At 35.7% G+C, this 72,089-nt stretch overlaps 2 protein-coding genes and 1 non-coding gene across 3 annotated transcripts; 1 reads left to right on the plus strand and 2 right to left on the minus strand.

Annotated features, from left to right (window-relative positions):
* Positions 1-24,343: 24,343 nt before the first annotated feature.
* Positions 24,344-26,488, plus strand: LOC149255749 (uncharacterized). The gene is made up of 2 exons (XM_089455125.1): positions 24,344-25,328; positions 26,388-26,488. Exons 1-2 carry the CDS (start codon positions 24,488-24,490, stop codon positions 26,486-26,488), a joined length of 942 nt encoding a protein of 313 aa, XP_089311251.1. The 5' UTR covers positions 24,344-24,487.
* A 15,891-nt stretch (positions 26,489-42,379) lies between these two features.
* TRNAY-GUA (transfer RNA tyrosine (anticodon GUA)) lies at positions 42,380-42,475 on the minus strand. Its single transcript has 2 exons — positions 42,439-42,475; positions 42,380-42,415 (listed from the first exon to the last, which is right to left on the minus strand). It is a non-coding gene; the product is annotated as a tRNA-Tyr (tRNA).
* A 25,561-nt stretch (positions 42,476-68,036) lies between these two features.
* Positions 68,037-68,879, minus strand: LOC149255751 (uncharacterized). Its single transcript, XM_089455126.1, has one exon. It carries the CDS (start codon positions 68,877-68,879, stop codon positions 68,037-68,039), a length of 843 nt encoding a protein of 280 aa, XP_089311252.1.
* Between the last annotated feature and the right edge of the window lie 3,210 nt (positions 68,880-72,089).

The raw sequence follows: 72,089 nt of genomic DNA on the forward strand, positions 1-72,089 counted from the left end.
AGTCACGACTCTTACACAAATCATGAATTAAAGTTAACTTATGGCAAAAGATAACCTATTGTTTAGAAAGGAGTGTATCCAGTTCTCCTGCTTCTTTTCGAACTTCCTTTATTTCTGGATTTTATTTAAAGTGGTTAACCTTTTGTTGTAGTTTTTTTACCTGTGCATATCTATCTTTGATTTCAAATTCAGATTGTAGTTTCAAGTCATTGGAACTTTTCTGTAATTTGGCAAGTTTTGCTTGCCATTATTGCTCAATCACTTTCCTTTCATTCTAGGGACTTTGTTCTAATTGAATAATCCTCTGGTCCTTTTCCTTCATAAGCAGTTGAATTTATGTTGCTTTATCAATAGTATCACTAGAATAATCTCCTACAAATTGTGAGAGTATGTTTAATTCTTTGTCACGAGTTGTTTGGGATCCTTTCCAGAGAACTTGAAAAGGAGTCTCGTTTGAAACTAATGCTTGTGTATGTTCCAGTTTTCTCTTCTTTCTTGACCTTCTTATAACTGCTTTGTGTTTTGGAATTTAAAACACATCCAGAGGGATTTCTTCAATTTTAGAACTATCTCCAACGTAGGAAATGTTGGGATGATTTCCAAATATTCAGGAATGGTAGTTTTATCAAGAGCCTTAGTAGTGAACGAGGTTGTCCCTTTAGTTTGTGGAATATGTATTGTTTCTTTGTTGACTATAATGTTCACATCATGTGTCCCTTCAGTTGATAGGACGTGATTAAATTCCTCCCAAACTTCATTCAATTTATTTTCTTCTTGAACTTTCTTCATTTTCTCAACAATTGCAGTAGCTATCTTGGAGACTTGAGAAATAATTGGATCCTTTGATGAGGAGGTTGATGTATTTGAAACTTCAGGATTTTTTCGAGAATGTCTTAACAAAACTTCTAGCAAATGGGCTATTCTCTGACTACAATATTGATTGAACTCAATCAATTATTGAGGTGTTAGTCGATTTGCTGCTAACTTTTCAACCATGGAATATTCTGGAACCATCTCAAATAAATCATCAAATTTATCAGGCTCACTTGCAAATTGCCTAATTCTTGCTTGTGCCGTGACATCTTTTGCGACCCCATGTGGATCGTATTGTCTATTTGGGATGGTTGGAAAAATTAAAGCTTTAATTTGGTCAATTTCAACAAGAGCATGTCTGAAATTTTCCAATGCATATATACCACAAGAAATAGGAAAAGAAGGCCAGGTAGTTTTCTTGGCATCTTTGAGCACTTTAGTCAAACCATTCCCAATTGTTTGGTATGCAATTTCTCTGGCCAATAATTTATCAGGGACAAAAAGAGGAAAAACATGAGGATGGGAAAGACTGCCAAACACTTGAATATAAGTAAATGAATCTTCCCTGAACCACCTTCCTAATGACATTAAGTCATTGTTAGCTTTTGTAGAGAGTCTGGGTGCTTTCCTACCAAAGACCTCTTAGTGAATGGGGAGGATAATTTCATGACAAATTTTATAAAAATGAGAATGATACTTGGATTCCCACAAGATATCAAGGTAAACATGGATGGGGGTAGGGTATTGAATTGTCCACTTCCATCCTATAGATGGAAAATCATAAGAAAAACAAATAACATCCATGACATAAGCACTCATAAAGAAAGGAGGAGGAGTTATATTGTTAACATTGTGCTTCTGTCTATAACTACAAATTTGAGTAGTTAAATTATTAGACAAGATATTTGCCCAATCCATAATATAACCATCAAAAGCAGCCTCTATTAACAGTACCCATTCTTCTGAGAACTTTTGTGTATTAGGGTAACTATATAAACGACACATCATAGCAACGACATGAGAGAAAGGGAAAACAATAGAATCTATTGAATATGTACCCCTGTCCTCGCGCTTGTGCTTTCTCGGGTCGCTTCTCCATTCTTTGATAAGCTCTGTTGGGTTCTAATTCTCATGCATAAACTTCTAAACAAATTGAGTATCAAAATTTTTCTGTGGTAGTGGAAAATGGTACATTTTCCTCAAATCCTCAGCCCTGAATGATCCTATGATTGTCTTCTTCAAAGTTGTAAAAACTTTGTCCATAATATCCATTTGGTCGATTACCCATCTCACCATATCTGTGTATGCCAAGATTTTGGGATGGGAAGCAATTCTATGAAAAAATGAATTGGCCGCATCATTCCATAGCGTCAACATCTAGAGTAGGAGCATCTGCAATAGCACTTTTCTTCTCAATCACTCTTGGGTTTTCATCCTCAAACAACTTGTATATGACCTCCCAAAAGGAGGGCCCTGTGTCTGGCATGCATGTAGTATGTATAAATAAAGGTGGCATCTCAGCAACTTCTTCAGAAGGCGAAACTGTCTGCGACTGAATTACAGACTTCTTCTCTTCCTTGATAATCCTTGACATTTCCTTTAAGTGTTTTTTTTCATAGTTTACCTGTTAAAATAAAACATGGATGAGTGGCAAGAACTCGTGAATGAAAATAGTATTTTCCAATGAATGCGAGTTTTAATGAAGAAATCCTTCTACATTACATCAAAATTATGACAAATCGTCTAAAACCTTGAAACTATCAATCACAAAGGGTGGCCATTTAATTTTAGAGAGTTTGTTCACGTGGCTTTGACACCTGTCACGGTATCGACAAATCAATTTTCTGCAAAACTTTATTGGCACTTTGGTAACAGGTGATATGAATAGAACCATGCAACATGTGAATTTTGATATCGAAGTGTCAGGACTTGACGGAATGCGATATCGGAGATCGGCACTTAATAGAATGTAATATCAGCAATCGACAGTTAACATAATGTGATATCGGCAATTGGCACTTAACAGAATGCGATATCGGTGATCAACACTTAACAGAATGTGATATTGGCAATCGGCACTTAACATAATGCAATATTGGCGATCAGCCAATCGCGTATGGTACTTACTTTGAAATCGCCAATGTCGATAAGCCGATTAGCGCTTCACGTGCAGTTTTTTGTGGGGCCAATTTTTTATAATATTTCCGTTTATTTGTGTAAAAGGCCTTTTAAAACTTTGATAATGCTTTTCAAAGGTTTTATAATGGAAACATAGTTATTGGGGTTTTTTAGACTTGCATATTATTTCCTAAGAAACTATGGAAAGGCTCTTAAGCCTAAAGAAAAATTACATTTCACTATATATGCCTTTGAAAGAATTTTTTGTTTTATTTATTAAAAGGTAAAAATATGAAACTTGTCCTATTTTATTAAAACAAGAAACAATTCTTTCCTAAAAGGTCCCCATTGTTTATTGTTCTAAGGACAATCGGGGGTTGTTGAGTACTACAATAGGACCTTAGTAGGAATGCAGGCACACTTCATTACTCTCTCTCTCTCTCACTTTCTTTCTCTTTCTATACCTCTTCGCTCTCTCTCTCTCTCTCTCTCTCTCTCGATATATATATATATCTATATATATATATATATATATATATATATATATATATATATATATATATATATATCTTTTTTCTTCCCACTCTTTCCCTCTATCTCCCCATTTAGCTCTTTCTTTGTCTCCCTCCCTCTATCATTCTCACTCTTTCTATACCCCTCCACTCTCTTTCTGTTACCATCTCTCTCTCTCTCTTTCTCTCTCTAGACATACTACATATGAATAATTCTTTGTTTTAGTCCATGAGACTAACACTATTTACCTTATTGATTCCCAAGTTATGAAAATATTCAATTTCCTTTATTTATGCCCAAGTTGTGTAAATATACATCAGCATGCAATGGCCTCTTAATAAGAACCCTAGTGTTTTTTAGCACCACCAACCCTAGTATTTTTCACTTAGTGAGGGATAGTGTGAATTTTACACAAAGGGGCCAATATTTCAAAAACGTGGCTCAAGCCACTATGGTTGAAATATCATGTGGGCCCAAACCAACACACATTTCAAACCTAACATAACCCAATTATGATGTACGGTTTGGATTTTATGCCCCCAGACCAAGTTCACAAAGTGTCATTCAACTACCTCAGTAAGGGAGTTGAAACTAGCCATAAAATTTGATGAAGACTTAGATAAATGAAATATAAAGTGAATTGGATTCAAGACACGAGGTTACATCTAGGGAACCCCTCACTTGTGATTCCATGTCGCAGATACCATTTTATTCAATGATATTTGGAACTAGGGTTTTGCTTAGTGAGTGATAGTGTCAATTTTGCACAAGGGGATTAATCTTTCAAAAAAATGGTTCGGGCCTATATGGGTGGAATGATCATGTGATATCTAACCAACTGTGCATGTAAAATCTAATGGAACCTATTTATTATATGCTATACAATTTGGATTTTATGCCCCCAAACCAAATTCACAAAGTGTCCTTGAATGACCTCAACAAGAAAGATGCAACTGGCCATAAAAACTTCATTGGGCCTCATACTGATGGAATATTGATTGCATTGTACTTAATAAAATATTTTCCATATATGCAACCTATCACCCATTATTCTCTTTCATTGATACCATTTTATTTGATGATATATAAAACTAGCATTTCACTCAATGAGGAATAGTGCAATTCTTACACAAGGGGGTCAATCTTTCAAAACAATTTCTCGAGCCACTATGGGTGGAGTGATCAAGTAGGCCTAATAAAAAATCAATTTTTAGAGCTTACTTAACCTAGATATGCTACACGATTTTATTTGATGCCCCTAGACCAAATTCACTAAGTGTCCATGAATGGCTTCAGCAAGTTAGTTGCAATTGCACATAAAAACTTGATCAAGACTCGGATCAATGAAATTCAAATTGTATTGTATAAAATACATTATATTATATATATATAGATAGATAGATAGATATATATATATATATATATATATATATATATATATTATCCCCTCACCCATGATTCCATTTCACAAATACTATTTTATTCAATGATCTTTGGAACTAGGGTTTTTCTTAGTGAGGGATAGTGCAATTTTTGCACAAGGGCATTAATCTTTCAAAAAAAATGGCTTGAGCCATTATGGGTGGAATCATCGCATGGGAATTGGAAAAACACACCTTTCATAGCTAACAAAAACCAATTATGTTGGATGGTTAGGATTTTATTCCCTCAAACCAAATACACAAAGTGTCCTTGAATAACCATACCAATTGAGTTGCAATTAGCCATAAAAGCTTGATTAGGCCTTATATCGATGAACCATCGATTACATTGGATTTAGGACATTAGATTTAAGCTAGGGACGCCTATCACCCATGATTTTGTTTCACATATCCCATTTTATTTGATGATCTTTGTAACTTGGGTTTCACTCAATGAGGGATAGTGCAATTTTTGCACAAGGGGGTCAATCTTTCAAAACAATGGCTCCGACTAATATGGGTGGCATGACAATATGGGCCCTAGAAAAACACATCAAGTATAGCTAAGGGAAACTAATAATGCGACAAAATTTGGGTTTTATGCCCCTAGATGGAATTCATAAGGTGTTATTGCATTACCTCAACAAGGAGGTGCAATTGGTCATAAAAACATGATCAAGCCTCATATTAACGAACCATAAATTATGTTGGATTCAAGACACTAGGTTCTTGTTAGGGGAACCCCTCGCCCATGACTATGTTTAATGAATACCATTTTATTCATTGATCTCTGGAAATAGAGTTTCATTCAATGAGGGATAATGTTTTTTTACACAAGGGGTTCAATATTGCAAAACAATGGCTCAAGCCACTATGCATAATGATGTGGGACCTAGTCAAAAGCACCTTTCGTGGTTGAAATAATCCAGTTATGTTGAACATTTTTTTTATTTTCGGCCCCAAAACAAAATTATAGTGTCCCCGAATGACATCAATAATTAAGTTGCAACTAGGCATGAAACTTGATTGGGCCTCAAATCAAAAAAACATTAATTGAATTTGACTTAGGACAAAAATTTCCATCTAGGGCACCCCTCACCTACAATTCTATTTCTTTAATACCATTTTATTCTATGGTCTTTGAAACTAAGGTTTTTGCTAGTTATGGGTAATGCAATTTTTGCACTATGGGTCAATCTTGAAAAACAATGGATTAAGGTATCGTACACGGAGTGATCTTGGCCCCTAACAAAACATGCCTATCAAAGCTTACTAGGCTATTTATGATGCATGATTTTGATTTTCCCCTAAACCAAATTCATAAAATTTCCCTAAATGGCCTTAGCAAGCGAGTTGCAACTGACCATAAAAAAATGAATAGGGATCATAACAACAAGCTATTATTTTCATTAGATTTGGGACATCAAGTTCTAGATAGTGGCACCCCTCATCCATGATTCCATTTCACATATACCATTTTATTTGATGGTCTCTTAAACTAAGGTTTGACTCAGTGAAAAATAACAAAAAATATTTGTTTTCCTAATGGAACATATCATAGAAAATCCTTCAATTACTTCCTTGTGATCCATGGATGGTAAATAGGCTAAATTATTGGCCCTAATTAAGGAGCCTAACAGCAACATGATTAAGAGAGTCAAACCCAAGATGGTTTTTATATCTTAAACTAATGTTTAATTTGGGTAAATCTTAACTTTAGTAGTTTACATTATTTACAGATTCGGCTTGTTGAGAAGTCTAATTTAATATGGACATTATTCATATGATATAAACATGATATGTAAAGGCACCACAAATAATATTTCATCAAAATTAATGGTTTAGTAGTTAGATTTCAAGGATCTATTTTCCCACATTAGGATGGGAATCATCTTTTACAATAAACTATGATTAATTCTAAAGATAAATAAAGTTGATGCATTGTATTAGCATTCTTGGTAAACACATTCACCATTCAAGAAAAGTAAAATGGATAGTTTATCATATGAAATTCACATAATGAATGAAAATTTTGATAAATACATTGCTATATACACAAGTACAAAGTCATATACTTATATTCAAATTGGTATAACTAAAACATTATCATACAAAATGGAATATTGTTCCAACACACATAATGGCAACTCATGTCCAACAATGAGAGAATTATAGCTAGTGCCCTAGACACAATATGGAATCTTGTGCCCAAAATGCCACATTGTAACTAATGTACATAATGGTTCTGCCCACCCTTGGCACTCCTAGGTGCATCTCCAAAAACTTATCTTCCTCCTCTTGGAGATGAAGGAACTTCATGCCTTCTTTCATCTCATAGTACTATATATCTCTAAGCACTTAAATGGAAACAACAAAATATCAACATTTCCCATAGTTTTGTCAATTAACACATTTAGTAAATACAAATAGAATTCAAATCTTAAAAAATTCACCTCAGAAAGGACTACAAATTGTTGAGGTATTTTCCTCCTTCGTGATCTAAGCCTCTCAACAAAGCCTCCCTACAACAATTACAACATTCAATTAATTGAAAGAAATTAAATGTCTAAAATCATTTTCACTCATGCTTGATAAGATTTTGATCAAATAACTAGTATCACTATGAAGAACCGAGGCAATGGAAAAGATTCCCTTCCTAGCTCGAATGTGGAGCACTTGGCTAAACAACTTGCTTTGAGGCAATGATAGGAGGTGGAGCACTTGGCTAGACAACCTAATCCAAGGCAATGATGGAGAATCGGGAGGTTGCAGCAACTATAGATGCAACAATTGTAGATGTAATATTAGTTGTTGCAACAGTGGATGCACTAATAGGAGGGGTTTAGCAATGGAGTGGTGTGGGGAAAATGAATGTGGGGATGGTGGAAGGTTTTTAAAGGGAAAGCTACTAGGTGTTGGAGGTGATAAACCTCCACTGACTATATGATAGTGGGAAGCACCCTAGGGGAGGAAATGGGAATTCCAAGCCATGGTGGGGATGAAAAATGGTCAAAAACGGCATGTAATGTGGACTAAATTGGCTAGGTGAAGGAATGAATTGGGTGGGTATATAGGGGGAAGGGATTGGGAATAATGGAACCTGGATAGACATTTGTAATTGTTCGATTATTACATTAGCAACAAATTGAACTATATTAAAATAGTGAATCTCACATTAAAAATATAGTACAATCTAGAATATGTTGGATGGGTGGGAAGTGATATGTTGGTCCCGGGTGGAAATGGATACTCAAAATCTTCAATAGACACCCATGGAAACACAATAATGAATTTTCCTAGATAACTTGGACATTTGCAAAAAAAAAAATTCCTACTAAGTTATTATTAATGAAGTATACATGCATAAAGTCATTTAGATACTTATGTTTGAGGTTCCACAATGTCAAATTTTGCAACCATGGCTATGTCAAGATTGAGATAAGTAGCATCTTCCCACCTTAATGGTGTTGTATCCTCTCATAGCATTTGTACATGCAAAAAAAAACAAAAAGTACTTTAAAGCTATGTTTATTAAATATTTTTCAATTGTACAATAAAATATATAACTAATGATTTACCATCAATTGGAAATCATACTAAGATCCATAAAATTTTCATGGATAGGATCCTCCATCGAGCCATGGAAATTATACCCACAAAGAGAGCATAGATGTTGTATTACTTGACTTGAACCAAAAACATTGACTTCGTGGAGTGAATGTTCTATAATTAGTGTGGCTCAAAGGCTCTACTCCCATAGATCTATGATACTCATATCATGGATCTTGTCCAGAGGTTCCCACAAGTGAATTGTGTTGCACTAGACTATGTGTGATATGTTCTATCAGAGTGCTAGTGTCATCAAGGCAATACAAAATTTGAGGTTCGTGCATTGGAGGAGGGTTGGGCATACACCTAGAAGCAAGTGGCCCTCTCAATGGATTACACCAAACATTTGGTTTATCCTAGGTAGAGTGAATACTAACCCCCTTGAACTCACTAATGTTAAAATTATACTTCACATGGAAACCAATTATCAACTCAATCCATAATTTATAAAGACAATAAATGACACCTCCTTATTATTACAAGGAGGTTTATTAGATTCCAAAAACCAATGACAACTAATTCTCTTTCCATGGATCAATGTCCACCAATTGAAGAAAAGATGTATTTTCCTCCAATCAAGAGGCTGGTTGGATCTATGGTCAATAGATAACCCCATAATAAATTACACTTTATTCATACCAGTGGAGTAAAATTCTCTCATCTTGGCCCTATATTCAATTACACGTGTCAATTGACCATGGGCATGATCAACAGATGTAATAATGCTGTCAAGGGATGTGGCAATTGAAACTCTTGATAGCTCCCTTGTGTTCTTAAGCTCTTTAATAAATATTTTTGATTGATTTCAATCTTCTATAATTAGTATTTGTTGGTTAGGATTTGCCTCCAAGTTAATGTTTTCTTTGTGCCTATTATGTAGTTGGTTTCATGATTTGGTTATGAGTTTTCAACTATCATGATTGCATATAATCAATCTGCAATTAAAGAAAAAAATCATTTACAATTTTGAATTTCTTCTATCATACAAAAGAAGAAGAAAAAGAAATGAAAGATGACTTACCTCTGAAGTTAAATGACCAAAGCATATCTGAAGCCTATGGTGCTAGGAACCTTGAGCAGGGGTGCACACACAGTCTAGCTATATTGGAAAATGGGAAACCACATCAAACAGGGAAACAATGAAACTCCATCACCCTTTTTTATGCACAAAGGAACATGCACATGTTATTTTTTCAAAAACATGTGTGCATTAATAACACATGTGCATGTTATTTTTTAAATAATGCATGTTCCTAGACCTCATCAAAATCTTGACGTGGAGGTTCGATAAAGGAAAAACCTAAATGAAGAGGAAGGTTCTCATGTTTCTGAGAGAGCGTGCACATTCTTGAAAATTTTATACTCATGGACCCCTGTTACACCAAAATTGGGTAGCATCTCCGTGCAAGCACCTATACTGAAAATTGGTCTAGGAAAGATCAGTAAGATATCCAAAGGGTATAATGTTATAATAGAGATGAATTATTATTAGGTAATAGACAAGTAGGAGGATTTTTGATAAATAATTTCGTCATTTGATTAAGCATCTCATTCTATATTAGAATGTATAAATCAACGTACAACAATTCTTTTGAAAATTTTCATTGCACAACAATGGTGACAATTGCAACATAATGCATCTCTCTATATTATGAAGAGATTTGATTTGTTAACAATATGACCCATCAAGGGTGATAGGAGTAGTGGTGGTTTTTGGTGGGTGGGTGGGGAATGGGTGCGGGGGTGGGGGGTTTTAATTTCTTTTCCCTAAGAATCAAGAAGAACAGAGGTATATTTTGGGTTTGTGTCACACTTCCAACAACATTGCAGAAACCTATGGATTATATTAGTGTTTGAGGAAAATTGTGAATCTGAGAATTTAAGAGGTGATTGTTTTTGTGATTCCTTGAATATAATCCACCATTTATATTCAGGATCTCTCCCCTCATATACAAAGTTAAGTCAGATTTTCAAGCAGATTTATCAATTGTATTAGTCTATCCCCAAGAAGAAATGTCTCCATGTTCTTAGATCAAACAACTCCAAGGCTTGATCACATGGCTAATTTGGGGTCACGGCTAAATCAAGCTAAACTTTGGTGGCAGGGGAAAAAGGGCATTTCCCCCTTCTTTAATGGTTGATGAGGAGACTCAGACATCAAAGTGGATGAATAATTTCTCATTGTTTAATGTAATATTTTGATGCTTTGTCAATTTTGGTCTTTGTTAGGTTAGTATTGGTGAGATATTGTAGTGCATTTTGTTCAAAAGCTTCAAGGTCAAAATTATGTAGATGGTTGTTGATACATACTCCATTCCGACCATAAGCACTAGTTTCAACTTGCTTATGTAAATCACGTATCTAAACTAAGCTTTAGCTCAATATCTTCGAAAACAAAAACAAAAAACAAAAAGCATTACACATTAAAGTATTAGAAAAATAAAATTTGCATAGCTTGAAATAAAAAGAGACCTAATACTAAACTCCAAATAATGGATAGAATGAATGGTCATCATACTTAATCATAATCATAATATTTCTCAAAATTCATTTCATAAATTTAAAATATTATAGCTAGTTAATTAAATCTAATCTATATTTCTTTTAAATAATATATATATATATATATATATATATATATATATATATATATATATATATTATACATTAATAATATTTAAAATTTTATATTTTTTCCAAATTAAATCAAAGAAATTCATCAAAATTATTCTAAATAAACCAAAAATTACTCCACATATATATAGGTGATGATGGGTTTATAGTGAGTGAGAGGTATATGAAATCTGGGGAGATGAATAATGATAAACCCTTAAACCGGGATGAATGAGGTTTGGAGAGATGACTAATGATAAACCCTTAAACTAGAATGAATGAGGTTTTACATGAGTTGACTTGTGGCAAATATACTGAGTTGTTATTTTATTATTTTAAAATATATCTATATATATAAACCCAATATATTTATAACAAATCAACTCATATGAAACCTCATTCATGTTTTACATGAATTGACTTGTTGCAACTATACTGAGTTATTATTTTATTATTTTAAAATATATCTATATATAAATCTAATATATTTATAACAAATCAACTCATATGAAACCTCATTCAAATTGACTTGTTGCAACTATACTGAATTATTATTTTATTATTTTAAAATATATCCATATATATAAACCCAATATATTTATAACAAATCAACTCATATAAAACTTCATTCATATTTTACATGAATTAACTTATTCCATATATACTAAATTGTTATTTAAAATAAATTTTATTTTATATATATATATATATAAACTCATGCGAAACCTCATTCATCAACCTTTAAAATTTTATCATTAATCATCCCTCCAAATTTCATATACTTCTGATTCACGATAAATCCATCATCACCTACTTAAAAAATATTTTCCTTATTAATGAAGTTTCTTATGAAATTTAAAATTTCATTTAAAAGGTTTATCATTATCCTTTCAATTACATTCCTCCCACTCATGATAAACCTATGATCATCCGCATAAAAATAAATTTTATGTAATTAAGTATTGAAGTCTCCCATAAGGTTGATGTTAGATACTCCTTTGTTTACTTGCAACAAGTCAACTCCTATAAAATCTCAAATGAGTAATCCATATGGGCTTAAGAGTTTATCATTAGCCATGTCTTTGAAGATTGGACAAATCACATATAAGGCCTAAGGGTTTATCATTAGCGCTATCATTAAGGATTGAAGGAGAGCTTTAATTGAAGAGTGCTTATCCACAAATTATTTTAACCAGACATTTTTTTATTCACAAATTTTAGGTCCTCAAATATATAATGCTAGCTCTACATTCCTCCATCATATCCATAAAACAATGTTTTTAAAAGTTGATATCATAAAACATCTGTGAAAATAAAAGATTTTTGCAAAACCAGGTACCATCTTTAGGAAACAAATTTAATTTTTCTTTTTCATGTTATTGATTTTAGTTTTCTCATTATTTTAATTTAGTAACTTAAGCAATAAAATTCCTTTCAGGTTTCCCTCACTGCAATCAAACTCAAACGGTAAAGTAAAATACATATATGTGTGAGTAATTTAGATTTTGATAGTAAAATAAGTTTATGTATATTTTATGTTGAGACGGATTGTTGTTATCAGGAAGATACAAGAAAGCAAGTTTGATCATTAATTTTGGTTTTTGGAGTTTTGGTGTTTAGAATCGATTTAAGAATTTTATTCGTATTTTATCAATTTTGAAATAGAGATAATATATTTATAATAACAAGTAAATGTTGTCCATAGACATGATTATCTATCTTAATTTTTCGGAATAACAAATGAATCTTGCTTTATAAATTATAACAATAAGAAGAAGTTTGTGCAGAGAAATATGTTGGAGCGCATCATGCAGTGGAAAGTGCTGGCTTTGTCTCCACTGAAGGCAGGAATGCCGAAAGCCATCGTTCCTCTGTGTTTATTCTATACAGCTAAACAAGCTACTACACGTGCTTTTCTGCTCTCTTGCCCATAGTTGGCTCAGGGGTGGATTCTCTGTGTCATTTGGAAGTGCCTCCATAAAACCTCTGTACATTCCTCAGTTATATATATATATATATAATTCTGCAGAAACTGTCATTTAAACCATGGCATGCATGACACATCTAGTTTACTCCTTGCTATAGTCAGCCCATAAATGGTTGCGATTGTGAGTTGGGCTTTGTGGCATGATATACACACTTAATATCTCTTGGGATTTTGAACTAATCTCGGGATAGTCGACCATTAAAGCTTTCATGGCGATAAGGTTTTTAAATTTAAAATATAACACTTGCATAACAAAGCTGATTTGCTGAAAAAACAAACTCAAAGCTGTAACAAAGCTGATTTGCAGTTCTTACTGAGAATACAAACTCAAAGGGTGAAAAAGAAATAGATAAACTATCTATTAAAAGTGGATTGGGTACTAATTTGAAATAATGAAAAGATCAACGAGGCCCACAAAGTCTGATTAATTTCAGTAGTGATTATCACTTTACAATAGTAGTCAACTAGACAAGTGGCCTCATAATTATGGGAATTATATTGATTAAAAGGTAATGGATGTTTGAAAAAAATGAAAAACACAAGAAAGACGAGGAAACAGGGATATGAGAACAAAATATCTCATAACTAATGAATGCTTAAAAAAAAAAAGCATGTTCATGGTGTGTTTGTGTTTGTATTTTAATTAATAAAATTTTAGTTGTTGACATATGTATACAATAATTATATTAGTAAGAGATATATGTAGATTTTTATTAATTTTTTTTTATAAATTTATGTATAGTAGCAAAATTTCAGTTATGTTAAGAGTTGGTGTGGTCTAGGAAGTCTGTGATTCCTGGGTTATTTTGATTTAGATTGATGCGTTTAAATTGAGGCTACTCAATATGTAGCTTTTTTTTTATGGTTTTTTTCTTTTTTATAAACTTGTGTATATTGGGCAAAAATCCAGTTATACTAAGAGTTGGTGTGACCCATGATGGATGTGATCCTTAAGTGATTTTGATGACTTAGATAGATGTTTCTAAATTGAAGTTACTCTAGCTACAAGTTAGACATGCTAGTGTACATAACCTAATAAAAAAAACAATATATTTACATGATATTTGCTATTTGATAACTTATATAATAATTTCATAATTGTATTAGGTATATGTAAAAGGTTAAATATGAATTTTGAAATATAAGGTAGTGAATATTTAAAATTCCATTAATTAATGTATAGCAGATGAAGAAAATAAAAATTTAGATTGTAGTTAGCTAAAACCCAATTTACTTTAGTGTAATATACATATATAGTTAGTTGCATGAAAGATAAAAATATGTTTAAAAAATTGTAAAATAGGAACCCATAAAAATGTGATTATATATATTTTAAATGTTTTTTAATTAATATAGTGTTTGTAAGAGGAAAGTCATTTTATATTAATTTTTACAAATAATTATATGACATAAAATTTGATAGTTTGATAGTTTTGATTAATTTCAATTTTTCATTCTTTTTTTATGAAATGAATTTTTATTATCTAAAAAACTAAGGTTTACAACAAGGATTATATATTTCGAGTAAGTTTCTCACATATTCTCCTTAGCAAGGATATAGACAATTAAGAGCACATTGTCACAAACTTTTCCATGTTGGAGTTGTCACACAAGCCTAATTGGCCATATAAATAAGGAATTAAAAAAGGAAAAACAACCAACATTTTCAATTCACCATCATGCCATGGGGTCTGAATATTAGCTTGACATCAAGATGGGATCTGGTGGGCCATCTAGGGTTCTCCCTGCTTCTAGGGGAATGTCTAAGTGGCACTAGATTTGCTCCATCCTGATCAAGATTTTGAAGGTGTTTGTGCAAATGCTCCAATGATTAAAGAATGTCCAAACAGTATTCATGGCGGTCTAATATCATCTTCCCTAACAAAAATTTCATTTTCCAGTACATATCCGACATCTACATGTATTGGTTGAACCAACCCATCATATGCCTAATGTATGGTGTCTAGTCTATCCATTCCATCAACACCTCTATGTATAAGGGGGAGGTTCTACGAGAAGAGGCCCCCTTCTACATGGGTGATTTATGCTTGAATATGATTTGGGGTTAATTCTCAATATCGAGAAGCAAACCCTTTTATAGAGTGGTGCATTTGAGTGTTTCCTCCTTGGGCTCTCTCATGGTAGTAAGCGACCCCTCATCTGACACGAGCCCCTTGTCCCAAAGTGACTTCCCAGCCTGTAGATTTTTTGATAGTAAACCACACCTTCACTCAATTAAATGCATTGCTAAGATGATTAACATTTCCCATTCAATGTGAGTCCAAGGGTCAACTCTAGCTACACTAGAGGACGACCCCGATGAGGAGGTCAACTTTTTGATATAGTTTATTTGTACCCCCAAATCCGTGTTTCCTCCATGACTTTTCCCTATACCTACACACAATCTTATAGGGGACTTGTAACAAATGAAATATAGATAACTAGTTTGAAACTCGATAAATAACAGGATAATGACTCCCCTCCTAGGTTACCACAACACATATGTCAATGTCGACTCCCCACCTCCACTGAAGTAGAAACCTACCAAACCCAGGTTTAAGAGATCCACAAGAAGGTGTAAGGGTCATACCATAACGCCACTTTGGTATAGCATATAAAGGGTCTTTGATTGACAGTGGGGCAACCCACCAAATTTGACAGTTAAAACCCCTTGGACCCAGTAAAAAGCCTGATGCCAAATCAAACTAGTATGAATATACGCCCATAGACACCATGCAACCCTAGAGATATATTAAAAAATAGAAAATATTTACCGAGAGTTGAAAAGGAAACAACTAACATAAACATTGCCATGAATTAGAAACTAAGGTCAAAACCACTTTTCTTTAACTATATAGCATATCCAAATCTTCCATAAATACCAATAAAGGGGAGAGTAAACTACCAAAAGCTAGAAATGGAGCCAATAGAGATTGTTATGCCCAAATTCCTCTTCAATGCACCTACATGTCACCCAATTGGATTGAGTAAAATAAAACTACTACACCTTCCTGGTTTACCTTGCGTTTGTTGAGTTCTCTGGGCCTAGAAATTAGTTGCAACCATGACAATGACTGCAAAGTGAGATTCCTCTATTATCCTTTGTGCTCTACCATCTTGTAGAGCCTTCGATTTCATCATCCCTATCACTAAGAGCACTCTTAGCATGACTAAATCAATTCTTTCTCTGTCCAAAATCAACACTATGCTACCACTCATTATTGCTCAAAGATAGAGACTTCTTCGGATTGACCTCCCTTTAATTGAATCCAATTCCCTTCCCCCCCTACTTTGATCCCTGTAACACCCCCAAAGTAAATTGCCATGCTTAAAATATCAAACTTCACGTGCTCCACACACTTGGGCTCCTTGTCTAGCCCTATTATCACCTCCTGACATCATTTCATCTGCATTGTCGACTACATGTTAAATGCTAACCGTGTTCCCTTTAATATCACCAGGAGTGGGATGACACATCCCCCGAACCATTCACCAAGTGTGGCAGTGACATCCCTCCTCCCTTTCCTCCACACACATCACCCCATCAGAGGTTAAACAATCCCAAAGAGCCAATTTCCTACATGTGTCCTTCAAGAGAGACTTGAGCAAAAGGGACCAAGGTGATGCAAGTGGAGAAGTATCAAGGCTTCCATAAATTGCTAATATATTTGTTATTTTATTCCTCGTTCGATGGATGTGTGATGAAATAAGAGTTAGGATGATTTCCAGCAAAGTATATACATGTTCCAATATCAATTCTAATCACCAGCTTGATGAGACCTTTTGGATGTGGAAGTCAGCCTAAATTTTGCAAAGCATATTTATAAGAATTTGAGAATCTCCTTCCACCAGTAACTACGTGTATCCCTAACCCTATGCTATTTCTAGGCCCATCCATGACCCATAAGTTTTGTTGCATTAATGATATTGATGCCCATCAATCCTCAATAGATAAATACTAGTGATCTTGAATGATATTTAAACATTCCCCTAAAACTAGTAAGACCTTGATTTCCTTCTAATGCTACATTAAAGTTTTGTTTAAGAAAGTTTTGTGAAGGGGGACTCCATGAGGCGGGGATAATATTGGGGGTTGAGGGGGAGATTCAATGGGGGGGGAGGGAAACCACCAGTGTAGATCCTTGCTTCATAACCAAACACCTTTCCAATCTTCCTGAGACCAATGGAGCGCAAGGATCAACTTTCTAATCTAGCTAGCCATTGAGTTCCAAATAGAACTAGGGGTGCTTTCTTGACCTTTAAAAATATGTTGGTTTCTCTCTTTCCATAATCCCTATAGCACAAAGCCTGGGGCTCGGATCTATATGCGATTTAGAATCGAGTTGATGAATACTTAGGAGCACCAATTGATTATGATGTTAGATATACTAATGGGATCCCTATCAGATCTATCAAAATAATCATTCAACCTATTCCAGATGTCCTCAAAATACTAGGTGCAAGAATTAAAAAGGTACTCTAGTTTTTCATAGTTAAACATACAAAGTGGGCATTGTGAAGGGTCTTGATAATTCCACTTTTGAATATTTTCTCGTGTTAAAGTTTTGTGTTGTATCAACAACTAAAGGAAAATAGGTACTTTTGGCAAGAGATTTTTCTTCTAGACTTGTGTCCACACTTCTTCCACCGATAAATTTTGGTGGCCTACTTCTAGATGATATTAAGCTTCTTCAACCAAAAACATTCCCTTAGGTCGATATCCTCATTTGAATTTGTCCTCCTGGTTAGATAGTGGTATTTGGTGCTTCTTTAGGTTATTCGATAAATTTCTCCGAACTTCCCCTGAGGTGAGGTTACCAATTCTCTAGGGAAATCCAACTACGTTATTTTTGCTTAGTTGTTTCCTTTGACCAATAATTTGCAATTGTAACTTAGCCTCTAGCTATAATTTGTTGTCTTAATTGTTCAAGTTCATTTTTGGTTTCCAACTTGGGTAGTTGTTCCCAAGAATCAACCCAAAACAGGGTTGTACATCCACTTTTGACTTCCCAAAAATTATGCTTTTGAATTAAACCAATAGCTTTCTTTGCCAAGCTCTAAATTGAAGATTTTAGGGCTCAATTATTCATTCGAATTAGGCTTTATTGAGGAAAATTTGGTGCATAATTACATTTCCATATTTGTTCTCATAGGTCTATTCCTCCTTAGATACATCCCTACTAAATCTTGGCACCTAGGATTGTTGCCATGATAGTTGGATCCTAGAGGCCCATTCCTCCCCTAAGCTTGGATGTCCCATGCCATTAATAAACACTTTTTCTCCAAGCAAGAGCATCCCCATAGAAAATTTCTCTATATACGATAGAATTCCTAAAGAATAGAAGACAAATCCATCATTGTTGAGAATGATAAATGGGCATGGATTGAATAACAACTTTGAGCAATAATAATTAGCCTACAATGTTTAGAGATATAACTAACTTGATAATTTGTTATAAAAATTATTAAGGAGTTCCTCCCACAAACTCCATTTGAGTGAGCTTTCTATCAATGGAGTACCCAAAAAATTAGATGGGAACTTGCTTATTCGGATGCCCAAAATTGGGGCTACATGTCTTTAGAAAATTATCGATGTTTTAAAGAAAAGGACTTGGGATTTAGCTATGTTGATGTCCATACATGATGCCATGCCCATAATTTGATTAAATTCTCAGGCTTCCTACACCAATGGAGTACCAAGGCCCATGGTGTCATCAATGAATTGTTGGTGGGTAAGGGGCATATCCTCCACATATAGTCTAAGGCCTTTCAATCTTTGGTCAATTTTTGTTACTTTAAATAGACACCCTAATCAATTCACCGCTATGATAAATAAAAAATGGGATAAAGGATCTCCTTGTCAAATCCCAGAAGAAGGTTTAAAGGGTGAGGATGGAGAACCATTAACCATAATTGAGAAAGATGGAGAGGAGATAAGATTATATATCATGGTGATCATTTTTCTTGCAAACTCAAATGTCCTTATAATGATGCATAAAAATTCCCAATTCAGAGTATCATATGCCTTTGATAAGTCCAAATTAACCATCATCCCCAGCGTCTTTGTGATTTTGAGAGAGTGAATTGACTCATGGGCGACCGTGATATTGTCTAAAATTTTCCTTCCTTCTACAAACCACATTTGTTTTGGCGATATGATCTTAGTGAGAAACGACTTGAGTCTATTTGCAATAATCTTGGTAATGATCTTGTATATGATCTTACATAACGCTACTGGCTTGTAATCATTGGGTTCCTCCACCATCTCTTTTTTGGGGATCAGGGTGATGAAGGTGGCATCCAACGCTTGTAAAATTTAATGAGATTGCCTTGACTCCACTACTCGCCACACTACGTCTCTGATCATTTTCCAACAAAATTGAGAAAATTCCATCGTAAATTTGTTTGGCCCTAGAGATTTTTGGTGCATATCCTTTATCGTCATTTCCACTTCCTCATAGGTTATGGCTTTGAGGATAGTCTCATTATGCTCTACTATGATTAATTGAGTAATGTGTTGGATTGTTTGTCGGATTTCCCTTATCTTGTCAAGTTGGGGCTCTAACATTATGTTATTGAAGAATTTTTTTAACTCTTGAGAGATCTTTCGGTGGGTTTCCAATCTTTTCCCATCCTCCCTTTTCAATGAGGTTATTCTATTGTGATGAAGATGTTGCAGCACAGACTTATCGAAGAAGGTGGTATTACTTTCCCCCTCCTTGAGCCATTGGATGTGGGACCTTTCTTTCCACAGAATTTCCTCTACTTTCACCTCTCTTCTAATTCCTACAAGGACCTTAATCAACCCCTCTGATGTGCCATATAGAATACACTCTTGTTGAATCTCTACCATTTTAGTCTCCAACTTGTTATTTTCCTCCAGTATGTTACCAAACTTTTCTTTGTTCCAACCCTTTAATTTCTACTTTATGTGCTTAGAGAACATTGGAGTTCCCTCTATTTTCCCTAGCTCCTCCCACCATTGTTGGATGTTGGATTGAAGGCCTGGGTTACAAAGCCAAAATTTCTCGAACCTGAATGAGCAATTTCACAAATGGGTTTTTAAGTCTATGTTGAGGCATATAACCCAGTGGTCTGACCCATGACTAGGGAGAGTTGTGGCTTCAAAGAAGACATCCTAGTTCATAATAATATCATAAATAAAAAATCGATCCAACTTGGAAGAAAAATGTTGTGAGCCTCCCCTTCGATTATTCCAGGTATAAACCCCATTGTTTGTCTCCACCTCAACTAGGTTAGTTGCATTAATCGTTTCTTGAAAAAACATCACATCTGCCTCTAATATCTGTATGTCACCCTTCTTGTCATCCAAATACTTTATAATATTGAAGTCTCCACCTTAATCTAGGGGGGTTTGAAGATTAACTTACCTGCTTGGATAGAGTTTAGGAACAATAGTCTGTCATTCAAAACTTTGGGGTGGTATAAATTTGAGAGATATAAATATTATCCATACCTATAATCTGAAACTATATCATTATAATCTGAAATGAAGAAAACATGTTTGAATTTGATGTATTCCCTAACCCAAAGATTGTCAGGTCACTCGAAGAACCTTGAGCATCTAGGGCCACTATTTGACACTTGCGCCTCTAATTGCTTGTGATTTTGGATAGAGTTTCAACTAAGATTTTAGTTTCATGGATGATCACTATGGAACATTTTCCCCCAAACCATTTATCTTTTATGAGAATTTATTTTCCTTTGTTGCTAAGGCCCCTCATATTCCAAGAGACTATCTTCATGATTGAGACTTGTTGAATCCACAAAGTACCTTTGTGATAACCCTAACTCATCCTAAATTCACCAAATCACCTCCAATTTCACCCAACAACTACAGATTACTCTTGTGGCCTCTTTTCTTCTCCTCTCTATGTTGCTTTTTTATGTATTTCATTGAGTGTGTTTGGACTCCCAGAGGTCCCATATTCCCTACACCTAGAAACTAGCTCCAACTATGGCATGCTTGTATTTCAAGTATGCACACCCTAGGAGGTGGACTTGATGTTATGGTAGGGTGAAGGGGTCCTTCTCTTTCCACGCCTTTGCTATTTTTGGCTAGTTTAATGCATCTAGCTCCATGTGCTCAGCTTGTTCTAGTAATGAATCAATGCCTTTAGAAGCAATGTGAAGGATAGTAGGGGGGAAGGGCAACTGGAAAGAGGAGTCATAAGCATGCATACTTTCAACATATGATTTGGCTTATTGGGGGGGTGGTATCCCTGAATATGTCGGTGAGTTTACCTATGAGGCGAGATGGCCCATTGGTTCTTTCATCTCCACATTTGTCAGTTACTCATAGACATTTCCTTCCTTCTCCTCCAAAGATGCCAACAAATCGTATCATTTTCTTCAGTCACTTTCTTAGATAGTGAATCTTGGTGCGGAGGGGCTTTAGGGTTTCATTGATTCTTTTCCATGTGAGTGAAACCATGGGTGGTTTGATTTGGAGGAGCTTCAATAATATCATTTTAGGCTAACATGGATAATTTTGGTACAAATAGTCGTATTCATGACACCTTCTGCACTGAATGTGCTCATAGTATAACATATGTTTCCAAAACTCGTCCTAGTAATGAATAACTATAGATTCAGATACATGCTTATATTTATTCACGTGCATGCAAAGGCATGCATAAGATTTGTAACATACCTACTTTGTTGCTTCATATTTCTTCACATAATGCCCTAGTAAATTACCTATCTTTGCCAAAATCTCATTGTCCCAAAACTCTCGCGGTAAGGTATACATCCTTATCCAAACTAGAGCCAACATGTACTCCTCCTTGTCACGGACGAATTGTTCCATCCAACATCTCAAATAAAGCCCTGTAGAGTTAACAAATATGGGTTGTTGTCGATAAATTGATGTCGATCTTCCAAACTAGAAAAAACAATTGTGAAAAAACCCTTCGCTCCTAGCTTTATCTTAACGTGGCCTTTCAACTTCCATTTGTTATAACCCAGTGGGTTATTTTATTTTTTCAATGGCCATATCCCCAAAAACTTGCCTAATAGTGCATGGTCCATCATATATTGAATATATTCTCCTATCTAATTTGAGTGTACTTCCAACTTGGGGTCAATGGCAACTTTGGGCTAGCAACTTCTGTGACTTTGTTTCCCAGCATTGTTGGTCAGTTGTTGTGGGTTTTTCTATTCTTCGTCCTTCTTAGGATCTGAAGAATTGAGTACTGAATTAGTTGGCTGGTCCAAGATCCTTCCCTCAAAAACAATCTTGTTGTAAGAAAGACTACTACTCCCTCCTTCCCGCATAAACAATCTTGTTGTAGGAAATACTACTACACCCTCTACTGGCTCTAGTCATAGGAAGAGTTGCCCAAAATAAGAAATCACAAACAATCTTCAAAATTTTACTAAAAAACTAATTAAAATTTTGTAAGCAAATTTTAAATTAGTTCAATCTTCCATTTTTATATATAACAAAATCAAATAAACTTTTTACAATCCTAGAATTTTAAAGTTTTAAAAATGATTTAAATTTTAAATAAAATAATTTTTTTAATAAAAAATTTAATATTATTTTTTAAATAAAAACATAAAAGCAAAGTTTAATAAAATATTTTATAAGCATCTCAACATTTCCTTTATTATCAAATACTTCAGACATTATGAAGCCTGAAAGTATATGTCCAGATATCATGAAACCTAAAAGTATATATTTGAACTATGAAAAGTGTCCTTAAAATTGATGTTCATTATGAGTAAACTGATATGAAGCACAAGTACTATGCACACAGCTTTTAAAATATGGCAATTAGTCAGGTCCCCAAAACTTGTGACATGCATACTCAATGATTAAACTTGTTTGAGAGCGATCACAATATGACAAATTCAAAGTGCCAGAAAAACAACATGGTACTCAGCTTCTGATTTTTTTATTTTATTTTAAAAAATTTTATCAAATTTTTTTTTAATGTCTCAAATTTAGATTATGTTTTTCATTCTCTTAATTAGAATTTAATTTACACTATTGTTCCATTTAGAGTGGGGTCAAATGGCTTCAAGAATTCTCAATAAAAGCCATAGAGAATATATTGGGAATAGAATTTAGTGATAAACGGTTTTCGGATAGGAAACCTATTTGTAAAAAGATTTGCTCCATGTTTTTAAGTACTTTAATTATACGTAAGTAAAATTAGATGTAAAATTAAATATTAGATTATTTTTTCTAATTGAGTGTGAAAATAGTTATTTAAATTTTATAATAAATTTAATATCTTAATTTTTGTTTTTGAATAATTTAATTGTATGTAAAATAAAATTGATAAAATATTTGTTAAAATAAGTATTTTTTTGTTTTGTTGAGTGAAAAATATTTTTTAAAATTTAGAAAAAAATAAATTTTAAAGTTAATGGAGTTTATTTTAAATAATTAGGAACAATGATTGGTATCCTCCCTACTTAAATTCAATATGTTGAAATCATATTAAGTATATTATTGTAATGATTTTAATGATTTTAAACTTTATTACCCAACACTTGTAAACTTAAAAAAGAATATCTTAAAAAAAAAAACAAAAACAAGAGCAAATCAAAATTGGATAAAACATTTTAATGCGATCATAAATTATTTTTAAGTCAAGAAAATTAGAAAATGGCACCATTAGGTGGATCTACCACTACACATATTTCATGAACCATATTTTAAAAAAAAAAAAAATTACAATATTATATATTTTGATCATGAAGCCAAAAAAATCTAATATTAATTAAATTATAAACTTAAATATCATTTTTATTGAAATTAAAATGAAATTGAATGTTAAGTCATTTATAAAATCACATAGCATTTATTTGATATTATCAGTTTTATATTATTATAATGATTTATTAAGATTTATTATAATAAGGAGAAGATCTTAACATAAGAGGAAAAACTAGGATGCACCTAGATTCTATTTTATAAATTTGAATGATTTGTTTGCAATTTGAAAGAGAAAGAGTGTGTATGTGAATCTCGAAATTAAAACCAGATCCCAAAATGCTGTTCAACTGTATGATGAAGGCCTGAGAAGCCCCTGAACCTTGAAGTCTAATGTTCAATGCAATCAAGCTGCCCTAAAGTGAGAATGCCAAGAAAGTGGAACACATTATGCAAGTGCAGAAGCGGTGGCCCATCAAACCACTGGTCAGCTTTTACTGTTACCTTTCAGTAGAACCGCTCAGATATCAGTTGGAGAACTTGAATTCCACATCCTCGTAATATCCAGCTTCAATATAATTATTGTCCACTAGCACAATTCCATCGTTTCCCCCAGAAATCACATATCCTGCGTTATCTGCTGAATATTTCAATATTCACCCCCTACCCACTTCCCAGAAATTCTTCCCTCAATCTTGGTATCACTCATTCTGCCCGTTCTAACAAATGGGTTCCCAATGGAAGCTGCCATGCAGGGAATACTCACTAGCCTGTGCATTCCCCACAATGAAAATTACAGTATTAGCATTACTACTACTCTCTGTATCACCTCTAGTTGTGGGATGGCCTTGCATGGACTTCTGTGGCCCAATCCAAGTGAAATACCCCTTTGGCACAGGTCCAGGCTGTGGGGATCCTAGGTTCCATAACTATGTAAAATGTGAAAATGAGAGACTCATCTTCACCTCTCACACAGGATCATACCCAATTCAATCCATAGATTACAGCAAACATATAATGTACATCAATGATCCCATCATGTCCACCTGCAATTCCATGCAGCCCAGTCCAAGCTTTGGGCTGGACTGGTCTGCCCCCTTCAGAATACACAACGATATATTTGTTCTCCTAGGCTGCTCTACCACCTCATGCCTCTATTCAGACCCCGAAAACCATCTCTGTGACATGGCAAGTGCACACATTTGCAGCAGCCTGTATGCATGTCCAGGAGTTTCAGGGCTCAATCTGCCTCCGTATTCACCCATCTCTACGTGCTGTGTGTATTCTCCTATAAATCTCGGCTCTGCTGCAGAGGTGAATCTTCCGAGCCTTCAATGCTCGTCCTATACCAGCATTTATAGCTTTGGCAACGATCCCACAAATCCAGACCAGTGGAGATATGGTGTGGCTCTGGAGTATAACTACAATGTTGGTAACTATGCTCCCAGCTCTTGCACAGACTGTGAAAATAGCAATGGAGTGTGTGGGTACACAACGGGGCCCTATGAAACCTTTATTTGTGTGTGTAAGAATGACATCAACACCACCTCAAACTGTTATGGACAAGGTAATGTTTCTTATATTTTCTTTTTCAGTGTTGACAGAAACCAGCAAGATATATTAGTTCTATAATCTCTTCCAGTTTCAGTGTTCACAAAAACCACTTAACTTTTTAGCTCAGTTAGGATTTAAATTTTTGTATGAGGTTTCTACAGTTAATAATCATATTGGATTAATGTTTTTGGAGCATTTTGGTGTTTTTTTCTGTGAAATGTCTAACTTTTCGAATGAACACTTCATCCATCATCAAAGACAAAGAAATAGAGTTAAGTGATGATGGGTGAAGTGTTGATCCGAACTTCAAACATTCCAAAAAAACACAGAAGATACTAGAAAAGTAATAAAATTTAGACTTTTAAGATATCTCACTTGGGAATTTTCAGATGGACCTCACCTCAGGACATGTCTTTCTGAGATTTTCAGTAACAGCCAATACAGAGAATGGAATTGGATTTGAAATTTGAGTTTGTATTGATAACTTTGAAAGCTTTAGCACTAAAATACAGTTTAAATGATTAAAATCAATCACAGGCATTACCAAAAAATGGTTCGTGACCTTCCATTGTTATCATATATCCACTTTCGCCTGAAAGTGGTTTAGATCATTAAAAATTGTGAACAAGGGGCAAAATCCGTAAAACTGTTTTTTAACCAATAGTTTCAAAAATATTATTAAATTGCAGTTAAAATCATGAAAAATGGTGACTATGGCTGAAAAAATCATTAGATTGTAGTCAAAATTATGAAAAATTGCCGTGAAAATTTATGTATTTAAAATGTTTGTGTAGATTATGTTAGATTATTTGAACTTAAAAAAAAATATGAAGTACAAATTTCTATCCCTTAACATGTTTTCTGTTTGTTTTTTTTTTAAGATACCAAGTTTTTTAGTATTTCTGTACCATAAGTTTTAGCATTGTGATTTTCTTATGAGAAAATAAAATACTGAAAATTTTTGTTCTGTATATGAAAGATGCAGCGTAGATATAATCCTTTACATAGAATATGGACGTAGAAAGAAAAACAACAGTGACTGCCTAATAATAGTGTTGAGCATGGGTTTCAGGATACTACTGGGTCAATGCGCACAGCAACAAACCCACGTCCAAGACTGGGATTGCAGGTAACTACACCCAGCTTCAACTGAGCTGTTCTATCAACAATTGAATTGTTTGACCTTGATAGATTTAATTTTTTATATCTAACTTCCCTCACAAAATAACCTCATTTGAATTTGAATTCAATTATGACTTTTTATTTCTAACTTCCTCACAAAATAACCTAATTTGCATTTGAATTCAATTGTAGTTGCGAGTTCCTAGCACAAAACTACTACCCACAAATTTTCCCTTTAATAAGTTAATATTTTTAGATTGTTGTTTCTCCGCACATACACTATATTTCTAAACCTTACCATTAGGTTACTGGTAAAGAGTTTTTCCCATATACATATATATATGACTGAGTGTAAGTGAGTCCATCATTTGGAAGCCAGTTAAAAAAAAATGGGAAGCCATAAGTGCCAACCTCCTAAAGCACAAACAGTAAGCCCTAACAAAGAGCAACCATGCCCCAATTCTTAACCTAGCAGGAGATCGTAAGCTTGGGGTAGGTCAATTGGTAATGGCTCCCCAGATTTTCGATTGACAATAAAAATTTCGCACACTGCTATGCATTTCAATTTCAGTAGCTTAAGAGCATTTTGACTAATTGAATTAATTGAATTGGGCCGTTGGGTTGTGAACAGATTTATTTTTCCGAATTTGATGTATTTAGTGTTTTTTCATCAAATTTTAGAATATTTTTTGAATCTACAATATTTTGGCTAATTGGATTTTTTCAGAATTTGATGTACTTAGCTTTTCTCTATCAGATTTTAGAATATTTTTAAAATCTATAATATTCTAACTAATTGAATTGGTTTGTGAAGAGATTTAGCTAATTTAATTTTTCAGAATTTGAAATACTTAACTTTTGTCCATCATATTTTAGAATATTTTTGAACTCTACCATTAAAATAAATTAAAAACTGCCACACATTTAAAATAAGATTTTACAAAACACTAATTTAAATTTTAGTTTTGGAGATTGTCCCCAGATTTCAAAGCATGATTTACAAACACTGACCACCTTTTCTTTGACGATAAAATTTTGCAGGTATTTTGTCAATGCTGAGTATCCAGCTTCTGTTCTTGTAAGGAGATGAAAAGTACCAGGTATTTTGTCAATGCTGAGTATCCAGCTTCTGTTCTTGTAAGGAGATGAAATTCACCAGGTATTTTGTCAATGCTGAGTATGGAGCTTCTGTTCTTGTGAGGAGATGGAAAGGATCAGAATTCATGATGTAGCTTTTGTGACAATGTGTGACCTCCTGCATCTGTTCTGATATAAGGTGGCAATCAATCCGCTGCTACAATTTTAATACTAATCATTTCTTCCTAATTCAAGTTATACATAATTTCGGACTCTGCTGTAGCATTTGTTTAATGTTTTAATTGGATTGTCTTAAAGGCTGTTGAAAGTCATCAATCATACTGAGAATCTCACACTCGAGAAGAATACTAAGAAATTCAAATGGAAGGTCACATTCAACGAGAACAGTAAATAATTTAATTGGAATCTCACATTCAACAAGAAAACTAAGTAATTTAGATGTACTATTTTAGGTAAATTAGAACCCTCTGCTTTGAAACAAGCGCCCTTCTGCGTAGCTAGTGGCCGTTTGGGTTCTGAAATCCTTTGATTCGTACTGTTTCATTGTTATAATACGGAGATTCTGACCAAGAGTAACTATGGCGAGCGTGAAGTTTGTTGTAATCAGTGCCCTCCAAATTTCTCCAGCCTTAAAGTCTCAGTATATTTTTGCAATTGTGGAAATTAAGTTTCTATGGAACCTCCACAAAGGTAGGTTTATGGGATTTCGAGCGATTCCTTGGGTTGTCTGAAAATCGTAAGAATCCCGGTGGCACAGATTAGTTTGAGGTTGGTAAAGGTTTTAGTAAACCGATGTAGATGGAGAAACTATTTCGATTGTGGGTATGTTTTTATGGAATGTGTTCAGTTAAAATAATTTGAATAATATATAAATTAGCATAATTATATTAGTAAACACGGTTGACATTGGTTGATTATCAATAATAATATAGAGAATTGTTAAAATATATTAATATAATAATATAGACAATTATTAAAATATATTAATAAGCGTTAATAATATAGATTTAATATTAATATTAGTATTCATATTCATATTAATAAATAACTTGTGATGTAGATAGTACAGATTAATTTGAGATTGATAAAAATTTCAGTGACTTGATGTAAATGGAGAAATTATTTTGATTGTGAGTATGATTCTATAGAATGTGTTTAGTCAAAATAATGAGGAGTTAGACCTTTTGATAAGAATAATCCATTTGGTGTCATCTAACCTAGATGGAAGCTATTGTTTTTAGTTGGTAGTTTTTTGTTTCATGGTACAGGGGACACCAATTCCCACTACTCCAAGATTTGTAGGAACCAATCTATAGTAGACAGGAATCCCAAGTGCTGCAAATATTGGTAGGCACCAACTACTTCACTAAATCTGCTTACTTCTTTACAATGTTTGTTAGTTGCTTTTGCTTTCACAAGTGTGTTTGTTGCTTCTTCTTTTACCAAATTTGTTAGTTGTTTCTGCCTTTTGCTAAATGCAAGATTTGTTAGTTGGTCTGAACAAAAACCTTTAGTATTTTATTTTCTCATAAACAAATCGCGATGCTAAAACTTCTCATACAGAAATAGTAAAAAAACTTGGTATCTTAAAAAAACAAAAAAACAAAAACATGTTAAGAGATAGAAATTTGTACTTATTTTTTGTTTTTTGTTTTTGGTGTAAGTTAAAATAATCTAACATAGTCTACACAAACATTTTAAACAACATAAATTTTCGTTCACATACCTAATTTTTTCATACTTTTATCTACAATCTAATAGTATTTTAAGCCACATACACTATTATACCATAGTGAATAATAGTTTTAATAATTTCGTTGTTTCCATACCACACATCAACTAGTATAGCACTTAAAACACTTTATATATATTTTAGTACTAGTGTGTTGTGTTGAATTGAGTTAGGAAATATCCGATAGACAAAATCAATTATTTAACCTTGATAGATTTAATTTTTTATTTCTAACTTCCCTCATAGAATAACCTCATTTGAATTTAAATTCACTTATAACATTTTATTTCTAACTTCCTCACAAAATAACCTCATTTCAATGTGAATACCTCATTTGAATTTAAATTCAATTATAGTTACAAGTTCCTAGCACAAAACTACTACCCACAAATTTTCCCTTAAGATTGTTGTTTCTCTGCCCATACACTATATTTCTCAACCTTGCCGGTAAAGAGTTTTATCCCACACATATATATGACTACTTTAGACGGAGTATAAGTGAGTCCACCATCATAATTTGGAACCTAGTTAAAATAAATGGGAAGCCATTAGTGACAACCTCTGAAGGCACAAACAGTAAGCCCTAACAAAAAGCAATCATGCCCCCATTCTTAACATAGCCAAGAGATTTGGAATAGTTCAATGAGGTGAAAAAAGTTGAACACGATGGATGTACTACTTACAAAATTTACAAAAAAAAAAAAATAACATAGTAGAAAAAAAAATAACATAGTAGAAAAAAAAAATAACATGGTAGAAAATCATGTTACCATGCATTTTAATTTCAGTAGCTTCTTAGCATTTTGACTAATTAGATTGGGTTGTGAAGATTTCAGAATTTGATGTACTTAGTTTATGTCCATTAAATTTTAGAATATTTTAAAAATCTACAATTGAATTTGATGTACTTAACTTCTATCCATCAGATTTAGAATATTTTTAAAATCTATCATTGAAATAAAAACCGCCTCAAATTGAAAATAAAATTTTACAAAACATTGATTTAAATTTTAGTTTTGGAGAGCGTTACCAGATTTCAAAGAATGATTTAAGAACACTGACCACCTTTTCTTTGATGATTTTGCATAACTATATTAGTAAATGTGGTTGATATAGGTTGATTATCAATAATAACATGCACAACTACTAAAATATATCGATAAGCGTTAATAGTATAGATTTAATATTCATATTCATATTAATAAATAACGTGTGATGTAGATAGCACAGATTAATTTGAGATTGATAAAAAATTCAGTGACTTGATGTAAATGGAGAAACTATTTTGATTGTGAGTATGATTCTATAGGATGTGTTTAATCAAAATAATGAGGAATTAGATCTTTTGATAAAAATAATCCAAGTTAATATCATCAACTTAAATAAAGACTATTGTTTTTAAGTAATAGTTTTTTATTTCTTGGTTTTTTTTAATATCTACATATTTTTCATTTATCTTATGATATACACCATAACTCAATCTTATTATCTTATATTTTACACTAAAAACTCAAATCAAGCTCTAAACAAAGTAGATAAAATTATACTAACACCTTAAACAAGGTAGATAAAATTATGCTAACACCTTAAAACAATGGTCATTCTTCTAAAACCCTTTAGCATTCAAAAATATGTTCAAAAAGTAATTAAAAACAAAATGGAGCAAAAAGGGTCTTAGAAGAATGACCATTGTTAATCCATTCTAGGAGCATCACCAAAATTCTTACAACACAATAAATTTATAAATTTAGTCCACGTCTTAGTTTTTATATTTATTCATAAATATGTTAATCTTTCTTATTTTAAATAAGTTAATATCTTGATTAATAAATTTTAGAATTTTTGGAGCTTTAGGATTTAATGAGAAGATAAATATTTTACAATGTTTTATTAAAAGAATGAAAATATATATTGGAAAAATTGTTGTTATTTTTTTTTTGCTAAGGCAAGAGTGGATCCTTCTATTCAAATAAAAAGAGGGAAATATTGTACAAAGGCGACTGCGGCTGTGAGGCCTGCCAATATGATAGGCCAACCTAGAACAAGGTCACAAAACGACAAAGCATAACCAAGGACATGGGCCCGCCAAAACAAACCTACAGTCCAAAACTGACCATTGGATCTAGAACTGATGATCTAGCGGATAAGAAAGATATTGGGTGGCCAACAAGCGCACCTTTTAACAAAAGAATCGGACCCGATGAACCCAATAGACCATAATCTATAATCTTATCGGGTCCGTTTTTGGCTTAACCTTTGATCACTTTAACCCTCTGAAATCCACCATATGCGCGCGATCCCGGAGAGGTCTTGTGAACTGCTCGAAACATAACCCTTGATGTGGACCCATCAACTTGCACGCATAATCTGGCCGTAGATTATCCTTGCTTGATCCAACGGTTACGGATCATATCACATGGGCTAAGAGTACCGATAGTTAGCACGCGATGAAGGCGGTAATTCCACCCCACTCCTAGCCACGTGTCGCATGGTGAGTGGAATCGCTCCCAAATGAGAAAAACCGCTTCCTGCTTGATGAGCTTGCGAAATACCGAAAACCACCGCAAGGGTAGTAAAGCTGTTCACCGGAATAAAAGTTGGGGTTTTGCGGTTGCCGAGAAAATCCAGGTTCCGGCTCATGGGCCACAGGGAGATGAAGATCCTTGAGACGTCTGGATTGCCATTACCCGCGTTAATGAGGTCGCCATAGACCTGCCACCTAAAAGGGATCACACTTGTGTCAAAACACTTCATGATGAAACCAGAATAACTGCACCCCATTATTGTGGCTCTGTGTCAGCAAAAACGGTCTCTTAATTTTCCTAACGTTGTTGTCGGTTGCTAAGGGCTCTGGATGAACATCCATCCTTCAACTTGTCATCTGTTATCTCCTCCCACCAGCAGCAGAGATCAATATGCTTATTTCGTACCCCCTCATTGGCAAGCCAGTCTGCCACTTTGTTGGCTTCCCTACAAACATGCACCAACCCGAGGGTTCTCAGCATTCTTAGGTGCGCTTGGATTCTTTGGTAGACTTGCAGAAGCCACCAATGTTCTGAGATTTTCTCAAGAGCAGCTCCAGCATTTATCCTTTTTACTGAGTTAATGACAAGTTCTTAATCAGCCTCAATGATGACATTTTGAATGTTGTACTTGAGCAGTATTTCCAGGCATGATTCCATCGCCATGAGCTCAGTCATATTGTTAGCAGCTTTGCCAAGATAATTGTGGAAGATGACCTGTACGTTTCCTTCCTCATCCCTCAAAACCCCTCCATAACCTGCTTCTCCCGGATTCCCTTTTGAAGCCCCGTCTATGTTGAATTTTAAAAAAACTATGAGAAGGGGGTTGCCAAGAAGACTTTTCTTTGTTTTTCTTGATAATATGCATAGCAACCTGAGGGGGATTACCCTTGAGCTCTAATTTCTTCAATATTATTGCCTCTCTTTGTTCAATAGGTTTACCTGTAGCTTCTCCTCCTAGGATATGTACAGTTTCTGTGAGTTGTTTAAGGACCAGTTTGAGGATGTTACTCACCAGACTCACTTTCTCCTTGAAAATCCTATTGTTACGCTCCTTCCAGACATTCCAGATTAAGAATCCTGGGGCCAACATCCAGGCATAGTTTATGGTCTCATTATCCGATAAATTTTTCCTCCAGTCCTTCAAAGTGGTGATGATGTCATTAGCATCTCTGTCTGTTTGCTCAAAGACTTCTCCAACCCAATTCCAAAGAGTTGTGGTAAAATTGAATCTATTCAGGAGATGATTTGTAGTTTCTTCTTGTTGTCTGCATAAGTGACATCTTGAGGGGCCAACAAAACCTCTTTTTCTTAGGTTATCCCATGTCAGAATCTTGCCCTATTGAACCAGCCACTTGAACAGTTTTACTTTCATCCAATGAGGATTTTCCCAGATTTCTTTCCATGTCTTATTAGTGTTGGGATGGTTTAGCCTTGCCTCTATTCTTTTGGCTTCCTTAAGGTTGAAGAGACCTGTCTTGTTCCTTCGCCATCTTAGTTGATCATTCAAGTTTGAGTTCAAGATTTGTCTATTGTCTAAAAGACCTTGAAGGGTTGTGGCTTGAGTATGCAACATGCCCATTCCACTATAATCTGGAAGTTTCCAAGTTCTCCATTTCTTATCATTCCTTGCTTGGTCCCAATAGTCACTTACCCACTTTAGTCCTTTTCTGATGGTATCAGTGTGAATGTCTGCTAATTCTTCACTTTGGAGATTGTCCTCCTGCTGCCAATTGTCCTCCCAGAACCAAGTCAGGTTCCCATTTTTGATCTCCCAGAAACTATGGTTTTAGACTAAGGCTCTGTTCTCCCATGCCCTATTCCAAATTGCAGAACCTTTTACCTGTCCTGTCATTCTGATTAGATTTTCCTCCTGCCATTCGCTAGCATATTTGTGCTTCCAGAGTTTTGCCCAAGGGGCTTGAATTTCTTTCAGCCATCTCCACCAAATTTTGGCACCAAGAACTCTATTTAGAATTCCTAGGTCATGAAGACCCAAGCCACCATGGGACTTAGGTTTGCATACTCTGTCCCATGCCACAAGGGCCCATTTCTTCTTTTCTTCACCTTTCCCCCATAGAAAGTCTCTCTGAATGTTTCTTATATTGGTCATTACACTGGCTGGTGCTGGAATGGCAGATAGCATATAGATAGGGATACTTTGTAGGACAACCTTAGTGAGAACTAGTCTCCTTGCTAGATTAAGTGCTCTATTTGTCCATTTTCTTATCTTATCTTTTATCTTATTAAGAATTGGCTCCTAGATGTCCTTGTGAAGTGGTTTGTCAGTGAGAGGAACTCCCAGGTACTTCACAGGTAGTGTCTCCCTTTGAAAGCCCAAAATTCTGGAAAGATTTCTTTGAATTGAAATATCTGTATTGAAAAAGAAGATTTTTGATTTAGTTAGACTTACCTCAGTGCCTGTTGCCCTAGAAAACTCACTCAGAATATGTTTGAATGCTTTGGCTTCCTTAACAGTGGGAGTGCCTTGAAGCATAGTGTCATCCACAAATTGTTGATGTGTCACTGTGTCCCCACCATTAGTGAGTCTCAGACCCTGAATTCTCCCTTCCTCCTTAGCAGCTCTAATAGCTCTTCCTAACCCTTCCATCATTAGAATGAAGAGGAAAGGAGAAAGAGGATCTCCTTGCCTTAGACCTCTAGAAGGCTTGAAGGTTTTGGAAGGAGTGCCATTGAGGAGAATTGAACAGCTGGCTGTGGTAACTAGCGCCATAACCCATTTTATCCAATCATGATCAAAGCCATAGGCTTTTAAAATTTCTCTTATATATGACCAGCTAAGTTTGTCATAGGCCTTTGCTATGTCCAGCTGCATTATCATTCCAGCCTACTTGTTGGTAATGAGTGAATGAACCGTTTCATGTGCTTGTATTATATTATCTAGAATTTGTCTTCCTTCCACATAGCTTGTTTGTTCCTCTGACACTAGGGTTGGGAGGAGAGGTTTAAGACGATTGGCAATGACTTTGGATATTATTTTGTAGATCACATTGCATAATGCTATAGGTCGAAATATGTCTGGAGAGGTGGCCTTCTCCTGTTTGGGGATTAAGGCTATGAAAGATTCATTGAGCGCCTTTAAGACTTTCTTAAATCTTCGAGAGTCTTCCACAACCTCCAGGATGTCCTATTTCACTATCTTCCAACAAGCTTTGAAAAAGTCCACATTGAAGCCATCTGGGCCTGGTGCTTTCCCATTTTGCATCTCTTTCACTACTTCCTCAATTTCTTCCACTGTTACTGGTCTATTGAGATTGAAATTATCTTCTCTGGTGACCAATTTAGGGATGTACTGAGTGAATTTTTCTGTAAACTGGTATCTATCTTCCGAGGTTTCCTCAGCAATTTTCTGAAAATGTTGGAGTAGAACTTTCTCCATCTCTTCATGAGTGTTTCTCTCTACACCATGTTGATCTGTAAGTTTCACAATTCTATTGTTGTTTCGGTGAGCTATGGTGGATCTGTGAAAGAATTTGGTGTTCCTCTCCCCTTCTTTGATCCATTGTACTCTGGATTTCTGTCTCTAGAGTATTTCCTCTTGAAGGCATCTATTGTCCCACTCCTGCTGGAGTGACTCTGCCATCTCTTTCCTTTCATCTGTGTATCCTTCTGTGATAAGAATCTGGTTTATTTCCTTTAGTCTCTTTTCCACCTCTCCTTTATCTTTGAATATGTTACCAAATTCATTTTTGTTCCACTCTTTGAGTCTGCTTTTAATATGTTTGAGTCTGTAGTGAAGCAAGAACATCTTTGTACCTTGAAGGTGAAGATCTTCCTTCCACCATTGTTCAATATTTGTGAGGAACTCTGAATGTGTGAGCCAAGCATTCTCAAACCTGAAGGGGGTGTTCCTTGGTTTGCCAAAAAGGGAGGCTTCTAATTGGATAGGCCAGTGATCTGAACCCCCAAAAGGTAAAATGAGTGTAGTAATGTTGCTTCCCCTGAGAAGAAGTTCCTCTGAAACCATAAATCTGTCCAATTTTGAGGCCACTTGGGTAGGGCCTCCTCTTTTGTTGTTCCAAGTGAAGATTCCATTGCTTGTTTCCATATCAACCAATTTCATATTGGTGATGAAGTTCTGGAAGGCAATTGAATCTCTCCCAAGTATTCTAGTTCCTCCTTTCTTCTCCATGAGTGATTTTGTTATGTTAAAATCACCTCCAAGAATCCATGGTAGAGCTGGGTATCTCTTCTTCATATCCTCCAGTGTTGTGAGGAGTTGAAGTTTGTCCTCCATTGGTTGTGGACCATAGACATTGGTGATCATGTAACATTGCATGTCTCCCACCGGTTGGAAAATCAGAGAAAGGTGATGTCTGGATGCCTCTGCATCAATCACACCAAATTTCTGTGGATCCCAGAGAGTGAGAATACCACCAGCAGATTTGTTTGCCTTAACTTCAAGATATTCATATCTATTTACCCATTTGCTATGTTTTTCACGGATCTTCTCCACTGAGCATTTTGTTTCCTGTATGAATACTATGTCAGGTTTTTCCTCTCTAATCCTTTTACCAAGATTCCTCTGTTTTCTTCTGCTCCCTAGTCCTCTAATGTTCCAGGTTGTGATTTTCATTGAGGTGGGGTTATAAAGGAGTAACTAGAAAGGTCTTTCATCCTTCCTGAATCAATCATGAGCTTGCCACACTCTAGTAGTAATTCCTTCTGTCTCTTTCTACCCCTCCTTTTGCCTTGATTCTTTGTTAATTTTCCAGTTATTAATCCTATTGAGGAGGTTCCTTTGTTTTCCTGGTTGTCATGTCCTCTTTTGACTCCTACAGCTGTTTGATGTGTCTTGTTAAGGAATATCTGTTGGACTTTATCCACGTCCTCTTGAGGGATGGAGTTTATTCCCAGGTTTCCGCCCTGTTCTAGAAACTTTTCCAGCTCTAGGTTCTCCCTTTCCAAGATCTCCTGCAAATCTTGATCCTCTGTACCACTTTCACTTTGAGTCATTTCCTGGTCTTTTTCTACAACCATGGTATTCAAAGAGTCCATCGTGTGTTCATTCTGTTCCTGAATGTACTCCACGCTGGTCTCTTTTTCTTTCCCCCTTGTTGTCTGATTCTCTGCACTCTCTTTATCCCCTTCCTCAACTTCTTTTTCTCCTAAGATCTCAAAGCTGTTGTAACCTTTTGTTTTATCATTCACACTAGGGCTCTTTTGAGTCTTCCTTCCTCCCCCTTTTCCTTTCCCTCCCACTTTGGTGAAACCTGTCTGGTGTTTTCCTTTGTTGGGATTTAGGTTTTCCTCCCTTCGATTGAGTGGACAGTCTCTTGATAGATGCCCATGCTCATGACATTTGTGACATCTGAATGGGATATGTTCATAGTCAACTGCTTGAACCCATTCCTCATCATAGACTTCTAAAATGACCTCATCTGGAAGGGCTCCTGATAGGTCCATCTCCACACAAATGCGGGCATAGGATGTATATTTTCCCTTAGATTTGCCTCTGAAATCTTTAAGAAATGACCTAATTTATTGCCTATAGCTTTTAAAGACTTTGGCATCCAGTAATCTAAAGGTAAGGAGTATAGTCGAATCCATACTTGTACCGAAGTGAAGGTTTCTTGTTTAGGCACAAAGTTCATCGTCCATGGCCTCATATAGAGCCAAACAGCTGTAAAGAAGTATGGCCCTCCTTCAAAGATCATGTCTTTGTCTTCCATGTTCGTAAACACCACAGTGAAAAAACCTTTGGATCGAAGATGAATATTTAACTCCCCCTTTGGTTTCCAGTTGTATTTTATCCAGGTGTACAACACTTTTTTTGATGGCTAGATTCCCATAAGTTTACATATGATGGCATAGTCAGCCATGTGGTCTCTGTGCGCTTGCAGAGCTGGGTCGTTCAGAATAACTCGAGGTTTAGTTATGGTCTTGGGTTTACAGGGCCCCATCTGACCCTTGATCTCTGTTCTCTGATCCTTGACCTCTGTCTTCTACTTTTTCCTCCTGACAGTCTTCTTTGTGGGCCCCTTGATCTGCATTGGTTTTGCTACCTTCCGCCCTCTGAGTTTCTGTGTCTTTTTTCTTGACCTCCCAAGGCTTTGGAGGTTTGTTCATTTCCCCCCCTCTTCCTCTGTCTGCTACCATATAACTGTAGGAGGGAGTGGAGCTCCCTCCTCCCTGTGCCTCCATGGATGCTTGGTACTTTCTACCACTAGTTTCGTTAAACCCTAGAACCAGAGCTTCCTCCTCTCCCCTAAAAACTTTCAAAACCCTATCTCGTTCCAACCGCAGTTTCAGAAAAATTGTTGTTATTGATGTTAAAGAGAGAGGAAGATTATTTATGTCTAAAATAAAGATTGGACGATGCATATTATTGGAAATATTGTTTTGTATCTTTGATGCTTCATTTGGATACTTTATTTTTTAGGGGAGTTTTATTCTAATTACCTACCTCAAATAGGAGCATAGGATATATGGTTCAAAAGCCTATTCTAAGACCTTTCCAATAATATATAGAACTCCCTCTAATTCCATAGGAATGAGGAGATGTGAAAGATTTTATCAAGATGACCCAAAAAAAGTACAAGCAGGCTAACCCAGTTAGTTTTACAAGTAGACCTCATAAGTGAATGCACACACTATTAATAAAGGGAATATGAGTGCATTTGAACAACATCCAAGCAAGAGATCTAAGGTCACAAGAGGAGTTGAGGAACAAATTTTGGGGTGATTCTTAGAGTCTAAAGGTAGAAGCAAAAAATTGATTTATCTCATTATAATTTCGGAGATATGGTTTGAGGAAGTTAGTCTTCCTAAATGCTCATATAATCTACTTCAAACAGGTGAGCTTGGTATTTTCGCTGATACTTTCTTTCTATGATGTTTCAAAATCTAAAATCTCAAGGATAATCAGAAGATGTATCAATACTATGGAATCTAGAGGGGACAAAGAAGAGATCTCTATCTGTTGTAGAAATCCATAATCAAATTTTCAAAATTGGATAGATGGGATGTTGTGCAAGTTTGTTCTTGGGAAGAAGCCAAAATCAAAAAGTTTTGGGAGAAGTAGACTTGATGAAGGAAGAAGTGGTAGGTAAACCAGGTGAAGGTAGAAACAACTAACAAATTTGGTAAAGGAAGAAGCAACAAATAGACTTGGTGAAAGCAGAAGCAACTAACAAACATTGTCAAGAAGTAAGCAGATTTAGTGAAGTAGGTTGGTGCCTATGAATATTTGTAGCAATTGGGATTCGTGTCTACTATAGATTGGTTCCTACAAATCGTGGAGTAGTGGGAATTGGTGTCTCCTGTAGGTTGGCTCCTATAAAGCAATAGAGGGGATTGGTGTCTCATATACGTTGGTGTAGGATGGTTCCTACAAAGCAATAGAGGGGATTGGTGTCTCATATACGTTGGTGTAGGCTAGTTCCTACAAAGCAATAGAGGGGATTGGTGTCTCATATAGGTTGGTGCCTACAAAGTAGCAGATGGGATTGGTGTCTCCTATAGGTTGGTGCCTACAAAACAGTAGAAGGGATCAATGTCTCTTGTAGGTTGGTGCATAAACACACTATAACACATGGGCAGAAAATATGATGGAGCGGATAAAATCAAAAAAATTGTCAGAAGTTAAATGTATTTTTTGTTTTGTTTTTTTTAATCTCGATGGTCGTCAAATATCCCACTAGAGTTCCTTTACCATCGAATATTCAATGAATGCCATGAAATTGTTGTATAACACCATTAATAGCTTTTTTTCGTTGGATAACGTCTAATATGGGACCAATATGGGACCACTTTACGTTGAGTTTAACTAATTATAATAAATATAAAATTAATATTGTAATTAAATATAATATTATTAATATATAATCAATGTATATTAATATAAATATCAATAAAATATATATATATATATATATATATTACTTGTGATTGTTTTGAAAGGGTGTAGGCCTATTTTGAAGAAAATAATCATTCCTTAAGGAGGCCAAGGAGACGTGGGATATAACATTCCTAAACTTGTAAGCCATATGGCCCTTTGTTGCCCCTATTGCCTCTACCTCAACCACCATGACTAGTGCGACCTCCACATCTACACCACATGGTACTTGAGCATATAAGACTAACTTTAAGGATAGACTGAAGCACAGTCAAGCAGGGGAGGTACAAAAAAATTGCTAACAAGGAAGGGAAAAACCCGATACAAGAAAGGAGTTGTGAAATAGGAATGAGGACACCAAGATGAGGAACAAAAACAATTGGATATTATGAAAGGAGTTGTGAAATAGGAATGAGGACACCAAGATGAGGAACAAAAACAATTGGATATTATGATTTGAAATTTTCAATAAGTGGAAATTGAGGAATTAAAATGTGTTAAAAAGGTATATTTTATGATAATTTTTATGCCTTTAAACTTACATAAAGTTGATAGTCATGAATTTAATTTAATTGTATTCACAGCCCCAATTTTATTGCTATGGGGTTTTTACCCTCAAACCTTAACTTATATAAAGTTGATAGTCATGAATTTAATTTAATTTAATTGTATTTATAACTCCAATTTTATGGCTATAGGAATCTCCTATCCTCAAACCTTCCCTATGAAATTTGAATTAGTGAGAACACAAACCCTGAGGTTTTTACCCTCAAACCTTAACTTATATAAAGTTGATAGTCATGAATTTAATTTAATTTAATTGTATTTATAACTCCAATTTTATGGCTATAGGAATCTCCTATCCTCCAACCTTCCCTATGAAATTTGAATTAGTGAGAACACAAACCAGTGATTTGCACCTTATAGATTGGATGGTTGGAATTGTTGAGAGAAGGAATGTGATTATTCTCCAAATTCAAATATTTTTTTTTTAATATCTTATAATGCTCGATTTATGAACATTCTTGAAACAAATTCACAAATGACCTTGCACAATTTATAAATATCTGAAAACAAATTCACAAATTACAAATTTAATAGTAACATTCCAATTTGATTAGCTATGTAGTTTAGATCAAAACTATTCACGCGCTTGTTGGAGAATGCAAAGCTCCAGCACCAGAGCTTCTATCACATGAACTAGTGGGCAATCCCAGGAACAAATATCGAACAATGCAAAGCTCCAGCACCAGAGCTTCTATCACATGAACCAGTGGGCAATCCTAGGAACAAATATCGAACTAATCAACACATATGACCACTCATGGCCTCTGGTTCCCAATCGTAGATTTCATAGCCGGAAGGAATTGGCTTCCTATTAAATCCCTTGTTCGAAAGATTGCATTGATTGTGCCTAGTTGTTTCCTTCTTGGGCAAGCCTTATTCCTGGTTTTTCTGACACTTTTCTCGTCTGTCACTCCCTCGTCGGACCCTCTTTCGGTTTGCCTTCATTGCTTTAGTATAATTCGCCCCCTCACCTCTAGACTTCATCTGGCTTTCTCTTGACTCTCAGGTGCTTTCTTTCCATGTGGATTCATGCATGTTTAAGCCTCAGTGCTTTCCCCTAGGGTTAGGCTCCTCCCTGGTCTAATTCACCCCCTCACCTGTAGACTTCATCTGGCTTTCTCTGGACTCTCAGGTGCTTTCTTTCCATGTGGATTCATGCACGTTTAAGCCTCAAGGCTCTACCCTAGGGTTAGGCTCCATTTCAGTTGTTCAATCCCTCCTTCCCATAATACGCTACCGCAAATATAAGAGAGAGCCCTAGGGTTAGGCTCCATTTCAGGTGTTCAATCTCTCCTTCCCATAAGACGCTACCGCAAATATAGGACGAAATTACCCAAGTCAAGTGAGAAATTGTTGGAGAGTGTGGATGCCTATGGGACATGGTAGTAGCTGGTGAATCTGTAGAATGGATCCCAAACATTGTCACACTGGAAGAAGATTCAACCAATACATTGGACGGGATTAACTCATAACCTGAGGGCTGGAACTGCAACACATAGAGAAACATCTGGTTTCTCCTCAAACCCATGCTGCTCGCCAGGGAGCAGCAAAGAACTGATAGCGGTCAAAGAATCAAACTCCCCCAAAAATTGGATGATGGACTCAGTGCACTCTTCTTTTGCACATTTTTTCCCTGTATTTCAATTTAAGTTTAATTGTTGCTTTGGTTGGCCTCAGAACACATAACAGTGGTTTTTTAATGTTGAACTTTTATGATATCAAAATGTTAAAAAAACACTCTGACATTGCCAATAGTCGAGCAAGCCATCATAAGTTTCTGGTTATAGTAAAATAAAGAAACTTTGCTTACCAAAAAAAATTTACTCAGACACTCTGAAATTCTGTTTTGTAGACATATTGATACAAATGCAATGTTTTCTGGAAATATTGATACAGGTGCAAATATGATTGCTCAGCAGGCCGTTTTGGGAATTTAAATAGCGAGTGATTCCGAACGCACGTTAAAATATGCACCGAGGCACTGCGAGACTAGTGAAAAACAAAATCTCCGACCTGCCCGATTCGAACCAGCGACCAAGGATTCCAATTATTTTGGGAATTTTCCAGCAACCTAAGGATTCCAACTATTTTGGGAATTTTCCAGCAAACCTAAGGATTCCAACTATTTCCGAACGCACGTTAAAATATGACTGTAAAACAAAATATCCGACTTGCCGGATTCGAACCAGCGACCTAAGGATGCCAACCAGGACTTTTAATCCCACTACAGTCCTCCGCTCTACCAACTGAGCTAAAGTCGGAAGCTGATGATATCGTCAAATACCAACTCATTTACCTATTGTTTATGTTAATTCTATTGATAAATGAGTGTAACACGAGGGTTGGTATTTGTAATTGTCTTGGGACATAACGCTTTGGATCGCTTTTGCATGTCAAGGTAGTGAAATTTGTTTATTAATACAAAAATGATTTGTAGTGTTTAACTTTCTTAAATATAAAGAAAAGATTTATAATTTTGAAAATAATTTAAATCAAGATTATTTTATATTTATATTTAAATTAAATTTATGTTAATTTATTTTATTTTAATAAATTTATATTATATTATATTATATTTATATAGATATATAATCTTAGAAAAGTACAGTAATGTAGTTTATTAGGGTTTGAAAATGTGGGTGGATCATATTTGATTACAGGGGTAAATTGGAAATGATATTTGTTTCAGTTTTAGGCATAACCACAAATAATTAAGTTGAAGTATATGCTTTTCTTTGAAGTTTTTATTTTACAATGGAAAGTAGCATTGATTTATTGATTGTAGCTAGGGGTTTGAGTGTCATTATTAAAATGATTGTTATAAGTTTACCCTATTTGACAACAACATCGCTCAAATTATTAAACTAGAAAAGTGGATAGTTTGGTATTTCCATGTTTAAAGAGAGCTCACAAGTGAAGTTGATTTCCTAGCTAATAAAGCCTCTTTAATCCCTCAAATAGCGTTAATAAAAAATGGGGTGAGAAACTATAACTCAATTCCTAAGGTAATTATGATTCAAAAGAATGCCATGTCTCCTCAACATTTATTCACTCATACTTTACATTGCCAATTCAAAGCTTAAATTTTAAGCATGGTGATGGTGTTTGGAAGGACAATCTCCCATTTGTCTTGCATGCTAGAATTTAACTTTGTCTTATCTTTTGTATCCCCTAATGTGATTTTCGATATGCAAGGTGGGATAATGAGGAAGAAAAGGAATTATACGAGGCTCACATAGAACGACTACCTCTTATCTCTCTCGCACGCTAGAATTTAACTATGTACTATCTTTTGTATCCCCTAATCATAGGGGCTTCACTCAATGAACCTTTGACATATCATGTGTGTTTGTGGCATATTAAACAGTACCATTAATTTGAATACATATTGGAAAATACCTCTAAAAATCACATTATTTAACCCCCTACCAATACAAACCCAATACACCTTCCCAATTTAAAAAACCCTTAATTTCACTAGATATTGTAGTATCCATTTTTTTCATTAACATTTTGTATACCCCTTTATATTTTTCATTAACATTGACCTCCATTTTTTATATCTGCCAATATAAAAACCCTTTACCCCTGTTATATGTTCAATATATTATGTTATTTTTCTTCAATATATATCCCCCAATATGAACACACGTGGTATGATATTGCTCCCTAGTGAAGCCCCCATGCTCATAATGTCATATTCAATATACAAGGTGGGATAGTGAGGAAGAAAAGGAATTATGAGATGCTCATGTAGAAGCTCAACCTTCATTTGGTAAGCATATCTTCAATTATGTGGATGGTTAAACCTCGACTAAGGGATTTAGTCTTTGTCTAGCATAGGTGGAATGTTATTTGTGGGTGCTATTATTTGGTCACTATTTGGGTGTTCGCCTCTTGAACCAATCTTTGGACGCAGATTTACGTGGGATGTAATTGGGTCTTCGTTATTGGGACATTTTTCATCATTTCTTTATGTTTATTTCTCGTTTCTATTCTTGACTCTCCTCTCTTTTCCCTTTTGTTTAATGTGTATAATATAAAAGGTCTAGTAAAGGGCCTTTTATATAGGCACTAGAAGAGGTTTTTTTGGAAGTTTTTTGTTTTTGTAACTATGTTAATACTTCTGAGGAGTAATAGGCCATTAAGTAACAAGGAATACTTTCTAGTCACAATGGTCATAGTGGATTTACTTTTGTTCTTTCTTACACAAGCACTTCAGTTTTGAGCATTAAAAACATAGAAAAGTTCAAGATATTCATAGGACACTTCATAGAAATGAAGATTTAATTCAATTCAACAAATCTTTCATCTTCGTAGAAATGAATATTTAATTCAATTCAATAAATCTTCCATCTTCGTAGAAATGAAGATTTAATTCAATTTAACAAATCTTGCATCTTCACAATAAGTACTAAGGTGCATTAGAATGAGCATATCTATACCTCACAAAATGTTATATGAGCGCCTTGGCTCAACAAAAGAAAACAATTAATGCTTAACAAAATATGGTTTTAAATCTCAATAAGGACATGTATTCCACAATCCTAAATTAAAAAATGTCAAGCAATTCCACTCATGCATGTAAAGGAAGAAAACATTGTGTACCAGTTAAAAGATGAAATGGACACTAAATAAAAGTGGTCTTCTTCAACAAATGTAGGTCAAGGGAAAGCACTTAGTCATCATGTTTTCCATTAACTTTATTTTTTTTTAAATAATTAGAGTATTAAGAGTTTTTGTTTTGCTATACTCTTGTAAAAATAACAAAGATGTGATAACTAGGAACTCTAAAACACTCTTTGATAACCTATAAAAAATATCGATTTTTTACATGAATTTTTTTCTATTGTATTTATTAATTCATATATGAAGCCTTTTTTATATCCTTAACTTCCTCTATAATTCATTAAACTCTTTTTATATGAATTCTTTTTATCTTAAGTTAAATATCTTTCTATAATTCATGCTAAAATAATTCTTCCTCTTCAAGTTAAATAACTTTCTATAATTTATGTTAAAATAACTTTTCCTTTCTCAAGTTAAATATCTTTAGTCCCAAAGGATCATTTCAATTGGAAATCGTTTTGATATGAAGTATTATGTAAGTTATGAAATTCAAGGTTCAAATCCCTCAATTAACCTATACCCATAAGAGAAACATACTTAAATACTTAAACATATAAAAATAATAATTAAAATTATATTACATAATGCAAAACTAACTAAATTATTAATTTCCTTTAATACCAACAAAAATACAACAAATAAACACATTTTTTATAACTGATATTTATTTTAACAAATAATATCAACTACAACAATACACATATTCCTCTTGCACATATAACCTTCTCTAATCGATTCCCGAATGCAGGTGTCTGATTGTGGGACAGGTACATGGGTTGTTGTTTGGGTGGGTGCGTGGCTGATCTCCACCGCCACTCGGCCTCTCACAGCACGGTCATAACTTCCCCTGCGCTCAAGTTTAATGTTGCTTTAATGCAGCCTGTACCTCCTCTTCCGCTGGTTTATTTTCTGCTCATGGCGCTCTCAACTTGCCACATTCGCATTTCTCCTCTTCGCTTTAGTCCCTCCTTTGCAGCTGCAGAGGTTTGCTCTCGAACCTTCCCACGAATACACTGGGCTCTGGTTCGTTGGGTGAATTTCTGGCTATGCCTGCAAGCTTCTCATTGTCTCACCTGCAATTTCGTTAGACACACGTCCGTTGCTCTCCCTTTCGGCCTTCTGAGTGTTGAAGCAAAACTTGTCCTCATCCCTTTCCACCTCCATAGTTTATCAAGCCGCCCAGATCACCCTGTTCCTCCAGTTATGCCGAAACTTCGCCAGAGGATGAGCTACAGAAGAGGCAGCTCCCGGGGGCAAATGAGCCGCCAGGCCTCCTCTTCCACGACGGACTCCTCGACCTTCTGCTCGGACTTCCGCATGGACCGGTATCCGGCTACTCGGAGTGGATGGGGTAGGGGCAGAGGCCTGCACAATATGGCAGCGAGCTCCCTCAATTCTTCGACTAACACCGCTCGGCTACAATTCCCCTGCAGTCATGGCGCTTTCTCCTTTATGGCCACGGTCACCATAGAGCTTAGTGAGCTCAATCCAGGTCAGGAAGCAGGTTCCCTTGGAGCGACTACGGAAAGGCTTGCGGAAGACAGACATGGTTCCATCCAGATGAACTTTGAACTGAGCAAGGCTTCAGGCTCAGGCAAAAGCAAGGCTTCCCAAATCATGAAGGAGCAGGTGGGCTCCTCTGAGGACGACGATGATTACAAGTATGGATGCCGCATCATCGAAGAGCCGCTTGATCCCTCTCATGATGTTTAAACAGGTTGGTGCTTTTTGGTTTTTGGGGAATTCAGTAAGCTCGAGAATGTTCACTTATCACCCTCCTTACTATCATGATAAGTGCTCTAGCTCAAACTGCTAGTTTCTCCTGCGAAAGGGGTACTCTGCTTGCCTTCGGTTTCTAGTCTCGATTGCAGTCACAGCTACTTCTGATGTCCATATTTAGCTTTGGGCTTCAGGCAATGTCTCTCAGTTCCATCTATATGGTCTAGTTTTCCTGTTCTGGTTGTTGTATGGCCCCTACTTAAAGCTCAATTCCATGTACAACAATGGGGGTTTTTGGATTTTTTGCTTTAGTCATGGTTAGGTTCTTTGCAGTTCTTTAGGGCAATATTCAGCTGGGTTTTTTTGCGAATTGATCTGTTATGTTTGTAAACATGCCGCATCTTCGAGCTAGATTTTACGAGGCCATGGCCTCGGCGTAAAATTATTTTGTATTAATATAGAAGTAGACATATTCAAAAAAACAAAAAAACAAAACAAAACAAAACAAAAAAACAAAAACAAAAACAAAAACCTTCTCTAATCGATAAAATATAAGTCATTCACTTATGTAATTACCTTTCCTAATCAATAAAATATATTTTTTCACCTTAATAATTACTTTCTCTCATCAATTAATATACAATAAAATATTCAACATGCAGTAATTCAAGATATCTCACAAGGGAGAATTTGTTCTCTTTTTCAAAGCTTTAGCTATGTTGAAGGGAAATATGTAATATATGTTCTTCTATGAAAACCTGTGATAAGAAACAATATTATCTTCCCTACTACTCCCATAATTTTTTAAATATTTGTGTTATAAATAATATTGGTCATATTTCTATGTTAAATTTTTATATACAAGTAATTTGGTGTATAAATGTATTTTTTGTTTTATTCAATATCTTTCCTACTAGTCCCATAATTTTTTAAATATTTGTGTTATAAATAATATTGGTTATATTTCACCCGGATGCGGGTGGGCACACATGTTAACCCCCGCGACCATGGTGAGGCCACATGGAGGCAGTACGAGCTGCCAGTTCTCGCGCGTGGATGGAGGTGGAAGTTTAAGGTTTTCAAGAGGCAGGACGGAGGCAGTCAGCAGGTTTCAGAGCCGACGGGACGCGGCTTCAATTCCGTTACAGGGATTACAGAGAATGGCATTTATGCAGGGGATGTGGGTGCATAAAACCAAGGGATCGCAGCAAAGCCGAGGGGATGCTGCAATCAAACGTTATCAGAGCCAGCGCAGGTTTGCATTAACTTCTGATATGTGGGCGCAGAGCTCAACAGGAGGAAGGGGAGGCGTCAAGGACAGCTCTCACGCAGATACTCTGCCCAATTGTGTATATATATGCACAGACTATGGCATTCAGGCTCAATTGTGGCATTCGAGCTTCAGAAGCACTGGTATTCTGCTTCGGTCCCATTGTGTTACTCTGGTTTGTCTCCATAGTGTTGAATTTGGCAATCTGGGCAACATGTCGAGGGAAAGGGGCATTCCACGCAGAGGGGGGCGTTCAGGAGTCCGCGTCAGTTCTGTTCGTGGCTGTGTGCAACCGGTTTCCCCCATTAGGGAAGAGCCCCCCTCGCCAGAGTCGGATGACTCGGAGCAGGAATGCCTGCTTCCTGAAGGCACTTATCAATCATTTCGATTTCGTTTTCCCAGTCGTTTGGTTCAACCGGAGGTCGTGGTGAACTTCTCAGTGTTTTTCACGGAAGAGGATCCCTGTGCCCCTTCCAGAGCTCGTGATAACGACATCTTCGTGGGGGACGTGTCTGGCACGGTCTTCCGAACGCGGCGCGAGGAGACGATTCCAGCTCCTGGGACCATCGCCCAGCCTGTGGAACCTCGGGAGGACTCAGGTAATGATCTTTCAATTCAAGAAATTATGCACTTGCCTGATTTGAACGCGGAGGTGGTTGACCCAGCAGCACAAGCCCCCATGGATCCTGAAGATGGGCTGGTTATCTGGATTGACTCTCCAAGCCAGGGCGAAGGTGAACAGGCGGACTCAACCAGCCAGCACGGTTAACCCTCTTCTTTGCAATTTTCATGTCTTTTGTCACACAGTTTTTATACACTGTCTCCCTCATTGGCATTTCCAGTTTTCAGACTCACCATAGCAATAGCCACGGGCTTCATGTCATAGCTGCCAGGTTTTTTTGTAATACTGTGGATAATGTAACAGGGCGCTATTTCAATAGTAGCCACAGTCTTTTTGCTGGTAGGAAGTCAGTCTTTTTGTTTACAAGGTATTATCAGGAAAGTCTGTTGTCTGGTTCTAAACAAAGGCGGATAGACAGTCGTCATGCCTTCTCAGTCTCTGGTCTGGCCTCGGCCTCCATGTAAATTCCAAAGCTTGTACATATTTTTCTTTTAATTTAGCAGTAGTATTTACAGAGAAAAAAAAAATATTGGTTATATTTCTATGTTAAATATACAAGTAATTTGGTGTATAAATGTATTTTTTATTTTATTCAATATGTTGGGAGGATGATCTTTAACCTAAAAGAAATATTTTAGAAATTGGATTCTATTAATCAAAAATATAGTTTAGTGAGTAAAAAAAAAATTGAAAAAATGTCTGTTATATTTTTTGGTATTCCCCTTCCATAAAGGTGTTTGGAATTAAATATAAAGGTTTTTAATATAATTTTAAGATCTCAATTTTAATGAAAAATTGTTTATTAGGTGATTTAAGAGTGTTTAATGGAGAAGATGGTGGAGGAGATGGTTGATTGATGGGTTAAGCACAAAAAAAAAAGAGAAAGGGGTGGAGGTGTAAGTATAATATGCAGTAATAGTAAAAATAGCATAATAGTTAGTGTATAGGAAGAAAAATATTTTATACACAAGAAAAGAGGAGAAGTCATACATAAGAAGTTAAAAATTGTTTAACTTATAATTAAGTGAAGTTAAGAAGATGAGAGTATATATTCTTGTAAGGAAGTGATTCAGATCATTGGAAGCCTAAGTACCATGGCAATGGAGAATAAATCAATGCAACTTGAAGTGATCAAGTGGTCTCAAGAAAAAGATAAACTCTAATTTAGAAGAGTTAATTCCTTACAAGTGAGAGTTCACGCTAAAAAATAAAGCACAAGTTGCAAACCAAAAAATGTATGCTTGTTGATAAAATAAGGGAATTTCCACCTAAGCGATTATTCATAAGCGAAGGTGAGAGTTAAGAGAGCGTTGCCACCACAAAGTGAAATTTGCAATTACCAAATAGAGTGGTCATGTTGTCATTTGATGGGATTTTATGCAATGCATGTAAGTTGGTTAAAGTAAGAAAGGAATAAGGACTTAGCCCCCAGGGATGCTACTTGTTGGCCAGAGAACACATTGCTAAGGCATTTGTGTCGATGTGCAGGTCATGGGTTCAAATCTCAACTTACATGTGTGTCGTGCTTGGGGGCCATGTGGTTGCACTTGCAGGTTATAGTGGTAACTGTTAAGGATTGACCCCGTGTCACATGAGTACGAGAATCAACACATTACCGATTTCGCAAGTAAAAAAAATAAGGACTTGGAATAAGATGGTGCCTAATCTGAGAGAAAAAAAAAATTCTAGTGGATTCTAAATGACTATTTTCTAGACATGTGCAGAGCTTGAGAAAGAGACTAAAATTTACAAGAATATACAGAGGAAATTTATGGGAATTCCATCTACATAAATCATGGTGAGGATGGAAATTGAGGAGTCTTTAAGTATGTGAACAGGATTAAGCTTGCAATCAAGATTGATATGATCTTCGCACAAGATAAATACAATTGAAGAATCTTATTAGTTAGCTTTGAAAGCATAGGAAAAGTAAGCATGAAATTATAGCAAAAGGAATGGTTGATAGAGGAAAAGGCAGTCAAGGAAGAAAAGGTAGGGTTTCATCATAGTGCACGAAGGAAACATACAAAGAGGAGGAAGTTGAGTGAGATAAAGGTAGTGCATTTAATGAAGGTGTAGGAAAGGCTTAAGTTGGATACTATGTTGAGGAAAAATATTCAATGGTTACAAAAGGAAAACTTACTACTTCATATGATGAAGGTTATGGATCCTTTGAGTACCAGTATAGGGATGGTACATGAGCTAAAGAAGCCAGAACTTAGTTAATACAAAGAGATATACTAGGAGATAATATAATAATCATAATTATTAGCAACAAAAATAGTATAGTACTTGAATATGCACAATGGAAAGAGTGTGCCAATGTAGTGGAAAATAATAGAGGGAGACAAACACGGCTAGTTGAAATGATAGAGAAATCGGGTTTGGTGTGAAAAAATCCTCACCAACCTTACAGATTATTTTGTTTCCTAGGAGGTTATAAAGTGATTGTAAAGAGATCAAAAATTTGTGGGTAATGAGATCAAAAATTTATATGATCCCTATGGATGTGTCACAAGTTGTTTGGTATATTATGGTAGTTCAATTGTTGTTCATTGTATGATGGTCGGAGTATTGCATATGAAGGATGGAAGAAAAATCCAATTGTTGTTCATGAATGATGAAGACCCAAGCAAGTTTTTGCTTATAGCTATATAGAATTTTCTAATTGTGTTGAAGGAGGCAAAGGAGTGTTATGTTATTATTTAAAAGGTGGAAAAATAAGAACATGGGAAGATATTTCAATCAAATTTGTTGTAAACTTTCCAAATATATAGAGAGGAAATGGCTCAGTCATTATGATGATTTAATGGTTTTCCAAGATGTTGAATACATTTCCTTGTAGAAAAAACATTGATGCAACTTACTATGTGAAGATATGATTCAAGGAGCTCGTGACAATACATGGATTGTCAAATACTTATGATTTCTTACTCACTTCTGGAGGACATTATCGAATAGATTGGGAACAATTTTGCAATTGAATTTAGCATGTGAAATACATATATATGGATAGATTGATTTGTAACTAGGAGGGTGAGAAAAAAATTGAGATGTCATTTAGTAGGAAGTAGGTCGAAATAATGAGATAAATTTTGTTGAATAAAGGATTTTATTTAAATAAAACAATTGAATAGGTCAACATTATTATCACTTCTCTAAATTATAGATGGATGTCATTAGGATGTAGATATAGTTGATTTACTTGATGAGATTCAAAGAAGTGATGTAGCAAAAACATTTGTTGAACTAATGAGGAGGTGAATGCACATGTTTAGGATAATTTGAGAGAAAATCGTGCAAGACATAAGGGGCACACATACATGGGGAAGAGATTTAAAACATTATAATAATGCGAAATCATTATGACACATTTGAGCAAGTGTTGGATCTTATAACATGTTAAATGTAAGGAAAATTTAGTTAGATAAAGAGGAAGTTTGAGAATAATACATATAAAGTGGAGTTCTTAGTGGATTTAATTGTTTAGTCATTATATACATTTATGATAAGAAGAAGGATATCTAAGCTCCTAATGGAGGGTTGATAAAAATATATATATATATATATATATATATATAACTTACATATTATTAAATAATACAAATGTAGATTTTATTTCTAGTTTTTAATACATGTCTAACAATATCACCTCACTTTTAAATAAATTAAAAATATAAATAGTTAAAACATTTATACATCTATTACAAATGTAGGCCCCTAGAAAATCATCATTCGATACCAAAACAAAAAAAAATGTTTAGATAAACATGATATGAACCATATCCAATTTATCAAGGTCAAAAAATATCTAGATAAACATGATATAATAATAAAGATAACACCAAGAGTATAAGGGAGGGGAGATGGAGATATTTGCTAGGGTTATGTTTTGCAACAATAATAAGCTTGGAGTTGTGTTCGCACATGGGTTGTCTCTAATAGTTCTTGCCATCTCAGGACATGGTTCATTTGTGCTTCACCTTGCCAGCCACGAAGGTTGTGGACACGAATGGTGTTTCCTGGTGGAGATATGATTGTCATACCAAAGTGGGGGATCAATGGCCGATAAAGATAGAGAAGGGCCTAGCCCAGTGGAAGCCTCCATTGTTGGGGATTTGTAGTGGACTAATTTACGTCTCAAAATCGCTTCTAGGAGTCTCGCTTCCCACGATGAAAGATGTCTATTACTTATGACTTGGGTGAGGGGAAATCAAAAGATAGGTACCATGGTATTTTTTCCCTATTCCTCTATTTTTTCTCCAGTTTGCAGATTATATCCATGGAAATACAGTATGGTTTTGGCCCATGAGGCATTGAGGCATGCACTCGTGCTGCGGTCATGTATCCCTTGTACTCCCCCCTCATTAGCTGCATCTCCCTCTTTTCACATACAACAGACTCGGGAAACTTATTTTCAGATCCTCATCAGAAATATGGTGGGGGGGGGATCTATTGTTTTATGGTCAAAAACTTCAAACTCATATTCTTCTCTTAAGAAGTCTATTGAATTAAAGTGGGACATACCCAGAAAGTTCCAATGCCTGCAATATGAAGGGAAGGTCCTTCATGACTCTTCCCTACTCAAATATTACAATCTAACAAGAAAATCATTTATAATTTTGAACTCTAGGTTATGTGGGGGTGCTCCTGGGGATAGGAAATCAAACGGAACCATGGTTTTGTTCAAGGAAATAGTTCAAGGGAGGGGTTATGCCCCTGCAAAACAAAACTAAAATATTCTAGACCCGTATATGGTAGACCAAATGGGGTAAGACCCAACTATGGTGGTCAATAATCCAAAGGTATCTACTCTTTTTTCTACTCTTCAAAAAAAAATCATTTATAGACTCAATGGTTTTTGGCCAAAACTTGAAGCGCTTTTGCAGTGGGATTTCACTTCATGAACACAAAATTGTGACATATACTTATGCTCCAAAGGATTCTTCATAGTCCAGTTTAAGACACAAAAGGACATGGGTTTTGTTTTCTAGGAAGGGTCATGGTTTTGGGCAAATGTTGGGTTATTCATCACTTTGTGGTTCCCAGAGTTTTATGCCACAAAAATGGTGGTCTCAATTATGCTGATATGGGTGAGGCTTCCAAATCTCCCCCTCCCTTTCTAGGACCACAAAGTTCATGAGGAAATTGGAAATGCTTTGGGTAAATTCAAAAAAATAGACATTGAAAGAACGGAAAAATACCACTTCACCTTTGCTAGAATATGTGTGGAGATTGACCTCAGCAAAGTACTTCCATATCACATAGCGTTGAAGCACAATAATCTATAGTGGCCTCAATTTTTGGACTATGATAATATGAGTTTTTGATTTCATGAATGTTTTCAAACAAGACACCTACAAAATACCTATCCACGGGCTTAGAAGAACCCAAAAAGTAAAAAGATGCATCCAAATCGACCAAAAGGATCTTCCCCCTTTAGAAGACAAATAAGAAGACACCAAAGATCATAATCAAGTCCAACATGATTTAGAGATAAAGGGTTGACCTATATATCAATCGATAGGTGACATGTCAACATAGACAAGAACGATCATACGAATTCAGTAGGGTTCTAACCCTAAAGGCTTGTATATTTTGGATGTGCTTGTGGGCACAAAAAGATCCCATATTTCTGAGAGTTCATACTTTGACAAAGAAGCTTCCCATTTGGATGAAGGTAGAGAATTGTCAATGGTTCTTATTGAACCAACTTTAGATGGTTGGCACAAGGTGGAAAAAAATAAGGGTAAAAAGAATGGCTAAGCGAAAAATGTCAGACTAATCTTCGCTTTCTTCTTATTGTATGTGCATCAATTTTTATTTTTCTCTTTGTTAGCTCTGTGTCGAGAGATGTTTTTCAAAGGAATGTTTAATAACATATGCAAAATGTAATTTTATTTTCCTTACACATGAATAAAATTATGCAACTTTTTCTACGGAAAATGAACCATATTCAATTTATTAACGTCAAAACGTGAGTTTTCATTAATCTTAATTGTTGTACACTAACCCCCTTGTACTCACAACGTTTTTAAGTGGGCCATAAATAATGTGTGTAACTCGAGGGTTTGATGTATCTAATTCTCTTGGGATGTAACCCTATGCATGTGTCACTAATATTTAGAGATGAATTTAATATTTTTTATAACATCTATTGTTTAGTAGCTTAGATTTATTTTAATTTAAGTTATAATGTTTGATCGAATATTTATAATTTTCTAGAGTGCTTAATTTCAGATATTTATATTTATTTGTTAAAATGGAAAATAAATTAAAATTATTAATTATTTTCAAATATTTAATTTAAAATTCCCTATTGGGGTGAGGAACATGGAAAGTATGCCAGAGGAGGGTGGGTAGATGGTACAGTGCCTATCCTCAAAAAATCCAAATACTGAGACATGATGTGTGGTGAAAAGAAAGGTGACGACAACAACAAGTGGCGTCGTCCACTCAGAACAATCGAGAAGGAGATAGTTGGTTATTGAACCTGCTTCTTTAATGCCTTATGTTGCATTTGGTTCCTTGGTATGGGAGGTCGTCTGGGTGGTTTTCCTTAGACATAGTATGCATGGGCTCTTCACCTGTGCATGCCTGTGGCCCTGGACAAACTGGTATTGAGAGGAGATGGTTGGGGGTGGTTTGTGTGGAATGTTGGGTGTGCTCAAGCACAGGTGAGAACGGTGTGGGACCCTGGAGATCCTAGTAGGGAGAATTTTCTGAGAGTCTCAGAGGATAGAATAGCTTCGAACCCCTGATTTTTGGAGATAGAGCTTGCTCTGAACCAAAGCTATTGTGCCAGTGTGAGAATTTTGATAGGAGGTGACTCCCAAGTTGTAAAATTCAAAGTGGGAGTTATTACTTCCAATTTTCCTTAACCTTAATATTAGCTTATGAAATTTGTTAATCTTCTTGTGTTCTTTTCTTAGATATGTTCATCAAAAAATATCAAGAATGAAACAGTAACAATAGAGGACACAGAAGTTAATCTCTTCGCCAAGGCAAAACCCCTCCAAGGGGAAAAATCAGAAAACTTCTCTTCTTATATAATCTGCTTCAAATGAGACAAAAATATCTAAGTCTTAGATCAACTCCTCCTCTTAGTACCAATCCAACCCTTCCAACAAGTCCCTCCTTGAACTTGCTCCAACTAGCTTCAAAACTGCAACTTTGACCTGCCAAATTCAATACTGCAACTCGAACTGCAATCTTTGTCTTGCAACTTTTACTTGCCAGCTTCAATCCTGAAATATTCATCCTGTAATTTCAACCTGCCAACTTCAATCCTACAATATTGGTCCTAGAACTTCAACCCTTGTTGTTGCTGCAAAAATCCTAGTTTAGCTTCCTCTTGATACCATCTTAGAGCAAGACAACTCATCCCAAGGTCAACGAGGTCAAGATAGAGTATTCTTCCTCCAAACAACAAGATATTGCACTTTGTCTTATTACAATACAATCCTACAATTTTTTGCCTTCTTGGAAGCGATAGAAACCCTAATCCTTCACATGTGTGAGAGAGATTGAGCCCCAAAACAAGATTTTCGTCCTTCCTTTCTTCTTCTAGATCTTCACTCTCTTCTTCTTCTACTTCCCAGATACAAATTAAACTTCCTTCTTGATATCGAACTTGTGAGTGAGTGGATACAAAATGAGGTTGAAGTGCTCCTTTATATAGCCTTTCCAAGGGGTCTAATCCCCTCCTGTAGGCTAACTTGAAGTTGTCAGGGTCGACTTGTACTTTTGTAGTTTCCAGGACTTTCTAGACTCAAAATAAATTATTTTTCCAATTACATTTTGCTCGGAGAGGTCTTATAAACATGATGTTGACTCCTTTGTTAGATCTCAGTTTCATAACATCCTTTGACTCATGAAAATAAATCCTAAGACCTAACAAACCCTAGAAGCATGAAGAACATGCTTTTACCTAGAAGACCATAAAAAAATTAGTATGAAACCCATGCTTTAATAATAATTTTTTATTCTCTTATTTTTTTTGTTACATAGGATACATTTTGAAATGAGTACAACAACATTTATGAAGACCAAAACTAGTTACATTTTCAACACTCCCTCTTAACTATGGAGGTATCCATAATTGTACAACTAGTACAAAATCATTTTCAAACATAAGAGTTCTCATAAGAAGAGTCGGATTGATAAGACAAATTGTAAGCATCATCATTATTACCAACACTATTATTGAAGCCTAAATTGACAAGCTCAACTTCATTCGAGAGAATTATGTTGGGAGGCTTTATGTGTGATACAGTAGTACCTCTACAAGGCACATACCCCATCTAGATGTTTACAAGGTATGTCCTTTTAGGGCTATTCTTATCTTGGATTTCCAAACTTGAATCCTCAAATAATATCAATACTCTTCGACCACTCTTCTCTTGGACACTTCACTCTTCAATCTCGTGACAGGATCCAAGTCACTTTTCTTGCTCATCAATTTCATCTCAACATCATGGGTGAAGGCATTATATTGATCCCTTCCAAACTTTAAGCTAGTCATAGCTTCCTCATGAAAGTGATCTTCTTTGAACTTCAGGTTATCTTCTTGCACTGCTACCTTTCAATCCAAAGATGAGCACATCTTGACTTCATAGTTGCTAGGTACTATATATTAATCTTCCCTCAATATTATTTATACATTTCCATCCATACAGTTGAACCTGCCTAAACTATTATCGCATATTTCTGCAACATTCTTCTAGGTAGAAAAATAATATGTTAACTAGATAACCAACAATAAAAATCAAAATTACCTCATCGTGATGGCCTTCTTGTTCCATCAACATCCTCATTGTCAATCTCCATATGAATCTTCCTTCATGCATCAGAGTTCACAAGGATTGAACTTTATTACCAAGTTACAACTTTTTCCTCCAGAGATTATACTGGATGTTACTCATTATCTTACATATTCTAGAGAAAAAATTTAATCTTTTATACACCCTTAAGTAAGTCAAACTATTTCTTTTAAACATCATACAATCATACTAAGCATGTTATAAGATTATACATACATGAATCTTAGCCAAGAGTTACTTCTTATGCCTCTTATTTTGTCATCTAGCAATGTGTCTCATAATGGACCTACAACCTGACCCATTGCATTCCTTTATCCCTTCAAATGTATTGATTCCAAATTACATGGAATATATACTAACCTTGTCATGATGCTTCTCCTAAGAACCTTCTAAAATTATGGTTCTTCCAGGATCATAATGATCCACCTTAGCAAGAATAATATTCCTAACATAATGTTAGAAAATGCCTAGATGAATAATATGAAAAATGGCCTATCTATCTTCTTAAAAACTAGATTATTCTTATAAAGAAACTTAACCAAGTAAACTCTACATATGTTACTATCATGTGCTTCTCTCTATGATGTTATGCAAAATCAGGACTCTTCTAAAGTAAACAACAATTCATGATATCTTAAAGGAAAGACCAATTTTACCAAGAACTTGACAAACAAGATGTGTTCTTTAGTAGTAAATATCTTTCACTTCTTCTCTCTTCGACTTCTTATCAAGCTCGCCTACTTCCTCAGTTATGTTAGCCTCGCTTATTTCCTTTCTCTGGTTTTTTTTGGCTTGGACAGTCCCTTTTATAGTGTCCATGTTCATTGCACTTAAAGCATTGAACATTAGACATATATTTCTTCTTGGACTTCCCGAGCTTTCCTTTCTTCAACTTCTTGACTCGAGCTAGAAATACTTGAGAATGCTCATCTGATCCAATGTCATATTTTACCTTGATCCTTGGTTCTTCCAAAATGCATCATTCCCACAACTCATGAAAGGGAGTTAAATCTTTCTTATAGTAGATGCTAGTTGCAAAGTTGCTCCATTCAAGTGGCAATGCATATAATACATAGATGGTCATTTTCGAATCAAAAATTGTCTCTCCAAGTCCTGGCAAGTGATCTCTTAATTGAGATATATTCATTAGAAAGGATGCCATGTCCTCATCCTTTGATTTCTTCATCTTGTATAGTTTATTATGCAAAGACATATTTTGTCTCGATGTACTTATAGAGTACAAGTTCACTAGCTTGTCATACATAGCCTTAGAAGTTTTCAAATTTGCAACAAATTGAACAAGAGGATCCTTGATTGATTCAACTATAATCCTTTGTGCCATTACTTCCCCCTTATTTTACTCTGCTATTTCTTGAGTCTTGTCTCTGCTAGGTTTAGATATTCCCCCGGTTACATATTCCATTACCTCATGCTCTATTATTGTCAGGTCAATCCTTTTCTTCCATGCTAGGTAATTTGATGCTTCAACGAGTAGATTCATACATAGAGTAATCATATGATACATACTTGATAACCAAGATTCTCATCTTCCTTGATGATGTATTCAACCTTTCTTGATGCCCTCAAGGCATTTGAAGAAACTTCAACGATGCCAGTGAAAGATGTTTCTTTGGATTCCTCAAACAATGACTTTCAAGAGTGATGAATGATACCAAGATCCTTTTGATTATTGCTTTAAAGATTCCTTTCAATGAGCCTTTAAATAAATCCCCCTCTCTCAAGAGACAACCCTTTCTTGTAGTATTTCTCTCAATCCTTCCTTAGATGAGAGCTTGATGTGGTCTTGATCTTCTTCAATGTAGAAACCCTCTTAGATCAACAGGTCTTCTAGTTCTTTTCTTCCAAAAATGGTTTCCCTTGAAAAGCAAACCCTTCTTTGTGTCCACAAAATAATCCTTCCAGTTGATTTCTTGTTTACCTTAGCTCCGATACCATGTTGGAAAATTCAAAGTGGCATTTATTAATTCCAATTTTCCTTAACCTTAATATTAGCTTGTGAAATTTGTTAATCTTCTTGTGTTATTTAGTTATATCTTTTCATCAAACCAATATCAAGAACAAAACAATAACAATTAAGGACAAATAAATTAGGCTCTCATCCAGGGAAAAACCCTTCCAAGGGGAAAACCCAGAAAACTCTTCTCTTCTTATAAAATGTGCTTCAAATGAGACACAAAGACCCAAGTCCTAGATTAAGTCCTCCTAGTACCAAGTTAGCCCTTCCAACAATTCCGTCCTTCATATTGCTCCAAACATCTTCAAAAATACAAATTCGACCTGCCAGCTTCAATACTACAACTCAACATGCAATCTTCGTCCTACAATTTTGGCCCTTGTTGTTGTTGCAACAACCCTAGTCCATCTTCCTCTTGATACCTTCCTAAAGAAATACAACTCCTCCCAAGCTCAACGATGTCAAGATAGAGTATTCTTCCTCCCAACAACAAGATAATGCACTTCGTGTTAGTGCTACATGGTCCTACAATTTCGACCCTTCTTGGAAGTTGTAGAAACCCTAATCCTTCACACGTATGAGAGAGATTGAGCCCAAACACAAGATTTTTGTCCTTCCTTTCTTCTTCTAGACCTTTTCTCTCTTCTTCTTCTACTTCCCAGCTACAGATCAAACTTCCTTCTTGAGATCGAACTTGTAAGTGAGAGCATACCAAACGAGGTTGAACTTCTCCTTTATATAGCCTTTCCAAGGGGTTGAATTCCATCCTTTAGGATGACTTGAAGCTGTCAGGGCCGACTTGTACTTTTGGAGTTTCCAAGACTTTCTAGACTCAAAATAAATTATTTTCCAATTACCTTTTTCTCGGAAGGGTCTTATAAACATGATGTTGACTCCTTTGACTCATGACAATAAATCGTAAGACCTAACATACACTAGAAGCATGAAGAACATGATTTTACCTAGAAGACCATAAAAAATTATCATGAAACCCATGCTTTAATAATAATAACTTTTTATTTTCTTCTTTTGTTTGTTACATAGGATACATATTGAAATGAGTACAACAACAATTATGAATACCAAAAGTATTTGCATTTTCAACATCCCATCCTTATTTTGACTACTCTTGGTTATATACATTGTTTTACAATTGGGCCACCCCAGTTGGTTTCCCCTAAGTGAGGGTGGTGCTTTGAGCTAAGGTTGTGTCTTAGAGTATTAGGGTTCCCAATTTGGGTGCCTATCTTATCAGAAAGCCCTAGTGGAGGGTTTGCCCCTAGAAAATTTGACAAATTTGTTTGACATTGGGTTCATAAACCAAGCCTATGCATTTTACAGTGATTGGGTGGTCGTGGTCCCTTTCCTGGGCAAGGTTACTAGGAAGGTTCGAAGGGAGTGGGGCCTTTCCCTAGGTGGAGGATTTTGGTGCGAAGGATTATTGGTCGACATACAATGACATTGCAAATGGGCTCACCGTGGAGTCAGACCTCAGGGTGAGGTCGACCATCGGGTCGAACATGTGGCAGAGCGGGATGACGAAGAGGAAGTGGTCGTTGAAGAAGAGGTGGCTCACACTAGAGCCCAACTGCTAGGTTGTGTGTTGTAGCCTCTGACATTAGCCTTCGTGGAAGAACAATTGAGAGACATTCACACTAGTCTCAACATCATTCAGGAACAAAGGTATAATGATAATAATGAAATCATTGCCTATATTAATGATGTTCAATATACTCAAGGAGAGATCTTGGAATGCCTTGCTTATGTCTATCACAATCAACGCAGATCTAACGAGAGGTTGGATGAGATCGAGGCAAGGGTTTCCCATATTGATTTTCATGTGCATGAAGGGCATGACCCTCTTGTGGTCCCAAGAGTTGCTCAAGCTCTGAATCGCCCCACGTAAAATGGTGATTGTTGGTTGGATTTTGGTCCTGTCAATTTTTTGGACAATGTGGTTAGTCTCCCTCTCGCATTTTTGTAGCAAATGGAATTATTAGTCAAGATTTTTCACTACTCTCCCGGCTAACAAATCCAGTCATAGTGAAGTCAAGATAGTAGAGAGTCTCTGATATAAATTTTTGTTGAATTAAGTAAAGTTTTTCAACTAACCAAAAAAATATATTTAATTTAAAATCAAATTTATGTTAATTATTTTTATATTTATATAAATTTAAAAAAATTATAATTATAATAGATTTCAATAGATTTATTTTATTTAGAGTATACAATTAAAGTATTTGTTATCAAGTCATTTATTTATATCTTGTTTAGTGTGTAATTAATATATATATATATATATATATATATATATATATATATATATATATATATATATATATATATATCTTGTTTAGTGTGTAATATATATATATTATGTAAATTATTTTTTATATTTATATAAATTTAAAAATTTTATAATTAAAATAGATTTCAATTGATTTGTTTTATTTAGAGTATACAATTAAAGTATTTGTTATCAAGTCATTTATTTATATCTTCTTTAGTGTGTATTATGTTTGAAGATATATAGTAAACTTAAAAATTATAGTAATAACAATGTAAATCAACTCCATATCATATAAATACAATTCTAACTTAATTATCAATTTCTTTAAACAAAGATAATAATAATAATAATTATTTTATTTTACTTAAAATAAAATAATTATTTTATTTTACTTTTAATAATTTTTAATTATAATATAAAGTTTATATTAAAAAAATAAATAAATAAATAAATAATATTAAATTTTTCAAAAATAAAACAAAATAAATCTATTAAATATATAAAATTAAAAATATAAAAACAAGTCTATTAAAGTATTTGTTATCAAGTCATTTATTTATATCTTCTTTAGTGTGTATTACGTTTGAAGATATATAGTAAATTTAAAAATTATAGTAATAACAATGAACATCAACTCCATATCATATGAATATAATTCTAACCTAATTATCAATTTTTTTAAACAAATGATAATAACAATAATTATTATTTTATTTTACTTTTAATAATTATTTTATTTTACTTTTAATAATTTTTAATCATAATATAAAGTTTATATTCAAAAAATAAATAAATGATATTGAATTTTTCAAAATAAAACAAAATAAATCTATTAATATATAAAATAAAAAATAAAAAAACAACCTTTTTATTTTCTTTTCCATATCTATAATATTTAAAAACAACCATAAAAACATCAAAAATTAAAATAAATTAATTTTTTCTAAACATTATAAAAAAATATTTAATTTTTTTTTTTCCATATATACCATATTTGACAACAAACACCTTTACCTTTGCCTTTACTCTGTCCAGAGTTTGTTCATCATTCTTTTCTAATACAGAAATATCGAAATAACTTAACCTTAGTGTACTCACTTCTGATCCGATTATGCATGAGTGTCTTAATCTTTGTCCATAGCGTCTCTTATATTTCTAACGCCCCCTCTAACTCACCAAACTCCTTTTCTATAAATACACTAACACAAACACTCACTTAGAAAGAAAATAAATAGAAAACAAAATTATCTTAATATATGTTTCTATGAATTATAAATTATATTATTAATATATGTTTCTATGAATTATAAATTGTATTATTTCAAAACTTCTTGGAAGCTTATGCTAATTGCAATGATAAGCATATTCCTCACCATCTAATCAGCCTTCTCTAATCAAAGTACTAGTATCATTTTTTTTTAAACAAGTCCCTGTGAAAATAATATTGATCATATTTTAGATACATTATAAATAAATATATAAAATTTCATATAAGATTAATTCGATGTATAAATGTCTTCCCTATTTTATCTTATATGTTGACAGGACCATCTCTTAGCTTTTTCTCATAAAAAGAAATATTTTAGAAGTCAGATGTTTTTTTTTTTACGAAAACGGGTATGGGGTATTTATATTCCTCTTGGGCTGAATGCCAATAATCTGATTACATAGAGGTCTTCTTTATTCTGATGCGGGTCACATTTGTGTGTGAATGTGCATCTTATTCTTACAGAAATCTTCTTTGATCTGGTGTTCATGCTTTTAAGCGTTTCCCCCATTTGAAGATACAAACATATTGCTTTAAGAGAAGACAATAAATCATTTGATCCTGTATCTTAAGGTATGGGATCCCATGTTTCTTCTTTGTCTTTCTGCTTGGTTCCTGTTGAGAGTAGAGTGGCTTTGTTGGCCTCTTTGTCTGCCTCTTTGTTAAAGGCTCTCAGCACATGAAAATAACTTAATCTCTGGAAGCGTTTTCCAAGCCCCTTGATTCTGGATATCAGTTTAGTGAGCTTGAGATCTGTCACAGTGGTGTTGGAAGCCATTGCATCTATTATGTTCTGAGAATCCCCGATAACATTGGCTGTTTCAACATTTGTGTCTTGGAGGATCTTGAGTCCTTGATATAAAGCAAGAGCTTCAGCTTGCACGCTGGTTGTATGCCCAAGCCCCCATGCGAAGGAGTGAATTATTTCCCCATTTTGATTTACTATGACCCCTCCTGCGCCAGCTTTGCCCGGATTTCCCTTTGCTGCCCCATCAAAGAAAAGAGTATGTCCTGAAAGCGCATTGAGCCATTCTTTAAAGTCGCCTTCAGATTTTCTTATGTGCCAATTTTTATGAGAAGGGACAACTCTGTTTGCTGGATGGAATTGCAAGCCAATGAGTGTACCCCAGGTGATGTCTTGTTGACTGAGGTTTGAGTCGTCTTTAATGTCAGCTAGGCATTCCCTGAGTTGGCTTTTAACTTTGCTCTCTAATACCTTGTTGTTCTGTTTTATGTCTCTAAATATTCTTCTATTACGTTCAAGCCAGATTTGCCAGCATATTATCTTTGGAAGAATGTCCCAGGCTGTTTTTACTACCTGATTTTTTGAAGGCTGTCCTGGATAGTTGGCTGTCCATTTTGAAAACAGCTCCACAATGGAGCTTGGCAATAAGAGATTGGGATTCAAATTCTGAACAAAGTATTCCCAGATTCTTTTGGAGAACGAACATTCCAACATAATATGCGTTGTTGTCTCTGATTTTTCTTTGCACAACGGGCATATAGAAGGCCCCTGTATTCCTTTCCTCTGCAGTATATCGTGGGTGAGTATTTTTCCATGACAGAGCTGCCAGGCGAAGTGATCTGTCTTCGGCCGTGAGGGGGTGCGCCATACTCCATGCCACGGCACTGGATCTGGAGGAACGTGCGGTTTCTCCATTAATTTTCTATAGCCGATGGCCACGGTGTAACCTTTACTTTGCGCTCCCCATCCCTTGCGATCCTGACTTCTCCTCTGCGTGGGGGCCAGGCCATGTAGATGCTCAGTCAACACGGTCCATTCCCTGCGTAGATGATCCGACACTTCCACTGCTTTCCAGCCCGTCCAGGTTTCGTTATGCCACAACGATATGTCCCATAGCGTGCGCAGGCCATTGTTGTTCATCCACGATCGCAGGTCCCTTGTGACGATTTTATTTTCAAGAGGCTCCCTGTTCATAATGCGATCAGACCAGATGTTTATCCTCCTACCATTCCCGGGGATCCAGTATGAATGATCTCTGATTAGGGGGCCTGCTTTGATGCATAGTTTTAGGAATGATGAATTCTGCTTAATGAGAGGCGAATTTTGAGCCTGAAATTCGTTCTCTAAGCATCTTAATCGGGATCCCCTGAGATACTTTTTCCATAAGGCTAGCTGAGCCCATCTAGGTTTGGGCGCAATGATCCTCCAGATGGTCTTTACTGCCATCGCCACGTTCTGATGACCTATATTTTTGAAGTTTAGGCCACCTTCCATCAACGGTTTTCCAATGGTTTCCCAACTGATAAGGGGGATTTTCATTTCATTTTGCTTTCCGCCCTTCCAAAAGAACCTGCGCATAAACTCATCCATCTTGCTTAGGATGGTTGAACGAGAAAGGAGACCTGCAAAGTGGAAAATTGGGAGGCTGGACAGCACAGATTTTACAAGAATTGACTTGCCAGTAGCGTTGAGCCAACGAAAACCCCAGGACTGAATTCTAGATTTGAACTTTTCAAGCTGAGGATGCCAGTCTTTGACTGAGAGTCTTTTGAGGCAGATAGGGAGGCCCAAGTATTTAAAAGTGGTCCAAGAGGATGAAGCAGCAAAATCCAGGCATCTAGAGATAGCAGATAGAGTTCTTGGCGAAGTATTCCAGGAGTAGATATGGCATTTATTCTTGTTAAGGGCGCTGCCAGAAGCCTTGATAGAAACATCTAAGGCAGCTTTGAACTTGGAAGCTGAGGAGAGGGTGGCGCTACCTAACAGCAAGGTATCATCCGCAAATAAGGCGTGGTTTAAGCTTTTGACCCCTCTGGCTATACAAAGGCCATTGATCTCTTGGTCTTGCAATTTTCTCTCTAACAGGAAACTGAGGACAGAGGCTTGAATGACAAAAAGCAGAGGGGAAAGAGGACATCCCTGCCTGAGGCCTCTCGAGGCTTTGAAAAAATCAGTGGCTCTTCTGTTTACTAGGGGAGCAAACCAAGGCTCTGAGATGCAGGCCCGGACCCACTTTATAAAATTTGCTCCAAAGCCAAATTTACACATTACTTTTGAAATCTATGATTGACTCGATCAAAAGCATTTGCTAAGTCTAGTTTGATCACCATACCTTGTTCCTTTCGGTGGAGACTTGAGTGTATTGCCTCCTGAACGAGAGTGTAGTTATCCACAATTTGCCTTCCCTTAATGAAGCCTCCTTGATTTTCTGGAATTATTTTTGGTAAGATGGACTTCAGCCTGTTTGCGATGACCTTGGTAATTTATTTGTACCCAGTGTTACAAAGCGAGATCGGGCGAAATCTGTTGAAGTTGCTGGCTCCTTTTTCCTTTGAAATGAGAGCTAAGAAAGCAGAGTTTGTGCTGCCTCCGATTTTCTGAGAATTTTGAGATTTTTGTACCATTTTAAGAAGATCCTTTTCCACAATCGGCCAGCAAACTTGGAAGAATCTGGCAGAGAAGCCGTCTGGTCCCGGGGCCTTGTCGGGCTCCATGTCAAAGAGGGTTGTTTTAATTTCCTCTTTTTTGATTTTGGCCTCTAGGATCCTGTTCATACGGGGAGAGATTGCTTGAGGGATAATGTCTAGCAGCTCTTGATGAAGAAGAGTCTTCTGGTCTTGAGTGAATAAATTTTGGAAATGCGTGTAGGTTGCTTTCTTAATGTCTGCAAATTCCTTGTGCGTGACATTATTTTCCTTGATCTCAGAGATAGTATTGAAACTTTTCCTAGCCTGGGCTTGCTTGTGGAAGAAGCCCGTATTCCTATCTCCAGCTTTCAGCCAGAGATTTCTCGATTTTAATCTCCAGTATTCTTCTTCTTCCAAGCAGGCCTTATGATAGTTCTGTTGTAGATGGGTTTCCTGGTCAATCAACTCCTCTGTGATTATGGCGCTCTCCATGCAAGTTTGATGAGAGGCAAGGGAGGATTTGATGACTTTCCTTTCAGTTGCTGGATTTGGGAGAGTTTTTGCCCAGCGTTTCAAAACTCTTTTTGTCCTTCTGAGTTTTTCCTCCCAAATGTAAAAAGGTGAGCCATTGACAGGTTGGCTCCAGCAATCTTTGATTGTTTGCATGAATAGGGGTTCCTTTACCCAGAGTGGACTGAAGCGGAAAGGAATGGGTCCCAGATCTGGGTGGGCAAGCAGCTCTAGCTTTATCGGCTTGTGGTCCGAGATGCTAAATGGGAGAATGTGCATTCTGGATTCTAGCCCAAGAAGCAGGAAAGAACTTTGGATGAAAAATCTATCTAGCCTGGCAGCTATATGCCCAGGACCTATTCTTTTGTTAGACCATGAAAACTTACCGGTTGAGGGTTTGATGTCTATCAAGTCCCATTCTTGCAGAAGATCCTCCGCCCATTCTCTTGCCGGGTCTCGGACTGTGCTTCCTCCCCTTTTCTCAGATGAGTGGAGAGTGAGATTGAGATCTCCAGCAATGATTACATTTTCCAGAGTTGTCAGATCTGCCTGTTGTTTTATGGTGTCCCAGCACTCCTTTTTCTCTCTTATGTTGACTGGAGAGTATACATTGAAGATAGTGATGGTTTCCTTTGTGTCAAGGTTCTGCATCTTTAACATCAACCAATGAGTGTTGGTTGCTTCAGAGGTGAGTGCATATTTGTTGGAGTTCCATAGAGTACCGATTCCTCCTGAGGCGCCCCTGGCTGAGTTAGCTCTTGCTTCGCTTTTGGGCCACAACTTTTTGCTTATTTGCAGGAAGAGTTTTTCTTCCATTTTGGTCTCCTGGATGAGAAGTATATCTGGGGCTTCTGTTCTTATTAGGTTTCTTATGCCTTCTTCCTTAACTTTGCTCCCCATACCTCTACAGTTCCAGGAGATAGCTTTCATTATTTATGCTTCTGCTGGGCTCCCTTGGAGCCTTGGGGCTGATTTTTCCCCATTTTGGGCTTTGAGGCCAGGAGCTTTTCCAGCGTTGGTTGGCTGCCCTGTAGCTTATCTTTGCAGGTCTGATGTTCTCTTTTCTCTTTGTCTGTTTTGCGACCCCTTGGTGATCGTCTCACTGAAGTTTGGGATTCGCCTATTTCTCCTTCTTCTTCTTACTCCTCAGTTTCTTGTTCTTCTTCTTCCTCTTCTTGGAACGTGTCTTTAGGATTCTCATCTTCTTTGGGGGAAGCTGGAGGTGTGCATTTCCTTGAGGATTTTGGCTTTTGTATCTCTGCTTCTGGAACATCTTCTGTCGGTTGACTTAGAAGGACAAATTTATTTTCTTGTGTCTTTTTTGTAGGGGGTTTCTAAGCGTTGCTCTAAGGGTTTCCTTTGCCCTGTTGTCCTCCCTGTTTTTGTCCCTTTTGATTGGCTCTGGTTCGCCTTACTTGATTCCAGCCCTCTTCATTTCCTTTCTCTGGCTCTGGGTTGGTCAGACAGTTTCTGGCGAAGTGTCCATACACGTGGCATTTCCTGCATTTGAAAGGCAGCTGTTCATAATCCAAGATCTGCACATGGGACCAGCTGCCGACTTTGATTTTGATTGCTTCTGGTAAGCCTTCTTCTAAGTCTACCTCAACGGAGATCCTGGCACAATCATACTGGTCCTTGTTGCTTGCCCGATCTATGAATTTTCCTAGGGAGCTACTGATGTGCTTCAAGGAGTCCCAGTTCCAGCAGTGAACCGACAGATTTGGGAGGCGAACCCATACTGGAATAGCCTTGGGGACATCTACCGCCGGGTCGAAATCCGGTGTCCATTTATTAAGATAGAGGCCCTGAGGGCCCATGAAGTACGATCTGTTTCTAAAGCTCAGGTCTTTGTCTTCTCTGGAGGTAAATTCAAAGAGAAAAAAACCTCGCCCTAGAAAGTATGAGGTAACACTTTGGCTGATCAGAGGTGCCCAGTTCCTGTTGACCCATTTCTCTGTAGTTTTCGGGGATGGCCAAAGTCCTGTGAATTGGCCAATGAGTCCCTGATCCGCCAGCGACAAATCTACCTGCATGGGGGTCTCCGGAGGCAAACAGATCTCTGGTATTTCATCTATTTTCTTGACAAATTTAGAGACTTCGTTTCTTTTCTTTGGAGGCAGGCCTGCCAGAAGTTGATGGAATGCCTCTGCGGCAGGATCAGAGGGAGGATCATGACCCTGAGCCTCCATCAGGCTTAATGTCAGCCGCCACCGAGGCAGCACAGCAAAGATCTCTCCCTAGCCAGAGGGGCGACAAGCTGTCAAGATCCGAATAGTTCTAGATTCGAAGAGTTGTCTGGATCGGTGAGCTAGATCCGATCAGCTCTGATTTCTTGAGGCAGAGGATGCTAGTCGGTGATAGGCGCAGGGCTTAGAGCCCGCGAGTGCAGATAGAAGTCAGATGTTACTAATGAAAATTTTAGTTATTATAGAAAAATAAATGATGATAATTTTTTCCCTATTTATTAAAGTATTTAAGATTAAGTAGAAAGTTTATATATATATATATATATATATATATATATATATATATATATATATATATATATATATATATATATTGTTGTTGATGAAGGGTTTAAATTTTTCCGATTTCTTTGGGGCGAGGCTCCATTATTAGAGTTGACAGTGTACCCGGTTTACCATCCATGAAATGTAGGGAAGTACTCCGAGATGCATGGGAAATCTTGTATTGCCTCCCCACATTCCATGGATGGTAAACTAGGTAAACTATCAACCCTAATGACGGGGCCTCGCCGCAAGGGAATCGAAGAGGATGGTTACAAAGTGATACAAGAGCATTTGAATAAATGTCAATTTGAATGTAGAGGATGGTTAACGGGGTGAGCATATCAAACAAAATAAAGCAATGGAGATGTACGAATAATGTTAATACATAAAAGAAACAAGAAGCAGACAATTGTTTTTGTAGGATATGTAAGAGAAGAGAAGTCATCGACAATAAGCTAAAGGTTGTTGAGCTTATAACTAAGTCAAGCCAAGAAGATGGGAATATAAATTATAATAAGTGATTGGGATCATATGAATCCCGAGAGCCATGGCAATGGAGGATAAAGCAATGCAACATAAAGGTGATCAAGTGTGTCATGATGAGAAATTTAGAAGAGGTTATTCCCTATAAAATGTGAGTTCACCTATAAAGACAAAGAAGAGGTTGCACACCAAAAAATGTGTGTTTGTTGATAAAATAAATGAATTGTTAACTAAGTGATTGGTTGTAAGAGAAGGTGAGAGTGAAAAAGTAATTTCCACCACAAGGTGAAGTTTTCAATTACCAAATTAGATGGTCATGTTGCCATCTAGGGGGGCTTTTAGGGAATGCAATTTTGTTAGAAGAAGAAGAGAATAATAACTTGGAGTAAGATGTCATCTAATCTGAGAGTGGATTGTTTTCTAGTGGACTATAAATGAGAGTTTTCCAGACTTATGCAAAGCTTACAACAAATAGAATAAGTGTACAAAGGTATAAACAATAATTTTAAATGATTTTTGTCTATATAAATCATGATGAGGACAATAACGAAAGAATCTCTATATATGTGAATACGATGAATTTTTCAATTAAGGATGATATGATCTTGCACAAGATAAATAGAATTGCATAATCTTATTAGTTAGCTTTGAGAGCATATGAAACGTAAGTGTGCAAGCATAAAAAATTAATGTTGGTAGAGGAAGAAGTGATCATGGTAAAAGGGGTAAGGGTTCAACATAGTGCACAAAGGAGGCATGCAAAGAGACAAAACTAAGTGATAATAAAGATAATGCATCACGAAAAGGTGCAATAAAGGCTTGATGTGGATATCAAAGTTGAAGGAAAAAATAAATGGCAATTGAAGTAAGATTTAATACTACATATGTGAAAATAAAGGCCATGGATCCTTTGAGTACCCACAAAGGGATGGTATATGATATAATCAATCCAAAACTCACTTAGTCCAAAGAGAGATGATAGGAGACAATACAATCAACATAACATCAATGAAAATAGAATAGCACTTGATTATGCACAAAGGAAAGAGTGTGATGTTGCAAAGGAAAATATTAGAGCAAGAAAAGTGGTTGACATGAAATATATTGAGATAATTGTTGTAAATTTGTTATTGATTTTAGTAATGTTGAAAACATGGCAGTAGTTGAAATGATAAAGAAGCTAGGATTGGTGCAACAAAAGCATCACTGATCTTAAAAATTATTTTGTTTCCAAGAATGTTATGATGAGATTGTAAGTAACCAATGCAAATTATTTTTAGCATCTGTGGGTCAAGAGATAAAAATTTATGTGATGTGAACCCTATGGATGTATGTCACTAGTTGTATGGTAGACTATGGTAGTTTTATCATTTCACAATGCATGATGGTAGGAAGATCACATATATCGTCATGAAGGATGGAAAAAATTTCCAATTGTTGCCCATGAAGGTTTAAGGCCTAAGCAAGTTGTTGCTTCTATATGCAAAGAAGTTTCTAACTATAATGAAGGAGACAAAGGAGTGTTATGTGATTATCTCAAAAGTGGTGAAAGAAGAGCAACATGACAGATGAGAGACCAGCATGCAAGAAAAAGAGATGCCCTTGAGGGTGAAGGTATTGTTATTTGCATTTATGTATATTGCAAAAGATTATTTTCTAGATGAATTTCCACTAGATTATGCATGAGATGGACTTGAATCTAGGAGCAATGTTCTTGAATCAATGTACACATAAGATAATCTAATAGAGATTGTGGGATGAATGGATAAGTTAAGGATTAGTTGTAGAGATATTTGATTAGGGAAAGTATGATTCCGTGTGTGTACCAACATAATTAACATAAAGAAGGATGATAGATGGAGAATGTACACTAATTGAAGAGCATTGAATAAAACTATAGTGAAGCATAGATTCATGTTTCCAACAATGGATGGCTTATCAAACAACTAGAATGGGAGCAAAATATTTCACCAAGATTGATTTTAAGAGTGGCTATCACTAAATGAGCATCAAAGAGGGAGATGGGAAATGGACTATATGAACGAATGGTCATGCCTTTTGGTATGACTACTATGGCAAGTACAATTATGATACTAAATGACTAAGTTGTTGGTCATTTAATTTGAAGAACTAAAAGTTCTCCAAATAAGAATCAATATAGTTTGGATTTGTGATCTCTTGGCAAGGATTAACTAAGGACCTTGGGAATGTGAAAGTCATATTCAAGTGCCCAATACCACACAATTTATATAAGGTAATGAGTTTCCACAAAATTTTCTATGAATATTTTTCATGGTTTTATTGGGATTTGTTCACCCAAGACAAAGTGTATAAAGGCATAAAGATTTTAAGGAATAACATAAGCACAAAATAGTTTTGAGACATTGAAGACCAAGAAAAAAGAGG

This window comes from Pinus tabuliformis, chromosome 7 (assembly GCF_031772625.1).
Source record: "Pinus tabuliformis cultivar Carrire ecotype Pingquan chromosome 7, CPIR1, whole genome shotgun sequence".
In the NCBI taxonomy this organism is placed as follows: domain Eukaryota; kingdom Viridiplantae; phylum Streptophyta; class Pinopsida; order Pinales; family Pinaceae; genus Pinus; species Pinus tabuliformis.

What these genes read in the sequence shown, in the direction of transcription:
- LOC149255749 (XM_089455125.1), top strand. Translation starts at nt 24,488, where the DNA reads ATGGGTTCCCAATGGAAGCTGCCATGCAGGGAATACTCACTAGCCTGT. An exon ending in CTCAAACTGTTATGGACAAG is followed by an intron (nt 25,329 to 26,387) that starts GTAATGTTTCTT and finishes CATGGGTTTCAG; the next exon opens with GATACTACTGGGTCAATGCG.
- LOC149255751 (XM_089455126.1), bottom strand. Translation starts at nt 68,879, where the DNA reads ATGGAGGCTCAGGGTCATGATCCTCCCTCTGATCCTGCCGCAGAGGCA.